Source organism: Siniperca chuatsi, linkage group LG22, assembly GCF_020085105.1.
Source record: "Siniperca chuatsi isolate FFG_IHB_CAS linkage group LG22, ASM2008510v1, whole genome shotgun sequence".
Taxonomy (NCBI): Eukaryota; Metazoa; Chordata; class Actinopteri; order Centrarchiformes; family Sinipercidae; genus Siniperca; species Siniperca chuatsi.
This window is the reverse complement of record NC_058063.1, coordinates 589722-661810: the sequence shown is the minus strand read 5'-3', so window position 1 is coordinate 661810 and position 72089 is coordinate 589722. Positions and strand designations below refer to the sequence as shown.

General features: G+C 40.7%; 3 protein-coding genes and 1 non-coding gene across 16 annotated transcripts; 3 read left to right on the top strand and 1 right to left on the bottom strand.

The window, feature by feature from the left end:
* Positions 1–6154: 6154 nt before the first annotated feature.
* Positions 6155–10622, bottom strand: LOC122869991 (protein NYNRIN-like). 5 transcript variants are annotated; one of them, XM_044183527.1, is made up of 3 exons: positions 10224–10622; positions 10055–10104; positions 6155–7729 (listed from the first exon to the last, which is right to left on the bottom strand). In XM_044183527.1, the coding sequence occupies exons 1-3, from the start codon at positions 10321–10323 to the stop codon at positions 7469–7471; spliced, it is 411 nt and encodes a 136-aa protein (XP_044039462.1). In that variant the 5' UTR covers positions 10324–10622; the 3' UTR covers positions 6155–7468. The 5 variants fall into 5 exon arrangements, 4 of the variants coding, with proteins under 4 accessions (XP_044039462.1, XP_044039460.1, XP_044039461.1 ...); XR_006376463.1 differs by lacking the exon at positions 6155–7729 and adding exons at positions 8562–8711; positions 9061–9201 and having other exon boundaries at positions 9294–10622; XM_044183528.1 differs by lacking the exon at positions 6155–7729 and adding exons at positions 8562–8711; positions 9061–9201 and having other exon boundaries at positions 10055–10622.
* Positions 10623–22952: 12330 nt separating this feature from the next.
* On the top strand, positions 22953–49903 carry senp3b (SUMO specific peptidase 3b). Of its 8 annotated transcripts, none has more exons than XM_044183547.1 (13): positions 22953–23300; positions 24194–24264; positions 24757–24882; positions 26340–27056; positions 28683–28799; positions 32042–32153; positions 33257–33404; positions 37762–37809; positions 41510–41587; positions 43857–43994; positions 47619–47702; positions 47895–47945; positions 48402–49903. In XM_044183547.1, exons 3-13 carry the CDS (start codon positions 24795–24797, stop codon positions 48510–48512), a joined length of 1692 nt encoding a protein of 563 aa, XP_044039482.1. In that variant the 5' UTR covers positions 22953–23300; positions 24194–24264; positions 24757–24794; the 3' UTR covers positions 48513–49903. The 8 variants fall into 8 exon arrangements, with proteins under 8 accessions (XP_044039482.1, XP_044039479.1, XP_044039483.1 ...); XM_044183543.1 differs by lacking the exon at positions 22953–23300 and adding an exon at positions 23935–23951 and having other exon boundaries at positions 28686–28799; XM_044183542.1 differs by lacking the exon at positions 22953–23300 and adding an exon at positions 23935–23951.
* A 1621-nt stretch (positions 49904–51524) lies between these two features.
* Positions 51525–65442, top strand: LOC122869647 (eukaryotic initiation factor 4A-I). Of its 2 annotated transcripts, none has more exons than XM_044182816.1 (11): positions 51525–51640; positions 53165–53207; positions 53375–53507; positions 54985–55124; positions 58306–58474; positions 59133–59242; positions 59361–59504; positions 60037–60174; positions 62211–62300; positions 63734–63813; positions 64480–65442. In XM_044182816.1, exons 1-11 carry the CDS (start codon positions 51618–51620, stop codon positions 64622–64624), a joined length of 1215 nt encoding a protein of 404 aa, XP_044038751.1. In that variant the 5' UTR covers positions 51525–51617; the 3' UTR covers positions 64625–65442. The 2 variants fall into 2 exon arrangements, with proteins under 2 accessions (XP_044038751.1, XP_044038753.1); XM_044182818.1 differs by lacking the exon at positions 51525–51640 and adding an exon at positions 52120–52143.
* LOC122870778 lies at positions 57401–57540 on the top strand. Its single transcript, XR_006376666.1, has one exon. It is a non-coding gene; the product is annotated as a small nucleolar RNA SNORD10 (small nucleolar RNA).
* Positions 65443–72089: the final 6647 nt, after the last annotated feature.

The window sequence follows — 72089 nt, the reverse complement described above, 5'->3', positions numbered from 1 at the left end:
TCCTTCGAGCTCGGGTCCTCTACCAGAGGCCTGGGAGCTTGAGGGTTCTGCGCAGTATCTTTGCTGTTCCTAGTACTGCACTCTTCTGGACCGAGATGTCTGGTGTTCTTCCAGGGATCTGCTGTAGCCACTCCTCCAGTTTGGGGGTCACTGCCCCGAGTGCGCCGATGACCACGGGCACCACTGTCGCCTTCACCTTCCAGGCCTTCTCCAGCTCTTCTCTGAGCCCTTGGTACTTCTCTAGTTTCTTGTGTTCCTTTTTCCTGATGTTGCCATCGCTTGGTATTGCCACGTCAACCACAACGGCTTTCCTCTGCTGTTTGTCCACCACCACGATGTCAGGCTGGTTCGCCATTACCATTCTGTCAGTCTGAATCTGGAAGTCCCACAGGATCTTGGCTCGGTCATTCTCTACCACCTTTGGAGGTGTTTCCCACTTTGACCTCGGGGCTTCCAGTCCATACTCCGTGCAGATGTTCCTGTACACTATGCCAGCTACTTGGTTATGGCGCTCCATGTATGCTTTTCCTGCCAGCATCTTACACCCTGCAGTTAAGTGCTGGATTGTCTCAGGGGCCTCTTTGCACAGCCTACACCTTGGGTCTTCTCTGGTGTGGTAGATCTGGGCCTCTATTGCTCTGGTGCTCAGGGCCTGCTCCTGTGCAGCCATGATGAGTGCCTCTGTGCTGTCCTTCAATCCAGCCCGCTCTAGCCATTGGTAGGACTTCTTGATATCAGCCACTTCAGTTATGTTCGGTGGTACATCCCGTGTAGGGGTTTGTCCTCCCATGATGGTCCTTCCTCCAGCACGTCTTCCTCTGTTCCCCATTGCCTGAGACATTCCCTGAGCACGTCATCTGTTGGGGCCTTATCTTGGATGTACTTGTGGATCTTGGATGTTTCATCCTGGATAGTGGCTCTCACACTCACTAGTCCACGGCCGACTTCCTTACGGCTAGCGTACAGTCTCAGGGTGCTGGATTTGGGATGGAACCCTCCATGCATGGTGAGGAGCTTTCGCGTCTTAACGTCCGTGGTCTGTATCTCTTCCTTTGGCCACCTTATTATTCCCGCAGGGTATCTGATCACTGGCAGGGCGTAGCTGTTTATTGCCTGGGCCTTGTTCTTGCCATTGAGCTGACTTCTTAGGACTTGCCTTACTCGTTGAAGGTATTTGGCCGTTGCTGTCTTCCTTGTTGCCTCTTCGAGGTTGCCATTTGCCTGTGGTATTCCAAGGTACTTGTACCCATCCTCAATGTCTGCTATTGTTCCTTCTGGGAATGATATCCCTTCTGTGTGGACTACCTTCCCTCTCTTTGTCACCATTCGACTGCACTTCTCAAGCCCGAATGACATCCCAATGTCAGAGCTGTAGATCCTGGTGGTGTGGATCAGATCGATGTCCCACTGGCTCTTAGCGTATAGCTAAGGCCCCGTTCCTGAGTCGGTATCCATAGCCAGTCTTGTTGATTATTTGGCTCAGGGGGTTCAGACCTATGCAGAACAGCAGTGGGGACAGAGCATCTCCTTGGTATATGCCACATTTGATGGATACTTGTGCAAGTGGCTTGCCATTGGCCTCAAGGGTGGTTTTCCACAGCCTCATCGAGTTTGCAATGAAGTGTCTTAGAGTCCTGTTGATGTTGTACATCTCTAAGCATTCAGTGATCCATGTGTGCGGCATTGAGTCATATGCTTTCTTGTAATCAATCCAGGCAGTGCACAGGTTGGTGTGTCGGGCTCTGCAGTCTTGGGTGACTGTTCTGTCAACCAGGAGTTGGTGTTTGGCTCCTCTGGTTCCTCTGCCAATGCCCTTCTGTGCTTCGCTCATGTATTGATCCATGTGTCCACTTATCTTAGCCGCGATGATGCCTGACATGAGCTTCCATGTTGTGGAGAGACAGGTTATTGGCCGATAGTTGGATGGGACTGTACCCTTTGCGGGATCCTTCAGGATCAGGATTGTGCGCCCTTCTGTAAGCCATTCAGGGTGCGTCCCATCTCTTAGCAGCTGGTTCATTTGTGCTGCTAGGCGCTCATGGAGTGCCAGTAGGTGTAGATCCTGCCTTTTGCATTTGTTTATTTCTGTTGGGGGACCCAACCACCCTGAAAGACACAATTCCCTCTATCTATACTGAATGGGTCCAGACCACTCGTCCAACAATGGAAGTCAGCTCACGCACCATCAATCACAGACTGGCATAATCTGCTTGCTAGGGTGATGGCATATGAACAGTTATCCTTCTCTCTGCTGGGCAAAATAGAGTGGTAATATTTGAAATGGGAAAAATGTTTTCACTACATTAATGGCCCTTAAAAATAAACCCATGGTGTAGCTCTCTTCCATGTACACACACACACACACACACACACACACACACACACACACACACACACACACACATATCCATGCATTTGCTCATTTGGTCCCAATTACAACACAGACTCTTTTCTACTCTTATTTTACTTGTATTTTTTAATTTTTCTTTTTTACTAGATCAATTCAATTGTATTTATATAACAGAAGCTATCTCATTGCACTTTTCCTAAGGAGCAGGTCTACACCGTATGCATGCAACAAGGTTTGAAATCGGGGAGCTGACAGCCAACGAGTGAAAGCGTTCATCTAATCAGGTGCAGCCAGGAAGTGTTTCCTGTTGTGTTTCAGGGAAGGAGAGCATCTGTGAATCATCTTTCAAGCGTCCAATACAGCCTCTCGCATCCCAAAACGCATTTCTGCAGGTTCACCTACGGAAACCTTGTTACAACTTTTACATTCTCTAGATAGTCAAGTTTGATCGTGCCAAAACATACATGTTTTTGATGGTGCACCCAGAGGAAACCCACACAAACACTGGGGAACCCAGGACCTTCTTGCTGTGAGGCGACTGTGCTAACCACTGAGCCACAGTGCTACACTCTGATTGATTAGAATTTGGTTGTCAAAGGTCAAGGTCACTGTGACCTCAAAATGACCTTGACAAACACATTTTTGGCCATAACTCATAGTAGCCTATTTTTTGTCCCTTGAACTGATTTTTAGGGGAATTTACTAAACTCTGAAATAATGTAGTAATTATTACGTTATATTGTCAAATAAACACTTAATTTATGGCACAAAGATTTGTTTTATTTGAAAAAATAACAAGTGAGAACAGCAAAAAAAAGAAAAGAAAAGTTTATGAGCATTCAAGGGCACTTTTGGTCCAAGCTCTGTTAATTTCTCACCCGGCCTCTGTCATGCTGCTGCCGCACTTTCTCTTTCCCCCAGTCTGCTGTAGGGAATATCAATAAATTGTTGAGAATTATTAAATCTTGTTTCGATTTTATCCGGTGCAGCTTTTCTAGCCTTTACGACACTGGTTTAGTGGCCCAGGAAACTCACAGACCAATTGCATGCATTGTAAATCATCTCATGTGATGCTACTCAGCCAATCAAATCTGTGCATAACCATTGCAATTCATGTCAGTGAGTGAGGTACACACACACAGGCAGAGTAGAGACGTGATGATAAATAATTTAACATGACATGCTCTAAAAAGAGAAAAGTACACTGCAAAAACAGAGCTTTTAATAAAAAATGGACAGACTCATGCATGTTCAATCTTCCCAGACGCAGTTCAAAACCAGTATGTCTCATATGTTCCGAGATTGTGGCGATTATTAAATGTAATGTGAAGCGCCACTACGAGACAAAGCATAGAGCATCGTTTGAGCAGGTTAACAAGGGGGACAGATTTTGATCATTTTGCTAACAAGGGGTCCCCCCTCGTCCCCCTTCAAATTGCCTAGCTGACCTAGCTCATCGTGATCCTGTGAGTGAGTGAGTTTCACCTACAGCTCATAGAGAGGCTTCACATCTAAAAACGCTAGGAGAAAACAAAAGCACCACATTTTGTGTAGCTATAATCCATCTTTACATAGTAATCAAGTTCATGTGTACTTGTTTAGCCAATACATCTATGATAATCAATTCAATTAAATTTGATTTATATAGTGCCAATTCATAACAGAAGTTATCTCATTGCACTTGTTCTGTAGAGCAGGTCTAGACCATACTCTTTATAACATTATTTACAGAGACCCTACAAGTCCCACCATGAGTAAGCACGTGGCGACCAGGGTGGGCGGCCATCTGCCGCTGCTGATTGGGGAGAGAGACAGAGAGAGCGGGAGGTAAGAGAGCATAGTAGCACAATGCAAATTCCACATAATACCGCATAACAATGAAAGTTTATGGAGTGTTTCCTAATGATATTACCTAAAGGAAGCATATATAAGGTGAATAGAATCGGTCGAAGCACAGAACCTTGCGGAACTCCCTGACTAACTTTGGCGTGCATGGAACCAAAGGACATGTACAAACTGAGATCAATGTGATAGATAGGATTTAAAACAGCTTAGTGCGGTTCCTTTAATGCCAATTAAATGATCCAGTCTCTGTAATAGGATGTGATGGTTAATGCTGCATTCCAGACAACTCGGGACATGAAAATGTCTGACCTCCTACTAGAAAAAGTACAATGTAACGCTGCTTAAAGTCGGGGTTCCTACTTGTGAACTTGGGGCAAACTTCATGAAGAAGCAGTTGTCTAATGCCACACAACAATGACAGCACCCATGGAAACGCACATTAGGCTACATTTCAATCAATAGGGGAGGGGGCTAGGATGTATTTGTAGACAACAGTATTGCATTAGGCTGGTGAATGGAATATTAAGATTTCCGAGTTTCCGAGTATAAAAGTTCCATAAAGTAATATGTATTATGGAATTTGTTCATGCGTCATTGTTTCCTCGTCTGTTTTGTTTATATATGCAAGGAGGCTGCACTGCTGAGAGTTTAATTGTGTGTAGACTTGCCAAAGAAACATCAGTTTGTCACGGTCAGCCATGTTTTTTGTTTATGTTTGACGTAGTGGCAATTCCTTCGGAATAAAGAAACACTCAAGGCAATCACTTGTCTTTCTGTAGGTTTACTTCAAGCGTCTGCAGACGGACTCACAGCAGCAAAAACATACATCAGTATAATCTGCTCTGAATGAGTACAAAGGAAAAAGAGAATCAGTTATTTATCCAGTCTTCAGGGTCAGACTCCTCAACCCGGGGAGAAAAGTGTCCCTGAAGTCTGGACATAACAGTCAATAGGGTAATTTGTAGTTCCATGTCATCATTATCAGTGTACTGTTCTCATCTCTCAGTCCAAACAATCATACACAAATGAAGTATTGACGCCAAACAATTATAATAATATCTGTATGTTATTATATTAGAGAGTCTGTTTGTTCTTGCCATTACAATTCCTCCCTTTTTAGCATAAAATCATCTTAAAAATAAATGCTAATCAAAATAATTAAGAACAAACGTTAAGTAGGAAAGGAAAAATCAAACAATCAGACAAGTGGGGAAAACCTCAAGTGTTAGAGGAAGAAAAATCCCACATATACTTATCATTAGCTTATCCAGCACACTTCAATTCAATAGCCAGTAGTCATTAGCAATCATTATCATAATAACTGGACACAAATAGGAATGAACTTAAAACATTTAATGAGACTAAACCACAAACCTAGGTTATAACCAATAAGCATGCGTGAATCAGCAAAACAACAGAACTATTATTGTTATTATAACTTTAACCATTAGGTAAATAGCTCTAGCAGTAATATATGAGCATACATGAGCATTTTATTCTAAACTCACATCATACTTCAAAATCCAGTGTGGTTACATGCAATTTTATTCTCCTCAAATCATCTCATTGTCAAACGATGGAGTCCATTCAACAGAGCTGGATGTTTCAATTGGCATATTCAGATACTGACCCATAGATGATTTAATTGCTGTAGCAAACATTGATCTGAAGCAGGGAATTACACAGCAGGTCAAAAGAAGGAAGAGCACAATAACTAGGAGCACAGGTGCCAACATTTTCATCAACACATTCTTCCATCCTCCCATAGTCAGCCATGACCACATATCCCATCCTCCCACACTCTGGGAGTCTAGACTTTTCTCCTCATGCAGTAGGTCGTTCAGATGGGAAACAACATGAGTCATATTGTCTGAGATGTCTGGAACATAGGTGCAGCAATCAGTCCCAATAATATGACAAACTCCTCCTTGACTAGCCAACATCAAGTCCAAAGCCATTCTGTTCTGCAGGGCCACGTTTTTGATCCCCTGCATGGTAGGAGAGAGAGTGGAAAACCCTACCTCTACCGGTGCCGTCAAGTTCTCAAGATCTATGGCCAGGTGGTCTATCTTGTGTGCATTATTCACAGTCCCCCACCAGGGGAGGATGCCACTGATTCCTTTCTCCCCTGGTGACACTCTCGTAGTGGATCGCCGTGCTCTGTGTGGTAAGTAATAGTGAGCATAGTGGGTGTGAAAATGAGTGATGGTGGATAGAATGTTCACAGATGTTATCAGCTTAGCAAGGTAGCAGGTGCCACACCACCCCAGTCTGAGGGATTGATAAACATGCTGTCCACATACCCACACATGCTCTCTTAGGGATCCAAATCCATCCTCCGTAGGCATCAGGACGATGGGATTGTCGCTTCCTGGGCAGTGTAAGCTGGTGGTGTCAGTCAGATTCAGCTGAGCGATGTATGGCTGAGGTCCCCTGCATTCGCTTCAGCCTCCCTTGTTCCACCCGGTGCCGCATGTTGTAGTGACAATCTGTTTGCATGCTGAAGTCCCCAGGAAGTGATCTCTAGACGTGTAGCACTGTCTGGTGAATCCAACCGTACCGGCCTGGGATGTTGGATTGGTAGTCATGATGGGCCGATGAATTCCTTGCTGGGTTATTTGGCTCATGTTCCAAAACCTGGCTGTGGAGCCGTCATAGTTGGTGATGCTGATGTTACATAACTTGAGTGCAGCTCCTATGTCTCTCACTGTTCTGTTCTGCAGAGTAACCCGCCGGGTGAATGCCACCATGACTCCTAGGGTCTCAGAGACATTTAATGGCGTGGGTTTCACTGGGATGGAGTCCCCCACCCTATGGGGGAGCTGCACACAGGCGTAGCAGCTCTGGTTAGTCACTTTTCTGGCAATAGTCAGTATAGTTGCATACCATGCGTTGTCTTCCAGCTGAGCTGGGATGTTGGGGAAGATGGGTGGCACCTCCCTTTTGACCCCTCCTTCTTCTGTGGTTAGTTGTGATTTGAATGTTTCCATTAGTGAGACTGATGACAGGACAATGATGACAGCGAGCAACACCCCGTCTCCGTGGCCTCTCAGTCCGTCACCCCTCCATCGCCATCTCTCTCAGGTCTCAAGTGTCAACTTATCAGTTGTGTCACCTCTGCCTACACCCTAAACAGTGTGCCCGTGATGTTGGTTCGGGAGGGTAGTGGTTCTAGGTGGTCCCAGTGGAATCTCTGTGCTCAGAGAAACTCCCCCACGGGACCGCCACTCCCCTCCAATACCCCCTGAATGCACAAGGGGAGGAAGGTTCGGTTCACTCACTGATCTCGATCTCACTTGTCTGGTGTTTGGCTGCTGGCCCCGGCTCGGGTACTCGTTTGCAGTGGGTGGCGTGGATCCATGTAGCTCTCTCTCCCACCTTTACAGCTGTTTCAGTGGTGAGCAAGATCTGGTAGGGACCATTCCACCTGCGAGCCCGCCAGTTCTTCCGTCTGAAATCCTTCACCATGATCCAATCACCAGGCTCCAAGTCATGCAGTTTCCTCTCTGCAGCCTTTGGAATGGCTTCCTTCACCTGTTTGTGAATATCAGAAAGCACAGTGGACAAGTTTGTGCAATAGCGTAGCATCTCATCCTCACATTGGCTGGTGTCAGGAAGTTGTCTTTTCACTGGCCCAATACCAGTGTTCAATGGCCTGCCAAATAGGATTTCAAAAGGACTGAGACCCCCCCTGCTTCTTATCCTGGACCTCATGTACATCAGAACAATGGGCAGTGCTTTTGTCCAGGGCAGCCCTGTCTCATCACAACACTTAGCAAGCTTGTTTTTCAGAGAACTGTTCTCCCTCTCCATGGCTCCTGCGCTGGCTGGGTGATAAGCACAATGATGTTTTAAATCAATACCAAGATACTCTCCTACACTCTTCAATGCTGCGCTCATGAAAGGTGTACCGTTATCGCTGGAAATCATATCTGGAATACCCCAGCGCGGGACGATATCTCGTATTAGACGCTTTGTTACTGCTGCTGAATCCTGTTTGGCTGTTGGAATGGCCTCTACCCATTTAGAGAACATGTCAACAATGACCAAACAATATTTCTTTCCCTCACTGGGTGTCAGCTCAATGAAATCCATCTGCAGGTGTTCAAAGGGTCTCTCAGGAAGCACATGGGCCGCCTGTGGGATTTGAATACTTCTCCCCACATTATTGGTTGCACAAACAATGCATTTTATTAAACCCCTTTGTGAACCGGTACCTGTTCACCTCCAGTATTATGCTCCCCTTTGACCCATGGTCTGGCCCATGGGTCAACACAGCATAATAATGGAACAGATACTTTGGTAAGCATGGTTTGCCACTTGGTCCATACCACACTTTGTCTGTGACCGTGCAGCCTGCCTTTCGCCACACTGCTTTTTCCTCTGCTGTTGCTCTTGTCTGCAGTTCCTGCAGATCAGCTGTAGGTGTCAGAGGTTCATTAGTTACTGCAACACACTGAGTGGTCGGTGTTTGTTTGGCAGCAGCTTTTGCTGCCTTATCCGCTCTGGCATTCCCCTGTGAGATAGGATCAAGGTTGTTAGTGTGTGCTTCACATTTACAAATGGCAATCTGCTTAGGCAACAGCACAGCATCCAAGAGTTCAGCAACCAGTGTGTGATGTGAGCAATGGGTTTGCCTGTGGATGTAAGGAAGTTTCTGTTTGCCCAGAGTTTTCCAAAGTCATGCGCCACTCCCCATGCATATCTGCTATCTGTGAAAATGTTCACAGTTTGGTCATTAGCACATTTACATGCTTCTGTTAATGCAACTAACTCTGCTGCCTGTGCTGAGTAATTTGATGGGAGTGGTTTAGCCAGAATTGTTTCATGTAATGTTGTTACTGCAAACCCTGCAAGATTTTTACCAGTTGCTGGATCTCGTGATGCTGAACCGTCAACAAACAGCTCCAGCTCTGGATTGATCAATGGTGTTTCCTGCAGATCTGGTCTGGGGGAGCAAGTCTCTGTTATTACTGCCACACAATCGTGAGGTTCGCCGTCTGCCGCTGTAGGGAAGAGAGTTGCTGGGTTAAGCACTGTACATCTCTTAACAGTGATATTAGGCATTTCAAGCAATATGGTGTTTTATCTTAACCACCTGGCTGTTGAGAGATGTGATGTTTTCTGTTCAAGCAATATCATTGAGACAGCATGTGGAACCAACAATGTCAGATCAGCATAACCCACAATGTCACGTGAGGCTATAACAGCTTTCTCTGCAGCCACCACAGCCTTCAGACAATTTGGCAGCCCAGCTGCTACCGGGTCAAGTTTGCTGGAAAAATAGCCGACTGGTCTCAGTCTCCCCCCATGTTCTTGTAATAGCACAGAAGTCATGAACCCACCCCTCTCGTCAACAGTCAACCGCTTCTGGTGTCCAGTGGACTTTGTCTTTCGCTGTCAGACCTCTCCCATGTACAATATCTGCAAGGGGGCCTTCAATCTGTGCATAATTTGCAACCCATTGTCTACAGTACGACATCATCCCTAAGACAGCCATAACTTGTTTCTTTGTTTCTGGCTTTGGGATGAGCTGAATTGCCTGGGTTCTTTTGGGTGATAGGGACTTCCCCTCAGCTGAGATCACATGACCCAAGAATACAACCTTTTCAGACACAAATTGCAGCTTGGACAAGCTAGCCTTGTGGCCATTTTCTGCAAGGTGATTGAGCAAAGCTAGTGTGTCTTTTACACAAGCCTCTCTTGTTTTTGAGCAGATCATAAGGTCATCTACATACTGTAGCAGCGCACTTCCTTCTGTCAATTTCAACATTTCCAAATTGTTTTTTAACGCATCGTTAAAGATTCCAGGACTCTCCGAATACCCTTGGACAAGTCTGGTGAATGTGAAACTCTTACCTTCAAAAAAGGCCGCAAACCAATACTGGCTGTCAGGATCCACTGGGATGCTGAAAAAAGCATTAGCCAGGTCAACAACTGAAAACCACTTACTCCCAGGTGGCACCTGTGAGAGTATTGTGTGTGGGTTGGGAACATTGGGTGCTCTTGCATGTACTGCTGCATTTACCGCCTGCAGGTCCTGCATGAATCTCCATTGCTGTGGTTCTCTGGCGTATCGGAGTTTCCGTACGGGGAAAATAGGTGTTCGGACTGGAGAATTTGCGCATGGAATAATCACTTCTGCTTTTAAAAGAGAATCAAACACCGGTTTAATACCGTCAACAGCTTCCTTCTTCAAAGGATATTGGTTCTGACACGGCCTGTATTAAGATTTTGGTTTGATTACTGCAGGCTCAGCATCTTTGATTAATCCTACATCATACTTGTGTTGTGCCCACAAGCATGATGGTACCTGATTTAACTCTGAGACGTCTTTCACAAAAATGTTTTTGTCATGACTTATTTCATCATCTGATGTTACCAAACTGGCCATTAAAAACTCTGAATCTGGAATGAGCTCAATGCTTCTTACCCCTGTTGCTATAGCTGAAAATCTTTTCCGGACTACCTGAAGTTGGTTGTGAAAATCCACACCTGAGTCTGATGTCTTTACCCAGCCAGCAGCTTCCTCACAACGCCTGGTCCAAGGGCCCAAGCATTCCCATGTATCCTGCTTTGCTTTGATCAGGGGTACATGAGTATATGTGTTAGGGACCTGAAACAAAGCTTCACACAGTGGATCATTGAAAGCTACTGAGACAGTGCATCTTTTATCATTCCAGTACAACCAGGTCAGCTTTAGTGTGTTTCTCTATTTGTCTTGCCTGAACCATGTGTCCTCAAAATGTTTATCAACCCCAAGATGTACATGTGATGTGCAGTGTAACTCTTGTGGCGACTTGATGTCTATTCGTGTATAGTTGTCTGAAAAGAGAGCTCTGACCTCAGTGATCAGAGTGTTATTTACAGAGCCAGCAGCTGTGTGAGGCAGTTTCCATTGATGAGAGTACATCAGCTCCCTGCTACTGTGTTTCACATATTGCGATGCAGTGTCAGAAATTCTGGCTACAATGATGCCTTCGGGAGTGGAAATCAGAATAATTCCTAATCTTATCATCATATCTCTTCCGATAATGTTGATCGGGCATCGTTTAGACAACAAGAATGAATGTTTAAAGTGTTTCTCAATTTCTTCACTGCATGGCAATGGTGTGGTATACCTTTCCACCAGGGGCATTCCTGAAACTCCCACTGTCCTCACAAATCTGCCACTCATCGTTGGAAGGACTGCAAATTCTGACTCTCTGATGACAGAATCAGTCGCACCAGAATCCACAAGAAAAACAATATCTTTTCCAGCAACATTGATTGTGTGTTCAGGCATGCGTTTGTATGCATCATGTGTCTATTCAGTGTATATCTCTGCTGGGGCTTTGTCATCAGTGGCTTGTGTGTGCTCAAGGTAAGAGATAGCCTCCCTTATCAATGTCTGTGTGTGTGTCGGTGTCTCATGCAGGCAGTTGTCTGTGTCTTGTGTGTTCACATGCTCTTTTGTGTCAGTGTGGGTGCTCTTACGTAACTGATGTGAAGAATGCTCTGTCGTCTCCAGTTCAGTGTTCAAGCCAGCTCCTTCCCAACCTGGCGTCGACACCCCATCTAGTCAGTCAGCCTGCTTGTGATTCTTGGGCCAATCTTTTGCCCAATGTCCCATTTTGCCACATTTGAAACAAGCGTCATTCCTTCCTCGTCCTCTTCCTCTTCCTCCACACCCCCCGTCGGCCTTGGTCTCGGCCTCTGTTCTGATTCTCATATGCCCTCAGCTGCGCCATCTGTAATCTGTCCGTCAGCTGCGTACTTTTCTTCCTTTGCTCATCTTTGAGGAATTTTTCTGCATGGATAGCGTGTCTCTCTATGGTCTCCAGGTTACCATACTCCCAGGTCACGCAATCGCGTTTCACCATGTCCACAATCTCAGGGTGGATGCCATTGATGAAACGGTCACGTAGATGTACTTCCCAGGGGGTGATTGTATTATTACCCCCCACAGCTTCAGGCTTTTTCAGTCCACTGTGTGTATTATGGATCTCTGTGAGCCTGGCCAAATACTCTACTACCGTCTCACCATCCTTTTGTTTTCAGGCTGTTATCTTTCCCAAATCCATTCTCAGGGGAAAAAGAGTCTTTATTTTGTCACAGAGGTCAGTGACAGCCTGCTTATACGGTGTGTTATCAGCATGGTCCCACTCTGTCTGTTTCAGCCTTATATCCGCTGTAGGAAAGCCCCCCGCCACTCTCGACCAGGTTGTGCCCATCTGAGTTCCTAACAGTCTCTGTAGCTCGATGGTGGTGGGTCTGAACTGTTGGCAGAAGGCCAGTAACTGTGTGGCGAATGCCCTGCTTTAAATTGCTTTTTTTTTCTTTTGAGTGACTTGTTCTTTCTCTTCTAATTTGCCTTTTAATATCTCTATCTGTCTGAGAGAGAAGCTGCCGGTTGATGGAAAACCAAATTCCTTTACCCAGATGTCCAGCTGGTCAATGCTGTGCTTACCATAATTGGTAATCATGTAGTTTATATTAGGGGATTTCAACATAGGTGATATCAGTTTTGATCTTTCATTCCCAGAAGTTTTGCTACTGTTAGAACCCATATTTATTTTTTAACCCGGATTCCCCAACTATAATAACTTTGTTTGGTGTTTTAAATGGCCTCTTTGTGCTTTTTAATATTTTGGCTGGATTCTTAGGAGCGCTTCTGCCACAATTAAGAGGAAAGAAAAAAAGGACCTTGAAGCTGGCTGCTAGGGGAAAGACAGTTAGATAGTTTACAAACTTCCTTGAGAACCAACCCCAAAAAAGATAATAAAATAATATTAACCCTTCAATGCCTCTTAGAGCGGCCTGTTTTTATTGCCTTCCCACATCATCCACTCAGTTTTTTAATTATTTTATGTTTTGTTTGTTTTTTTTTGTCTTTTTATTTTCCCTTTCACACATTCACTCCTCCTCTTTTTAAAGATGAGTTCCAAACTACAAATCTTTAAATAACCCAAGAGGGAACCAAATGAGTGTGTAGAAAAGAATTGCAGAAAAGAACCGGTCTGTAAGAAATACCCTGTCTGACACATTCACTCCTCGGTTATGGTAAGCGGTGAGCGAGCCTTGGACACCCAAGGCAGCAGGCCCCCTCGTCTCCACCCTTCCTTGCCGGGGAGGTTGAGGTAAAGAGTCCCAGACTCTAGCCGCGCACGATCTTAACCTGCCGCTCCGAGCGCCCAAGTCCTCTCACACGAGTGAAAATGACAACAATGCCAAATTGTAGTGGCAATTCTTTCGGAATAAAGAAACACTCAAGGCAATCACTTGTCTTTCTGTAGGTTTACTTCAAGCGTCTGCAGACGGACTTACAGCAGCAAAAACATACATCAGTATAATCTGCTCTGAATGAGTACAGAGGAAAAAGAGCATCAGTTATTTATCCAGTCTTCAGGGTAAGACTCCTCAACCCGGGGAGAAGAGTGTCCCTGAAGTCTGGACATAGTAGTCAATAGGATAATTTGTAGTTCCATGTCATCATTATCAGTGTACTGTTCTCATCTCTCAGTCCAAACAATCATACACAAATGAAGTATTGACGCCAAACAATTATAATAATATCTGTATGTTATTATATTAGAGAGTCTGTTTGTTCTTGCCATTACAACGTTGTGCACCTGGGATGCTTGGAAGTCAGAAATTTCAACTGGAAAATTCCAACCTCCGACTTTGACTGTAATGCAGCATAAGCTCTAACAAGACAAGTACATAAACAAGTCCATTGTCTGATGCAATTAGAAGGTAAGTGCACCAGTGCTGTCTCTGTGCTGTGATGCACTCCTGACTGAAAATCCTCAAATAAACTATTGTTATGTAGAAAGTCACACAACTGATTGGTGACTGCTTTCTCAAAGATCTTAAAGAGAAAGGGAAGGTTAGATATAGGTCTATAGGTACATAGCCTGTTAATAAAGACAGATTGATCATATCTTGTATATATGTATGAGATATATATATATATATATATATATATATATATAGGCCCTGAAAAACTTGTAATTATTCAGGCTGGAATTGTGGAAAGCTATGCTGGGATTTACATGAGGTCACCATGTACTAAAAGGAAGGAAAAGTTGCAACTTGTCCCACAAGAAAACTAATTTGTGTGCAACAAGATTAAAGAAATATCTTCTTTCGGGACCTTTGGGACTCAATTTTACACTCTGAAATGGGCTATTCTGTATAATAAGTACTTTTACTTTTGATACTTTAGTACATTTTTCTGGTAAGACATTCATATTTTTACAAAGTTAGAATTTTGAGTATTTTTACATTGTGCTATTGTTATTTTTACTTAAGTAAAGTATCTGAGTACTTCCTCCACTGCTGTCAGTAAGATATGTCAGTGTTTCCACAAATTGCATTGTTACAATAGCTTAACCTCATAATGAAAGACTATAATTTTTAACTTGTCTAGTACATGTAAAACACACAATTTTACTGTAGTATGACCGTTGTTGTGTACAGATAAAGACCTGACAAACAGCACTGGGATGTAATGAGCAACAGTGATCAGAGCCAATGCAGCAGTTGCTGTCCTGTGTGTCCACAAAGCAGCTGGGGGGAAGGACTGCTGCCTTATATGTTTCTGCATCTCTACACCTAAACACTTGACTTGTGCATGGCTCCTTTTTCCTTCTTTTTCCTCACTAACCAAACCAACCTGTTACACTTTATTGGGTTACATAGTTTTACACCAATTCCTAAATGCTTGTCAGTAATGGTATGTACACTTATTATGTTATTGTGACTGATTTTGCTTTGCTCTGTTTGATTCAGCCAATGTGAAGACCGGTGTAACCTGGCCAGCAGTAAGAGCTTGCGTTCTTGGGCTGTAGGGGTGCATGGTCTTTCCCTAAATCTATTGATAGCACTGACGTCTGTGGGAGGCTACATAAGAACACTAGGTAAGTGAGGATAGAAGACACCTCTCATTCTTAAAGTGTGTTGGGAACCTACTTTTGTTAGAGATGGTGCTGATTGTTTGTGAAACTCCATTAGGAATTTTTTTTAAGAGCTGCTGTTAATTGTTGTTAGTTCACCACAGGGTGGCTGTGGGTAACTGTGATGTCACTATTTTGGTGTGAGTGCCATCTTTGGGCCAACTTGCACTACTTCAGTTCATCTTTCAGTCCATGAGGAGGAACCACAGGGAGAGATAGAAAAATGATGCACAGTATTTTGATGAAGTAGATTTTTTACTGTGTGAGAGATCCTTACTTATATCCTAGTGAGGTGCTATCCCATTTTAGAGAATCTGTCAACAACCTGTCTATAATTACAGGTCTTCTGCTGATATCTACCGTAATCTTTACAACACAATCTGTTATGGTATACCAGGGATGGTTTACACAACAGGACAGCGAGTGTGCAGTAGTAGGTTCCATTTCTTTAGAAGAACACACAATGAGGAACCAGGAGTGTGGAGGTAAGGCTGGAAGCCGGTGGACTGGAGACAGCCAGCAGGCAGGCTGAGGCAGGAATGCAGTCCGAGACAAGGCAGGTGAGAACTGTGGTGAAGTCCTCCTGAAAAGCCGGTGGGCAATGTGGAGGCACGCGCAAACCTGGGCACAGGAAGTTAATCAGGCGTTCTGATAAGTTGCAGGTAATTACTTAACAGGGCCGACAAGAGCCAAAGAGTTATACTACTGAGGTAAACGGACAATTTGGCAAAGACTGGTGAGAAAAGCCAGGTAGATATACTGTCAGGTGTGATCGTGGATGGGGAACAGGTGAGCAGCAGTACCTCGGAGGCCGCACCCCACAGCATACACACACACACACACACACAAGGAGACTAACGGGGGACAGACACAAAGGAACACTAGGAATGGTACAGCTGTACCATGACACAATCCCAGCATTTCTAGAGAATGTTAAGCACTGATGCCAGAAGGGCTCAACTTTGGAAATGGTTAGTGACCCTGAAGTTTACATCTGTAGATTATAAACCTGTTGGTGGTTGTTGGATGTGTGAGATACGGATGACTGCTGAGTTAAATTTAACATAAATTTACTGATACAATGGCAAAAAATGTAATATCTAGAAAGAAATACAGTTGATTTTAGCATACAAAGATGAAAATTAGCTGTGCAATTACGCATCCTGCCTGACTAACGGGAATATGATACAAAACAAAAGAGCCAGTTCAGACTTTTGATGAGATACAGTTTAATCATTAATCATTTTTATTAAGATTTGTGTTACTTTTAAAATTAAAATGTATCTTTTAGCACAACTAAATTTAAATGCTCAGTAAACTTTGAAGTTCAGTGGACACTCCTTAAAGCAACAAGCCACTAACTGTACTTTAGAAGTGAGATCTGGTTTTGAGGCATAATATAAACCAATTTAGATTTTTGGGGGGTATTGTTGCAATGAACAGTGGTGACAGTTCGACCCAAAAATGGTGCTGTGTTTATAGTACAATACCAATGAATAACAATTACACTATAAGATATAATAAGTATATATTACTTCAATAAATTCAGATCAATTTTATTAATCTTTGTCACTATTATTTACTTACTACTATTTGCCTGTTATTCTGATTGCTTAGTATGATATTGATAAGGTGCCTGGAAAAATAACGTTTTATACTGCTATGTATAGTGCTATTGGTAGTAGTATTGCACTAGCAGTGTTAGGTGTACTGATTGAAAGCGTATTCGCTGAAACGGAGGAACACTGAATCTGGTGCATCTCTCAACTCTGCTTGCTCAACTCGCTCTACGACTAAGCGACAGCCGCGTAACGGTGAAATGCCGCTTTTTACGCTGTGAACACCTTTAAAAACACCTGCTTTTTTCTGGTGAGGTACATTAAAATGCCTTTTTTCACGCCGTCAAAAACCTGTCCAAAATGCCACTTTTCACATTTTTTCTTATGGAAATGAGTCCTTCCTCCTGTTTTGCATAGCCAATAAGATCAAAGTTAACAAATCAATGAAATGTAAAGCCAGACAAGCAATGCATCCATGAAAAGTGCATGCCATTGTTAGGCTGCAGATCTGTGTTGTCTTTGTGAATTGTACAGTAGGTTATTTGATGAAATATGTTGATTCATTAGGTATAAATACACCATTACCATTGGAAAATATTTATGAACTATAATTAGCGGGCCCTGCCTCCCTGCTGGTTTCCAACCACTTTTCCCAGCTGATTGGGACACTAAGGAACTGTGGGAACTGATGCTCGATAACTTACCTGACTACACCACTCGGCTTCACACCTTAGACCACCATCGAAACAACCATCCATGTGCGTCCATGAAGAAAATCTGAATAGCTTGTTTTACGCCTCATTACCATCGCAATATTAGGTCTACCGCTGCGCGCAACGCTCCATTTCTCCAACTAGTGACAGTGATTTCAGTTACGTCATCGTGCATAATTAGCCATGTGCTTTTGTTTATTTAGAAATAAACTGGGACCTGATTCCACAGGAGAGGAGTTTGATAACTGAAGGCTCTGGCTCCCATTCTACTTTTGGAGACTCTAGGAACCACAAGTAACCCTGCATTCTGGGAGCACAGTGTTCTAGTCGGGTAATAAGGTATTATGAGCTCTTTAAGATATGATGGTGCCTGCCCATTAAGAGCTTTGTAGGTGAGGAGAAGGATTTTAAATTCTATTCTGGATTTTACAGGGAGCTAGTGCAGAGAAGCTAATATTGGAGATCTCTTTTCCTAGTTCTTGTCAGTACTCGTGCCGCAACATTCTGGATCAACTGGAGAGTCTTAAGTGACTTATTTGGGCAGCCTGATAATAAGGAATTGCATTAGTCCAGCCTAGAAGTAAAAAATGCATGGATTAGTTTTTCGGCATAATTTTGAGACAGGATGCACCTGATTTTTGCAATGTTACATAGGTGAAAGAAGGCAGTCCTTGAAGTTTGTTTCATGTGGGAGTTAAAGGATAAATCTTGATCAAAGATAACTCTGAGGTTCCTTACAGTGGTGCTGGAGGCCAGGGCAATGGCATCTAGAGCAACTATATCTTTAGATAATGTGTCTCGGAGGTGTTTGGGGCCAAGTACAATAACTTCAGTTTTGTCAGAGTTTAACATCAGAAAATTGCAGGTCATCCAGGTTTTTATGTCCTTAAAGCATGCTTGAAGTTTAGCTAACTGGTTAGTTTCATCTGGCTTGATCGATAGATATAATTGGGTATCATCCACATAACAATGAAAATTTATGTAGTGTTTCCTAATAATATTGCCTAAAGGAAGCATATATAAGGGGAATAGAATCGGTTAAAGCACAGAACCTTGTGGAACTCCGTGACTACCTTTGGCGTACACGGAGGACCATTAACATGTACAAACTGAGATTGATTTGATAGATAGGATTTAAACCAGCTTAGTGCGGTTCCATTAATGCCAATTGAATGTTCCAGTCTCTGTAATAGGATGTGATGGTCAATGGTGTTGAATGCAGCACTAAGATCTAACAAGATAAGTACAGAGACTAGCCCGTTGTCTAATGCAATTAAAAGGTCATTTGTAATTTTCAAATTTATTTTAAAAAATAAAATTCTACGTGGTCTTTGCATTGTGCCTCCCTAACCCTATCCCCTTCCCCCAACCCCCCCCCCTCTCTCTCAAAACCTAACATGGCAGCGGCGGATGGCTGCCCACCATTGAGTCTGGTTCTGTCCAAGGTTTCTGCCTGTTAAAAGGAAGTTTTTTTCTTGCCACTGTTGCTAAATACTTGCTCATGGTGGGATTTGTTGGGTCTCTGTAATTAATATTATAAAGAGTCTAGACCTGCTCTATAGGAAAAGTGCAATGAGATAACTTCTATTATGAATTGCCACTATATAAATAAAATTGAATTGAATAAACAAGTAAATAATATCTGCAAAAAAAGTTAAATCAAATCTCAGCTGTTTCAGACTAATCAGAAAGTATCTGCCACTCAGTACAGCCCAGCTCTACATGCATGCCATGATATTCTCACACCTATCATACTGCATCACTTCCTGGTCACAAGCCTCAAAATCAACTATAAAAGCCATTGCATCACTATACTGTATAACCAAACAACAGTGGCACCACTGTCACATCTTGGAGAAACACTATGTTTAGCTTTGAAAGCTTCAGAAGTTATTCCAACCTAGAGCTTATTTTTAAATGCCTAAATGGTCATGCTCCATCCCTGCTTAATGAATTTGTAGACTCCAGTAGAGTCAGCACACAGGCATCAATAAATGGTAACTGTCGCATTACAATGCACAAAACCTCATTAAGGTCTGTGTTAAAGGAGCAAAACTTTGGAACTGTTTACACAGAGTTGAAAATGCCACACAATTTTAATGTTTTCAATAGAGGTGTTAAATCATGGCTAAAACAGAAACAACATTGTTTTCAACCTAATACACCTGTATAGACACACCTGTATTTTTATTGTATTATATTTTTATACCTGCATTGTATTTGTACCTGTATTGTATTTTCTTTCTTTTTTCTATATTAACTTTTTTAAAAGCCTCCTGTGGACAGGTGTTGTAAATTCTTCTTCCACAGGGGAGAAGAGAGCATGGGAAGGATGACAGGAGCCTCTTTTAATTATGGGTCTCCAACATTTTTGAGAGTGAGGGCTACCTAAGAGAGAAAACTGTCGGGAGAGCTTCTTGGTATCCTCAACGAACTTCCATGTTAAATTGATGCTTTCAATAGAATAACATAGCGGTGTGTATTTTCACCTTTAGTCATTTTCATATACTGGGTGAGGGAGTAGCCTATGATGTTCTGATCGTAGACAGTGCAGCTTCCACACCAAGCAAGCCATAATGCATGGTAATGTGATGTGAACTATAGTCTCCTCTGTCTTGTCCACATTTAGCATAACATTGTTCTTCATGCACCAGGTTGTCAAAAGTTTGTCATTGTTGGAGAATCAGCCCACCATCGTCATCGTGTTATCAGCAGACTTTAAAGATGTTTTTGAAGCTGGGTCTGGCAGTGGAATTGTGAATCATGAGGGTGAATAGCAGGGGGCTCAGGGTGCTGGTGCTGGAGACAAAGTACCACATAAAAACTGTTTGAGGTCTCTGTCAGAAATTATAGAATCCAATTGCACCAGGGGGGTGTTCAAAGAAAGTTGGGCTAGTATCTCAAAAAATGTATGGGAAATAATGGTGTTTATTGCAAAACAGAAGTTGATGAACAACAGTCTTGCAGAGAATATTCCAGTGCGGACAATATCATTCGACACCCTGCTGCCAGCATTTTGTTTGTGTCTAATATCTGCATTAAAGTGGTGTGCAAAAGTGTTTGTCCCCTTCCTGATTTCTTATTTTTTTGCATGTTTGTCACACTTGAATGAGGCAAGTGAGGCCTGCAGTTCTTTTGATGTTGTTGTGGGGTCTCTGAATGGTTGAAGAAGAACAAAATGAAGACTTTGCGAATGTTTGGCCTAGTCAAAGTCCTGACCTGAATCTTATTGAGATGCTGTGGCATGACCTTAAAAAGGCAGTTCATGCTCGAAAACCCTCCAATGTGGCTGAATTACAACAATTCTGCAAAGATGAGTGGGCCAAAATTCCTCCACAGCGCTGTAAAAGACTCATTGCAAGTTATTGCAAACGCTTAATTGCAGTTGTTGCTGCTAAGGGGGGCCCAACCAGTTATTAAGTTTAGGGGGCAATCACTTTTTCACACAAGGCCATGTAGGTTTGGATTTTGTTTTCCCTTAATAATAACAACCTTCATTTAAAAACTGCATTTTGTGTTTACTTGTGTTATCTTTGACTAATATTTAAATTTGCTTATCTTTAAATATATTTATTTCTTGCAACAAATAAGAATGTAACTTAAGCAGTGACCAGCATTTAGTGGTACTAAATGAGAGAGCCGTTTGGGAGCCGAAAGAGCCGGCTCGCTTCTTCTTCTTCTTCTTCTTCTTCTTCTTCTTCTTCTTCTTCTTCTTCTTCTTCTTCTTCTTCTGTTGAGTTTTATGGCGGTTGGCATCCCTAGTTGTGCATTACTGCCTCCTACTGGATTTTAACAGCTTCACAGTTTAAACTATTTACGGTGTCCACCCAAAGTGATCCCATGCCATAGTCCATTCTATAACCCAGACCCAATTATCTGAGTTGTTGCAACTCCTTCCCTCAATGTAACATCCATCTTTCCGACTTCCCCTTTATTTCAGCCGCACAATTTATAACTACGGCAATAAATGCCAGAAATTGTTTCTGGTCCATACTGATGTTCTGATCATCTCCATTTGTTTTCTTCTCCTTTTCCTTTTGTACTGCCACCATTTCACCATTTCTCTCCATACTCTTAGCAGCTTCAGCATATGACAATCCCTTTTCTGCTCTGATCTTATTCATTTTTATTTCCTTAATTCTTTTTGGGCATTGTGCTGATCCCGTATGGTGATTTCCTTCGCAGTCCAGGCACTTTGCTTGCTTTTTCTCCACTTTGCACTGCTCCACATTACAGTTGTCCTTCCTACATCTTCTGCCTCCTCTACATACTGCAGCAACATGTCCATATTCCTGACAGCAGAAAAACCTGAGAGGCGCTCTCTCATATGGCCTCACCCTGTAACACACATAATCTAGATACACTCTGGCAATTCCCCCTCAAACATCAAACACACTGAATTACTGTCCTCCTTCTCCCCATTTCTGAATCTTGTCAGCCTTCTTGCCTCACATACATCTTCAACCTCCCGAAATGACTCGGCCTTTACTGTCAGTGGCACGCCGCTTACTACTCCCTTCTTCTTTATTTCTGCTCCAAGTGGGAAGCAGTTCACACTGCTGTGATCTCTAAATGCATGAATCTTCAGGGCTCTATCTTTCTGACACTTTGATACACATTCAGTGATAACCATCCCACTTCTTGTTATCCTGACCGATCTTACATCTCCAAGCTTTCCTCCTCCAAACTTTCCGACCTCATGTGGATTCTTGAAAATGCCGTCTGTTTGTGTCACAGCTACCATATCAACAAGATATTTCTCCTCTTTCTGACTGGATTCACTTAGAAGAAGAAGAAGAGTTAATCTTCTTCCTTTTCTTTTTATTTTCAAATCCTCTCGGGTCCTTGTTTCTAATTTCGCGCTCTGATTCCTCCTCTGACTCCATTTCCGCCCCAGGTCAGAGAAGAAAGGAGCGGAACTTAAGATCCGACTCCCTTCAAAGAGCCTTAATTCCCATCACTAATTTTTTGAAGCCGCGTCAAGTAGCACAGAGCAGATGAACCGGGCAGGAAGTCAGACACAGAAACGGCATAGAGACTCCGGTCAATCTTCAAAATAAAGCACCCTGTGCAGACTCCCAGTCATATATCAACAAAAAACACAACTAAAACAGACAAAAAAAACCCAAAAACATTTAACTACATAGTCTACATGATAGAAGCACAAAAGTCAAGGAAAAGGGACCAAATCAAGTCAAGTCAACATCATCGGGCAGGCAAACCGCCCTGCTTCTGAAACGCTCCCGGTGGGGTATGAAGCCGCTTGGAGGACGGAACAAAACCGGTTGGCAGAAGCGACGTTAAAGAGCCGTGCCTGGTTTCTGTCAAAATCTGACTCAATCTGAGTAATCCAATTAATTTACAAAATAAGACGGATGTTATTACTAATGTCTTCTTGTCATGAATCCTGTTTGTGTTTCACATACTTTATTTAAACCCCCAAAATAATTGGTTATAATTCATTGTGTAAGTTTCTTTTTCCAATTGGGGGGGGGGGCGTCCAAAATTAAAGGCTATCCTTAAAAAAACACATTCTGACGCCATTACTGCGCGACAGATTTGTAGTTTACATGAGAGCGAAAAATCTGCAGTGAACCGGCTCAGCGCATCCTTCGTACAGACCTTTTGAAATCGAAATAGATTCTTCCTGTCGATTTCACGCAAATCGTTGACTGTAATACACCGTTTCTGTTAAGTATTTACTTTTTTCTCTGAACCGGAAGACCATTAAGAAATCAAAGTTCGCAAGGAGGTGACATCTGGTTGCTCCACACCTGACTTCATTGAATGAGGACCAATTAGCAATTGTTTTGGTTCGATACCCATACAAAATTAAACACGCCCAACTTTCAGTCGGAAGCAGCTGTACACAGTCATTTAAATCTGCAGGTTAACGGTAAGCATACAATTGCAACATCTAAATTAGCTATGTAAGGAATACAGTAAGCCGGGCGTTTTATTTTGTTGTTGCTAACGTGGTATCTGCCTACCTAACGCTTAACACTAGCTAGCTAACGACAACATGGCTAACTAGCTAACCCAATATGTTAGCACGGATAGACAACGGATTATTGAAGAATTCTGGTTATTTCAGATTGTTCTTAATGGTGGCGCAGCGGCTTTGGAATACCATAGTTACTGACAAAACAAGGTTTGCAATTAGTGTGAATTTTATTTAGGTTTAAGTGGTGAAACTGTGACGGCGATGCTGCTAGCGCCCAACGCGCAGAAGCTAGTCTTGGTAAGGACTATTTCCTGCACCGGAAAGAATTGTTCTCATCATAGAGCAGCTTTTCTCAAATAATCTCTCCTGGACAGGACACAGACTGCATCAAATTATTCACTATTATAAATGCTAAATAACCCAGTTGCTCAGTTATTCTCGTAGCTGTGCGTTGGTACAGTAAATCCACTCAGTCTAGCTAGCAAGCTATACATATCCGGGCTCCGACCAGGTGCACATGGTAACAAGAGTCAGTTAACACAGCAGTTCTTTTTCTGCATGTGAAAGGACAGGAACATGTGTTTTGGATGAAGACTGGATAATGTAATCAATGTTGTGGCTTGCTAAACGCTTGAACTCTATTCTCATTAGCTAGTAAAACAAGAAGGATTCAATTCCCATTAAAGCAACCCCATGGCTTTGTGAACTAACACATTAATGTTACGTTGGTAGGCCATAGGTCATTATTACTGCCTGCTGTATATTTAATGGAAAAGTGATGCCAGGGCAGTGGCCTGCCATAGGCGATTTCTGTGACAATTTTGAATTTAAACATTGGCAAACAGGTTGTCATTCTGGGCAGACAGTAGACATCTTTCGAAGACATTCGAAGATGCAATCCACTGCTGGATAACAGGTAAAAAAATTAGTGTTCACATTTTCCCCTGGTTTGCATTGGGATTACTGTGTGACTTAATCACAAAATAAAGTTTGGAATGCTGAGATCAAAGATGGGGCAAAAACATTATCAGTGTCAGGGCTTCTTTTTCCTACTCCCTCACCTATACCATAAATTATTGCAGCTTGGATACTGGAGCCCCAAATGGCAGCTGAATTTAAATGATTTTCACCTGACCTTATGTTTCATTAAATTATATCTTGTAAAATTAGGGATGTGGTGATATTTCATGGTACAGAAATATGATGATACACATTGTGGAGAAGAAATATGGCTCAACTAAATTTTATTATTGCCAATGTGAGAGTGGAGCACTGTGGAGCAGCTGTGTTCAAAGTGATGTTCTTTGTCACTCCAAGATAACTGGCAAGCTGCATTTATGTAGAAAGTAAAGTAGCTAAATAGATTTGTGAGCTGACTGTATGATAGACTCTGTTTGTTGTTTTGAAGGTGACGAGCTGGCGCAGGTCGTGGGTTGTCCGTGGATAATGCGAGACAGTGGCGGTAGCCTGGCCCAGAACCGCTGGCAGGGAGACCTGGGTCTGACTGCTGTGGGGCAGGACGACACAGGCGGAGGTAGGCATTTTACTTCTGGTTAATGTTTACATTCTGGTTAGGCTTGTATTATTATTATTATTATTATTATTATTATTTCTTTGAAGCATTTTGGCAGCACTTTACGAGCGTTTACTTCTTCAGTTCAGTTGTTTGGAGCAGGTACAAGCAATACCTAAACATGTGTTACAGTCCTCTCCCAAGTGAACTGCAGAGCAGTTTGTTGGCAGTAAGTAATAGGAAACCACCTTAACACAAAAAAATGTGGGAACAGTTGGAAGACATAGCATAAATGCCCAGTCATAACAGCATTTATTACTGTGAAATTTCAGACAGAAATCAGTGAATCACTACGATCAGTTCAATTGCGCAGGTGAAGTGAATTTGTGAGGTACTTTTGCATACTGTTCAACAAAAAGTCACACTGTTGACCAATGGCAAATTGTCTTGACAGTGCAGGCCTTTGAAGGAAAAGAGACCCAGTGAGTCCAAAAGCTATCATCATATCAGCTGTGTTTAAGCTGCAACTAATTATTTTCATTATTGATTAATATGCAGATTATTTTCTTTATTAATTGACTAATTGTTTGGTATAAAGAAAATGTCAAACAGTGAAAATACCCATCATTGATTCCTAAAACCCAAGATGATGTCAATAAATTACTTGTCTGGCATGCTTGAAAAATCACTTAAATGATTAATTGATTATCAAAATTTTTTGTTAATAATAATTTTCTTGTCTGTTTTTCTGTCTGACTTACTAATTAATCAGTTGTTCTAGCACAAGCTGTGTTATGTAACAATGCTCTTTAAATGGTAAATGCACTGTACTTGTATAGCACTTTTTCAAGTCATCCAACCATTTAAAGTGCTTCACACACTACACATTCATCCCATTCATTCAATTTGGGGTTCAGTGTCTTTGACTTGTGAGCTGGGGGAAGCCGGGACAAACTTCCGACCACTCTACCACTAAGCCACAGCCACAGGAGAATGTTTTGCATTCAGTCATGAGATAGGAGTGGATGGTACAGTACATTCTCTTGAATTACCTTTGCTTCCTTATTGTCTGGTTAGTGACTTAAGATAGAAAGTATTCAGTGTGTCATCTTGCTTCCATCACCACCTAGTTTGCAAAGATGCCTGAATAAATTTCACCATCTGAACTAAAGCTTACATTTATCTGTTTCTTCAGGTTGTCTTAACTGGAATGAATATTAGAAAATTCAAATTGTAAATTGCAAGTAATGCCAACACACCCACAGTTAAAGTTATAGGGAATATAATCATTATTAGGCTTAGAGTTTGATAACATTTTATCCATTCGAATCTGCATATTGAATCTGAATCCTTTCAAATCCCTTATCAAATCAAAGTTGTTTTACAAGCAAATATGCCAAACATTTCCTAGTACCAGTTTTTCAATTATGATTTGAACACAGCTGATACAGTTAATCACTGCTCATGTTTGTGTTTAGGTGGGATTCCAGGAGACCACCTCATAGTCCCAGTGTCAGGCCACAGTGTACCCGGCCCCATGCACCTCAGACTGGGGCAGAAAGAGAAGGTGTGGACGGGCGAGTATGGAGACGAAGAGGATAGGATGGGTAGGATTGAGGCAATAGGTGATGAGGAAGAAGAAAACAATCTGGATGGGGAGGAGAAGGGTGAGTTTGAGGGCAAGGGTTGGGATAACAATGAGGAGGAGGAAGAGGAGGAGGAAGAAGAAGAGGAGGAGATAGTGGAAGAGGAAGGAGACCAGGCAGAGGTGGAGTGGGAGATCCCAGACTTTACTTCCCAGTCCACCCAGCACCCTCATTCACAACAACACCAACATTATGGACCACAACAGAAGCCAGAAGAAGGTGGTGATGTCACTGTAGAGGATACTGTCTCCCAGCCCAAAGCAGGGGACTTGTTCAGGTCCCACCTCAGCAGGTACAGGGCTCTGAGGAGGCTCAGGCGCTGGCAGCGTTTGCGATCCTATGGAGGCCTGGGATTTCGGCTCACCCAGCACTGGAAGAGCTGGCGCCAACGGGCCCAGTTGGTATGCTCCCAAGGGCACTGGTGGAGCCGGAGAGGGCGAAGGTACAATCTGTACGGTAAGCAGAAGAAGATAAAGCGGTATCAGCAATCTCCATACACCGATGGAGAGGATGACGGCAATGAACAGAGGTTCACAGAGTCTGAGAGAGGTACTGACATACACTACATTTGCTTGTAAGTTGATGTGGACAGAATATATTGAAAATGGCACACATTTGTTGCTTTTTATTATCAACAAATCACATGAAAATACAAAAAACAATAATGGTAATGAAGGAACATGTCACCCAGTACAACGTTGTGGCTCAGTGATGTGCTTTCAGTAGTTTTTGGATAACAATGGCACAGAGGAATAAGATATCAGGCTTTGGATACACTCTCAATACTTGTTAGTATACATTTATTGTAGCTGTATGCGTCCTTAACGTTAGCATACAGCAGGTCCAGTGTCCTTTCCTCTTTAGTAGGACAACTCACATACTGGGTGAAATTAGGCAGTGATGTTGAAACACTGACATGGTTGAAGTCACCCGAGATTAATATGAGTGCACTCAGGTGTTGAGTCTGGAGTTGTTCTATGGCAGTGTGAATGGCGTTGCACGCCGATGCCGGGTTAGCGGGGGGGGGATAAATAGCCACAACAATGGCATGTGAGAATTCACGTGGCAGATAAAATAGCCGGAGTCCCACAGCTAACAGTTCAATGTCCGTGCTACAGATACTCAGCTTGATAGTAATGTGAAAAGGGTTACACCATCTGTTATTAACCAGAACAGCAAGCCCGCTGCCTTTCCGCTTACCACTCCCAGTGTGATCCCTGTAGGCCCGAACAATCTGAAAGCTGTCGATGAAAACGTTATGATCCGGGATATCCTGGTGTAGCCATGTCTCTGAGAAGCACATCTAACTACACTCACGGAACTCTGTCTAACTCTGGGCTAACGTCATTAGCTTGTCCATTTTATTTGCCAGTGATCTCACGTTGCCCATTGCAAGAGAAGGCAGACACGGTTTAAATCTCTTGTTCTTAAGTATCTTTTGTCTGGACCACTCTCTCTCTTCCCTCGCCCCTTTGTTCCACCTCTGCATCCTCGGTGTGTCGTGTCCTCCTCTAGATCTCAGTGGGGACATCGGTTGTCCTGGAGCTATGCGCTCGGCTTCAGCATGATCAGCTGTTCCCTGGTGTAAACAATGCGGCCACACAGTTGTTCTGCAGCGGTGCCCTGACTGAGTAGCAGAAGGAGTTGTTTCACAGCGAAAAAACCCCCAAAACACTCTGTATTCTCATTTTCGTAAAGAGCGTAGTGTAAATTACACTTACACAAAAGTTACTCAAGTTTTTTACAAGAAAAGGGAAAGCTAAAAGTTGGAAAAAGTAAGACGAGACGGCGCAATGGCAACAGACAGCATGCACGTTGGTACATGCGCACATAGGGAGCGGGTCCCCTTCCATGGAGGTCGCCATGTTTCTACAGTAGCCCAGAACAGACAAACCAAACACTGGTTGTAGACAGGGCCGTTCGCGGCTACCGTGGTTTCTGCTACAAGCTTGGAAAGGGAGGGTGAGGCGATCTGTATTCAAATGGTTGCAATCTGCAATTTCATCACTAGATGCCACTAAATCCTACACACTGGACCTTTTTAAGTTATACCATTACACACTATTTTACCTTCAACAGATTGCTCACCAGAAGTAAGTGGAAAAAATATTGACTAAGTCTAAGACTCTGCGCAGAGAAAAAATGTGTGTGTGTAATTCCTTTCCTTTTCTTTAGCAGATAAACATTTAAATGGCTGTTCTCCAGACAAGCAAGAAGACAGAGGGAGACGGGAAGGGGAGGTCAAACCGGTGGAGCTGGCCCTTACTGAGGAACACATGAGTTGCGTGACTGGTATGGATCTGAGACTAAGGCTATTATTAGCTCATGTTTGCTGTCGGTCAGATAAATTTAAAACTGGTGTTGTTCACAGTAGGTCAGATAAATTTAAAGCTGCTATTTTTGTGCCCACATTAGCGTGTTCAGATCATTTTTCATACCTTTTTATATCAGGTCTCAACGCTAACTTTTAAAAGTGTTTGCCACGCTGGCAACAAGGCATCAGCCTTTGGTTGCCGAAACTGAAAATATGGTTGCCATTTTTAGTCACCTTTTTATATTTTGAGTAATTAAGATACAATGAAGTTATATGAAAAACATTCTTTTATGCCACATTTAATTAACTTTCCCCCCACAGTCAAACACCTTTATTTGCTTTGCCATTGTCTCTAAAACCTGTGCTCACCAAAGCACGTGCAGCATTGTCTGGTTTCCAGTTCCAACTGTAACAGCAATATTTTACTAAAGCAACAAATGGGGGTGCACGTTTTGCTGTTTGCTGTCCCTAGTTTTTTTATATGTTAAAAATTGGTTGCCACTAGCTATAGGCATTGATAGATTTTATTGATACCAATACCATTATCACTTCTGCTTATCGGTCTGATTTATTGGTTTTATTATCTCTGATTCTGGACACAATGTAGAAAGAGTACAGTTTTTTGGGTAGTCATCATTATTAGCTTAAGCCTATGGCATTTTACACTGCATAAATTAGCCTAGAGGCTAGCTGACTTTTCCTTTACTCATAGCTTAACAACAAATTGCATATTATTATTTTTACTTTTTTCTTACCATTGGTTTAAGTCACTGCATCTCCCAACAGAAGACCACGGTTGAATTTCAGCGTTATGTAACGTAACGAGTTGCTGTCTCGAGTAATGTTTACTTAACCTGTCTCGCTTCACTCCGTCTGTGTGCTCAGCCCTGCACTGAAACACAGACGAGCAGACAGAGGAGAGGAGAGAAATGCAACTGGCATGCCGGTATCGATAAAAGGAATTGATCACCTCCGACGCATACTATTCCGATGGATTGGACAATCTAGAACCAATTCTGAACAGGAACCTGTTCTCGATTCCCATTCCTAGTTGCAACTGATGGCAACCAAAGGCCAAGAATTGGTTGCCAATTTCTCAGGATGGTTGCCAATGGCAACCTGGCAACCATTAATGTCGAGCCCTGGATATTCACTCTGAAATACCAAAACAGTATGTTGATAAACAGCACTGTTTCCTCTGCCAAGGTTGCTGTTTTTGGGCCCATTTGTTTGCTTGTGAGCTTGTTTGATTTGATTTATTTGGAATGTTAGGCCAAGACCAAGGCAACAAGTGATTATTTTTTGGTGTGGATCCATATCAGGCACAGATTGGAAAATTTTTCAAGGTTTTCTTTAAACTGCAAGATAAACTGGTTTTCTTTTTGGCCTTTTGTTTTCGCTAGATGCTTGAATTAGATGCAAAAAATTAAAAATTTAAATAGTTGGTCTTCTTGAATTGAATTGACACAATACTATACTAAGGGATGCAAACTTGTCACCTTTCGGCAAAAATCGCTGTTTTGAATCCAGAATAGGTCATTTGTGTGGATCCGATGAGTTTTGGTGGGGCGTCTGCGAGGACAGAGTCATGGGGAATGGAATGAGAACCACCACGCCTTCTAAGTTTTCAAAAAAACAAAAGAACTTCTGGCTTCTGTGCTTGGCACATGAAATGCACCTGAGAAGAGTGAAGACTGAAGAGGGCCGTCTCTGACCTTTAAGAATCTCTTACAGTAGTGTTATGATAACCTCAATCTCAGTACCCATCGACTACCATCTGACGACAATTTAGCCTCTGGGGCCAACGGCCAATGTTTCAGGGCTACCGGTGTAGCCAGCAGATATCTGGATAACGAATATCCAGGCCAAGACTTTCTCTTCCACGCGCCGGTCATTGTTTCCAGTCCAATTAGCAATCTCGGAACCCATCATCTATCATCTGACGACGATTTGAATGCAGATAATTAAAATAAAAAAAAAAAAAAAGCTAATCTCCAGGGTTCCGAGATTGATACAAAGCTAAATCATTGTCAGATGATAGCCAATGGGTTCCGAGATTGCATTTCAGCCCGTGCGTTCCACCTCTTTTGCTCTCCACGCGGACTGTTTACCTGCATGCAACCAAAGCCCATGCCAAATATGGTTAATACTACTCAGACTACAAACGGAAGCCAGAACGCTTCCGATACCAAAATCTTGTTCCTTGTCTCCAGATTCTGCATTCATATGCAGATATGTTTATAGAGATTATGATAACCTTAATTGGCTTATATGACGACAGGATCCAAAATTTACTCTTCGGCTCATCTGCCAATGGCAGTTAAACTGAGAAAATTTACCAGCCAAAAATATTTACCTCAAGTTTTTAGTATGCAAACTCATCTTTTAGCATCACTTTACAGAGACAGTTATGAATAGATAAGATCGGATATACAACTTTTATTCTGAACTTTTTCAATGAAAACACTATCAATGAATTACATTGTTGCACTTTGTCTTTTTCACACCTGTTATGAAAACCGGAGCAACAGATCACAGATTTTGTGGTTCATGGCCAGGAAGCTCCACAGTAGCACAGGGCGATATACTACCAAATTCAACATCACTTTAAAGAGTAACTACACACCCAAATTCTGCTAGCTCCCTCCTTGCCAGCATATTTAAAAGATGCAGCAGAGGACAGCACAGGACAACCACTGTAGGGGGCGTGGCCTGTGTGACCCTGGAGGTAAGGAGACACACCGACCAGCGTGACTTACTGACAGTGTGACAGACTGACCACCGCTTAGTGTAGCAGGACCAGCCATATAGAACTGGTAGTCAGCGCTAACCAGCTGCTGTTAGATACTCTGTGTCTGCACTAGAAACACAGAGAGTCTGCTGGAACTTTGACAGTCACCAGAAGCACATTCATGGCCTTTTGTAAATGTTTCTGCATGGTACCCGTGTTGTAGCTGAGCTAACGGCTCAGAGAGGCTGAGAGGCTGTCCGGTGTGTGTGTGTGTGTGTGCACGCGCCATATGTCAAGCTTAGGACTGTTAATTAACCTGATACGGTCGAATTGTTTTTGATTTATGAACGTTAGCCATCACAATTTGGATGTAACATTTATCTTTGTCACCTTTTTTCACCTGTGATGCGTTGGCGTCCCTGAATACTTGTCCGGCTTGATGTGAAGATGGTTTAATTATAACATCTCATGGTTTTCTTCAATCTCGAGGTATTCTTGAAGAGTCTCTACAGCACTATGGCAGTTTGATTCCCATCCATGTGGATGACATCGTGGAAAAGCTTCAGGACATCTTCAATGAGAGCTTCTCACAGCCACACAGGTCAGTCACAGTGTTTGGTCACTTATTCTGTGGTAGTTATATGGTGTTTAATTAGCAGAGGAATTGTATTGTGGGCAAAGAGCTGATAGTGTTGCATTTATATATTTGAGAGAGAGATTTTGTGGGGAGAAATAAACTGAAAACAGGTCAGATATGACATGAATGCCATTGTGCTAGGCTTGCACTTACGGCTAGCCAAATTCTAATGACCATGCTTGCTAGCAAAACAGAGACAGCATGCTTTTGGCAGAGCAGCAGTTATCTTTAGTCTAATGCATTAATAATGCCACACTATAAACAACAACCTTATCATGATCATAATTTATGAATAAAGCAGTCTTTATATAGTTAACTTTTCATATAATATAAAGTATCTCAGGTACACAATGACATTACGTCGACTTTGTGTATGGAGCCTCCATGAAAAATGGTGATGTACATCCCTGTGTGACTGGTGGAGGCTGCACAGCCATCGGCCACTATCTGAGCCGAGTTCTGCCGACTCCATTCGGTTTTAAAATGTCCTATCGGCGACCTCTAATACCAATAGTTAATTTAAAAAATGCATTAAAATAAATTCAATAAAACAGAGAGCAGGAGACTAAACTAGATTAGTCAATTGACACCACAAGAACAGCACATAATTTAGGCAAAAAAATGTAACCTAACACAGCAGACAGAGCACAGTCAAGTTGAGAAATGCCTATTAAGTAAATATACTCAGCTTAATTCTATCACTCTTTAAATAAGTTACTCCCAGAAGTCAGAATGCACACTGGAAATCCACAATAATCAGAAATCAGTCTTCCTAACTTGTCATTCATTCTAAATGCATACAGTGCAATTATCCAGAAAAATGTTTGACATAATGCATGTGAACAAATATGAATTAAATGAGAATTACAACACCTTGTCATTTGGCACTGTCGGATTGTAGGTCAAAAGGCAGAAGAATTCCACATTCCATCTAATAATTTCTGACATTAATTTGGGGCTGGTTGAGGGTTGATTAATCATTGTTACTTCTATTGATACTTTTTAGGTAAATTAATTAAGTAAATAACTTACTAATGTGTCAATGTGTTTGATTTGTTATTCATTAGGAAAGCAGTGGTCCAGCACCTAATACAATCCTTCCAGCGTTCGTCGGGATCAGCCCTGGCTAAAACATTCAGAGTCAACTACAAACGCCATGTTCTGACCATGGATGACCTGGGAACTCTGTATGGACAGAACTGGCTCAACGACCAGGTACAACAGTACACCCTCTTAACACTATGGGCTTAACACAATTAGGCATGGGACGATATGAAAATTTCATGTCACAATTATCTTGGCCAAAATAATTGCGATTCACAGTATTATCCCAATAATCATCAAAATATGCTTAAAATTCGTAAAATGGCACTAAAACATACTCAAATCACTTTTTACACTGATTAGTACTTTTTACACTCTTAAATTAGGTAATCATAAGGTCCCCCTGCATAAATAAAGGATACATAAATAAAAAATAGCAACATTGTGTGAGTACCTTCTTTCTTACATGATAATTCCTGTATTTTGTAGCGTCCAAAACACATAAATTGTAATAATTGTAAATGTATTTGTAAGTCGTCTTCTTCTTTTTCTTCCTTCTTCCTTTTTCTTCTTCTTCTTCTTCTTCTTCTTCTTCTTCTTCTTTCTTCTTCTGGCCCAAGCGCCGACAGGCTGCCAAGGCCCTATTGTAATGCAAGGACTTATTATTCTCATTCCGTTTTTTTACAAATGAATCACATTTTTGAGGGGCTAAAGGTTTGCGAAAAGTTGTGAAACTGCACACTCATCAGGACTAGTGAAATTGTTATTTTATGGGTTTCAGAAATGGGCGGGGCAAAATGGCTCTACACCCACTCCTTGCAGTTTCACCCACGTGTACGAAATTTGGGAGGTCAAGACGAACAAAAAGTCTTGTCATATACATGACCTAAACCCAACAGGAAGTCGGCCATTTTGATTTTATTTTCACATATATTTGCCGATTTACAGGGCTCGTACTTTAACAAACTTGTCCTACACCGTTAATCTGATCCACTTCAAACTTGGACAACGTATATAAAAGACCTTTACGATGAAAAGTTTCTCAAAGCTTGAGTTTTTGTCCAACGGTGTGGGGTATGGGGTAGCGAATTTCAATGTTTCGCCATGAAACAGGAAGTGGTTGAACTTTACTGTACACAGTCCCATCTGATATGATGACGATCTATAAGAGTCCCGCCTTGAACACATCTATATGACAATATTTAGTTATTGTCATAGCGCCACCTGGCAACAGGAAGTCAGCCTTCTGTGACAAACATCATCCGATTTTACATCGAATTTATGTGGTGTGGTCTACACACTGTGTGTTCTCTAGCGCCACATATTGGACACAAAGTAATATTTAAACAGGAAGTTGCTGTAACTTCAGTTTACACCATCCAATCTGCCTCTAATTTCACATGTTTGATAAGAGTCCCGCCCTGAACACATCTACATGACAATATTTAGTTATTGTCTTAGCGCCACCTAGTGGCAACAGGAACTAAGACTCCATGGCAAAGATGATCCAATTTGCACAATTTTGTGGTGGTGGTGTTGATATTATTTTCCACAATTTACAGGTTCCGTACTTTAACGAACTCCTGTTAGATAATTGATCCGATCGATTTCAAATTTGGGCAGTGCTATCTAAAGACCTTTGCGATGAAAAGTTCTTCAAAGTTTGAGTATAAGTTAAACTGCTTGCCGTCGAATTTCCATGTTTCGAGATTAGTAACTGTGCTACCTCAGCTGTACAGCATCAGCTCTTTTCCAAATTTCACACGTTTGATAAGAGTCCCGGCCTGGGGACTTCTACATGCAAATTAGCAGTTATGATCATTGCACCACTTACTGGCAATAGGAAGTAAATCTTTGTGACAATCATTATTAGCATTGTATTTACATGAAATGTTCATGGTGTGGTTCACACTTGATATACTAGAACGTGGGTGTTCTCTCCAGCCACATTGTGGACACAGAAAGCGTTTATCTCCTTTTGTGCAGTGGCCAAAAGACATGACAATTCAGAGCTGTGTCGACCAACCTCCAATAATGACGGATGCGGCATGCCCTGACATGCGGGAAGGGGCCGAGGGCCCACTCATTGCTGCTGGCAGCTTTTAATTATCATTATTTATTTATTATCAAATGCTCAAATTGCTGTGAGCTGGAATGAGCTTGAAACATGAAACTCTGCCCAATAACTGGAAATGCATGTGTTTCCACAGAAATATGAGCCCAATCGGCCATACTGTAATTAAGGCCCAAAAATGCAATTTTTAACATTCCACGGCCCTCACGATGCAAGTCCGAATGACTTGAAATTTCTCACACAAGTCCAGCTAAACAGGCTCTACAAAAAAGCCACTTGGACCACTTTTGAAGAACACATTTTTGACATACTTTGACCTACTTCTAAACAGTAGGTCCGATCGCTACCAAACTTTCGGTTGATCGTCATTGGATGAAGCTTAACAAAAGTTGTATTAAGCTTCTTAATATGTTATTTAGTTTTCAAGATATTGACCAATGAACTTCAAAAGGGACCAAATAGACCAAAGTCAACAACTGTTTGCCCAATCATCACAAAACTTCCAGGTTATGTCTACATAAGTACCTGAAACATACCCTGAAAGTTTAATTCAAATCAACCGCTAGGGGGGCTATGAATGTAAACAATGTATGGGGCATAACACGGCTCAGACTATGAATCAGAAATTTGTTTTTTCACTATTTTTGTGAAAATGCAAAAAAGTAAGATTTCACTGCTTTTTTTTCACATCTAGACCACATTTGGCCAGGTTCAGATCAAAAGCTTTAAACTTTTTAATGGCTTGTGTTGGCTTGAACCCCGGAATTGCTGCTTGCGGCTAGATTCTGTTTTCTGTCTTCACTCCAGTATGAAACTCCATCGATGCTGTGATGTATCAGATCAGTCCGATCAGCTGCAGCGTCCAATCACTAAATGATATTCAATAAGGGGGCTTGTCGACCAGTAAAAGGACTCTGGAACTAGCTCACCTAAATAGAATTTATTTTTAAATTGTTATTTTTAATGTTATCAATTACACCTGTGCTTTTCCTGCTATGGCATGCCAAACTTTCTGCTGTGAAAAGTCTATGATGAAGCATACTGCTAATTAGCATAACGGCTGCATTTTACATTGTTGAATAATAATAATAATAATAATAAGGATGTGCATAGAATTAATGTACTGCTATTTGATCCTTAGGATCCTCAGGACTGTTCAAAATGTGTCTTATGCTTGTCTGGAAAGCAATGAAGTGCCAAAGAATATGCTGTCAATCAAAACATTGTCCTGGAATTATGAAAGATAAATTTGGCGGTTCATAAAGCTAAACGCCATCCTCACTTATCCTTTGGAGAGTCCCAGCTGACGAGAGGGCGAGAGGTACACCCTGGAGTCAGGCAATCACAGGGCTGCCACGTAGAGACGGACAACCATTCACAGGCAATTTAGAGTTCAGTTTAGAATTAACCTAAACTACATGTCTTGGCTATGGGAGGAAGCCAGAGCGAAGCCAGAGCAAACCCACGCAGGCACAGGGAGAATATGCAAACTCCACACAGGCCTCAGCCCGCCCGCAGGTTCAAGCCCAGAACCTTCTTGCTGTAAGGCAACTGTGACACCGCTCTTTGTCTCTCATATTGTTGTCTGCTTTGGAATTAGCCTATATTAATTCATCATCTAGTGAAAAATAGTGGATTTGGGGTGGGTGTGTGTGTGAATAACAGAAAAACTACAAACAACTTTCGTCACTCATCAGAAGGATTTTCCTTTCATGATCTGTTATTTCCCCTTTCAATCTGTACCACGGATAACGTTAGCCAGAGAGAGCAAGAGAGCCTGATGTCTTTCAGCAATAAGCACATTTTAATTGTCAATCGTCATTTCCATTCAGTCACATATGAGGCTGAAAATCCCAGTGTGTCGGGTATAAACTATAGTTTGATTTACATAATTTCCACTTTCCCTAAAACATTTGTGCTATTATATCATTACTACAAATTACAAGAAATTCTCATCATAACCCTGATTATTAAATAATTTACAAATAGAATATCAATAAATGCAGATGCAAATTATTAATACATTTTTTTAAAAACGTGCCATTGCTGCCAGTAGAAATGGCTTGCACGCTTTCTCTATCTGAACAGTGAAGTCCACTTATAAACACTGGGTCCAAATAGACCCTTTCCACAATGTTAACTACGTGCTAGAAAGCATGGGTCTATTTTAAACCAAACCATGATCTTTTCCTAGACCTAACCAAGTAGTTTTGTTGCCTAAACCTTACCAAACTGCGATCAAAAACAGACTCTCGCTCAAGGGCTTGGGCTTTAGAAGACGTTATACATTTTGTGAGAAATTAACACCAGCATTGACATTTAATCACAGTACAGCTGTATAATTAAATTTGCATCTCGCAAAACACGTTTAAGTGTGCAGTGCTCATTTAATGTCTTTTTTCAAGATGTGTCTTTACATATGGCATCTTCCTTTGTTGTTGTTGTTTTATTCAGGTTATGAACATGTATGGTGACCTGGTCATGGACTCCGTGCCAGAGAAGGTAAGGAAATAAATAAATAAAAACAAATAACCAGTTTCCTGTTAAAGGGGCTCTCCCCTGATTTTACACATGAAGTTCAGTTAACTCATCATGTGGAGTACTACTCCATGTGAAAACAGTTGTATAATGTCTTCTCTGAAGGGCGCTTTCCAAAATCTGAAAAAAAACACCCTTAAACAAGGGAAAATGATAAAATACGCTAAACTATCATTTGGAACTATTATTTGGAACTTTAATAATTAAATTAATAACTATAACTAAAATTACCGTTAATAGCTAGTAGGCTGAAAGATTTGGAGTTCACCACAGAAGAGCTTGGCAAAGTATTCACTTCAAGAAACCAGCATAATTATACACAAGCATTTATTAAAAGATGAACAAAGCAAAAACACACTATGAATCTGACTCTAAATGCACTAAACTACAGAACAAAGGGTGTGTGTGTGTGTCTGCTATCCAAAATGGATGCTTGGATCCAAAATGGCATTAAATGGAGTGGGGCTCTGTTAAAGGTCAAATTGGAGTGGATATGTGTGATCGGTGTGCCCAGTTAAGAGTTATTTAGCATGTAAAGACTCTGTGAGAAGCATAACACATCACAACAATCAAACTCAATAAACCAAATCAATACATATACAGTACATTCACAAAAGTAACACAGTCCTGTGCTTGGCCAAGTACACTGTTAAGCTGTGTGAAGCTATGTAATGCCCAGTTATATGCTCAGTGGTTACATTACCAGTCCAGGAAGAAAGGTTTTGGCATGCTGCTGTTAGTTGGCCACGTAGATGAGCCAGGAATTTTGGTTCAGATTGAAGAAAAGTCCTTGCTGTGCAGTCCGTTTGTGCGGATCATAGGACGCCGGTTGCTCCATTCTTTATTCTCATTACAGTTGGCTCGGCGCTAACCTCCTTAGTTACTTCTTAAAGTTAGCTAGGAGACTTTGTATAATAGCCATTGGTGAGTTTGGTTCTGCTGTGTGTCTGCTCCAAGCAGACTACACTGAGAGAGCGAGACAGCAGCAGTTGCTTGCTGCTTTAGAAGAGTTCCTTGAGAAGAGAGAGAGAACAATGGCCGCTTATCCTTTCATTGACCTGGTGACATCCCCATGGGGGTCCATGAGGGGAGTTCACACCTGTGAAGTCTTGGAGGATTGTGGGAGACTGAGTAAATGGCTCTCCTTTGTTTACGGAACAAAAGAGCATGCAGTCTCCTAATAATAAAAGTTCAGTTAAAGTCCCACAAATGAATAAATTAATCAATGGAGTGCCAGTGGTCCGAACAACAATCAAAATCTTGTTCTATAACCCTGTGTTGTAAATTTATCAATAAATCTATCTTGTATCAGTTAAAGAAATCTAGACAATACATCGAATCTCTTTTATAAGATTGGAGAACAGAGCTCTGGTAAATTTGGTAGAATATTCTAATATTTCACCAACTACAACTTTAATTAGTTTCCAAATAATATATTTGTGCAAAATTTCTTCAATGAACACGTAACTGTGCTGTCAGGGGCACCAGGCCCCAGAACCTGGAGACATCGCCGGGCTACCACACACACTTTGCCTTCCCCAGCCACCTCACCCAACACCTCTCCACCACCTGCACTTCTTATCATCTGTGAAAATGAGAAAAACACCTGTATGCTGGATTTTGGAGTCAATTATTATGTTTATTGTTTATTTAGATATTGAGCGTGTGATTTCATCAGCTATGTATGTGCCGATATAGATCCCTAACAAATACCAAGCAGTGAGTTTCGGTGTCTCCATGCCTCCACAAGTTCATATTCTGGCCGTGTGCATCAAAGCATTTAAGGCATTCACCTCTGTGTCTGACCACTTTGTGACCAATTGTCCTGTTTGTTGCATTAACAGCTACTGCAGCCATCAGCCTCCCTCAAAACTTTGTTTTGTTGTAACACTGCCTCCATCCTCCACAGGAACAATATGTACTGTATATCAGTATTCATGAGAGATTAGCATTGGCCATGTATCGTTAATTTTGGGAGTTTAGTTGGCAGAATATGAGGCTTGCCAAAGTGCACACATCGAATCAGGATTGGGGCCAAAAAAACTTAACACCTTGGGTGATTGGAACCCTAAATATATCCGCCTCTGCTGCAGTGATTTTTGAGAATTCTGTGGCTAGAGTACCCCCTTCTAATAATCCTCAATAACATTATGTTACATTCAAAGCAACTTACATTTTAACACATACATACATTGGGAGAAATTTGGGATTAAGTGTCTTGCTCAAGGGCTTTGTTGAGACTGCAGGCAAATCAGATTTGCTTCTCAAATCAGATCTTTAAGACAGACTGCCGCACTGTTATTTGCAAGTGATCAGATCAGATTTGTGTGTCCAGACATCACCAACCTATCTGCATGGGTTGCTGTGGTAACAACGTAGGCGTCAGTAACTATGTACTGATGATGATGCGGCTTTCCAATGTGGAAGCATGAGAAATGGAGATCCATCATCTCGCTTGGATCTGATTTGCAAAATCGCATTTCATGTGTTTTTTTTGCTGTTCATACTCTAAAATCAGTCTGGATATGCCAAAATGGATTTGGGCTGGCAGTATGAATAAGGACAAGGACACTTTGACTTATCTGAATTAAGGGTCCAAGGATAGAGATGTAAAAAACTGCTGTGTAGCATCACTAGAGCTCAAAAACTTCATAGGAACCTTTAGTTTTGTAGCACATATCATTTGGAAAGCTTTTAAATGTAATTCCAAACTAAGTTGCTACTCAATTTATTTTTAAACTGGCTAGCACATAAGTAAAATAACTACTATGAATGGAGATTTACAATATTCACATATATATATATATATATATATATATATATATATATATATATATATATATATATATATATATATATATATATATATATATAAATATATATATATATATAAATAAAAAAGTCTTTTGATAAATTCTAATATTATGATCATCTGTCACTTAAACTGTACCTGACTGCTCTGTGGGTTATATTGTATTGATTGTCAGCCAATCTCAGCTGAAATTTAATGGAAGTTTCAATGACAATACTTACAACCCATTTGTGTTTTGTTGCATTTACATGGATAATGTTTGTATACATTTCTAGAATAAAATTTAAATACAGTAAGGAGAGTGGGTGGAAAAGGAGTGAGACAATATGGACATATGGGCTAATTACTGGGACATGTGGCCCTGCTTGTGTCAAAAAGTATGCTATGCACAACTCAAGCAAAGTAGATTTTAAAATCATGAAGAAACAGAAGATATTTAAATGTCTGTAGCTTTATTGAGCTATATTTAAACCCAAAACAAGTGATGACAATGCCAGACAAAGTCAGTCTCTTAATATGCTCTGTCATTTGCAAGAGAACATTATTTAACTGATTGATGGAGTATTTAGACTAAATTTCATTACAACTACAGTAAATAGTAACACACTTTGTTACTTGCACTTTGTGAAACCCTACCTTACAACCAATTCTTAATTGGGAATTATAAGTAGTTTTGTTTTTGTTTCCCGTCAAGAAACACCACCTTCAAACATTGTTCACTTTTTCACTTTTTTTAAAATGCTCACTATTAGACATTGCTTAGCTGTGCAAGAGTCCATGATGATGACATGATTTTATCACATATGGTCTGTCATCTACCCTAATTTTTACTTTTTCTGTTCTCTTCCTCAGGTTCACTTTTTCAACAGCTTCTTTTATGATAAGCTAAGGACAAAAGGCTATGAAGGAGTCAAACGATGGACGAAAAATGTAAGTGGGTGTCAGAACCTTTCCACTCTGAAATGTTTCAATTAGTTTCAATCAAGTTTCTTCAAGTTAAGATAGTGCAAGCCCCTTTTTTTTATTCTTTTTTTTAATGTAAATATGTAGCTATCTTTTCATTTAAAATCACAAAGTGGGACTACAAACCACCAATCATTACTGTATATACACAGCACGTGGTTATATAAAGACAGAACTTTCAGTGTGCATTTTAGCTGGTTCTTCTCTTTACTGGTTCTCTCTTAGTGATGCATTCAGTCATAAACAAAATGGATATTTTCTGGGAAAGTGAGATTCAAATATCCTCCTGTGACTTCTTTACTAAGAAAAATAAGAATTTGTCCAGCCACTTATCTCGGTCTGTGTCACTGTAGCAGCAGGCTACGCAAGGCAAGCCAGATGTCCTTCTCCCAAGCCATATCTTCTATTCTTTTCCTGGGGATTCCTGAGGTGTTTTAAAAAGTTAGATTGGATAATCCGTCCAGCAGTTTTTAGGTCTGCCCAGGGTCTCCTTAAAGTTGGATGTGAATACCTCCAGAGAGAGGCATAGATGCATCTTAATCAGATGCCCAAACCACCTCAATGGGCTTTTTTCAGTGTGAGGAAGTAGCGGTTCTACTCGAGTTCCTTCTTGATGCGCATGGTCTTCACGCCACTGGGTGATATCAGCTGAAATAACATCACAATTAATTTTCACATTTACCTCAGTATGTTTATTGAAACAATATCTTATTAAACACACCTTAGCTCAAAATTCTCTGTCCTCATGGTGTACTTCTTATTAATTCTTTGTACTAAATAATAAACAGAAAATAATGGATAATCACTCTGAGTAACTTTATTTGAATAACATTTTTATGGCTTCTGTTATTTCAGGATGTTTTAGGGTATAGAGTGATATTTTAACATTACAGTAACATTTTACATGCTTGTGTATAGGGATGGGTTCTGATAGCTGGTTCCATTTTGGATTTGGTTCCAAGGAGGTAGAATACCCAGATTATTTAAGCTTTGCAGCCAATGAATCCATTATCAAATCTTTCATTCACAATCTCCGCTTTGTGACACTACAGCCACGTGCATAGAAAAAAACTGGTGACTTATACAAACACGTGCTAACTCAGCAACACAGTTGTTAACAAGACTCACTGACTGAACATGACGGACTGCCTTAAATGTCCCAAAGTGTGGATACACTTGATTAAAGTCAACAAACCTGAAATGCAATATCTGCTGAAGGGGTACTCATGACAAAGGAGAGAAGGACAAGACCCTTCAGGTCTCTTTTCCCTTCAGGTAACTTAAAGTGCATCATGCATGCAGTTGATATTTGCTGAATGACAAAGTAGAATTAATATTATTTACACGTTGTTGTTTTTATTTTAGCTTCTGCAGCTGTAGCACATCCCTCCAGGGAAGAGGAAACATTTTCCCTCACAGCAAAAGGAAAAAAAGTTATTCAGGACAGGGTTAATGAATTGTGACAAAAGTCACAAAATGAAAGCCCTACACCCTTTTAGCCCTGTAGAATTACCCTGATTTAGGTATGATACTGAGTGAAGTAAAAACGGTACATATTTTTTAACCAAGATGTCTTCATTATCCACCAGTCAAACTACCTAAAAAGACTTGATAAGGGATTCGAAAGGATTCGGATTCCATAAAATGTTATAGAAGCCCATCCCTACTGTATCAGACTGCTGCATCTCAAATGACCTGCTTCAACATCCAGATTTTGGTCAAGAAGCATAGGGCAAACTCAGTATAGCTACAGGGCTGAGTTGTAGCTAACTTTGGGGTTAGCTGGTAAATATTCAGCTGGAAATTGAACTCTGCTTGGCTCTCGAGGAGTTGTAGCTTACAATGAATGTTCGCTGACTCAACACTGATAGTCAGCACACCTGCCTGCCCTGAGTGCAGCCACATCGTCTCTCTCTCTACTGCACTCCTAAAGGAGCTTTTCCAACTGTATTGACATTTAGCTTTGTTTTGCTCTGTATTGTGTTGACTGAGGCTAAAATGTGCCCACACAACCAACATAGCATCTGTACAAGCACTTTATCATCTGTATGGTTAATTACATTGCTTAAATAGTGCTAGGTGGAAAAATGCTGACTCAACTTTCTCTGTATTTTCAAAGGGTAGGAGGTGGCGTGCATTTAATTCATAAGTATAGCATAACAATTTTATTTGTATCTGTTGTCTCTTTTACTACTTTGGCCACTCCTCTCTTCTCGACCTACTTTCATTTTATCAGGTTGACATCTTTCAGAAGGATCTGTTGTTGATCCCCATACACTTGGAGGTGCACTGGTCGCTGGTCAGTGTTGACATTCCGCGTCGAGCCATCACTTACTTTGACTCTCAGCGGACCCTCAACAGACGCTGCCCAAAGGTAGGACTGGACAGCAACACCAAGCCCTTACACTAGTAGATTATTTTTGTAAAAAAAGACTAAATGTAAAATCCATTAGAGACCCTCAGTGAATGGACTGTTGTAATGTGAGTTACAGGTAAGCTTTCTGTCCATTCGGTGTGCAGGCTAATGGACTGTGGAATGTGTAGTCTATTATGACCCACCTCCTGTAGCTCTGCACTGCATAAAATGCCCTGAATGATGTGTAGTTAACAAGGACCATTGTCCTTTTGGTTCATACTAAGTTTTGTTCAGATTAACCCTGTTTATTAGGTAACAGACTTAAAATTGATTTAACATTTCATAATTGGGATACTAATTATTTACTCAGTGTTTCTCTGTGTTGCCAGACATAGACAAAACTGTGAGTATAAGGTCCCATCTTTGATCACAACAGTGTTGTGTATATCAGTCTAGTTTTAACAAGGAGTTGGTCAGTGTTGGAAAATAAAACACAAAATAAATTAAACAGCCTCTTTTGAATGTCTCATATGTAAAACAAATGAAAAGATCAATGAAACATGGAAACCATTCCCATCTTAACCTCAAAATTAAAAACAGTCTTGTTCCAGCAAGCAGTCCAGGTGTAGCCCTGGGACTGACTGCTGTAATCAGTTGTTCTGGTTGAGGTGGGTTTAGTTTATAGATATGGATGGAGCATTTGTTTTGTACTTAGACTTTATTTAGCTTTTATACTTATATCCACTTTGTACTTAATTTATCTTACCTGTAATATAGTGTATTATATTTTGATTTGCTTAGTACTTCTATTCCTGTGTGCACTGACGTGATAGTGAGCAGCTGTAACAAAAGAGTTTCCCCTCTGGGATCAATAAAGTATTTCAGATTCTGATTAAAATAAGCACGCTATATAATGTTTCCAACACCTTAATATAATATAGTACATTGGAGTGGTCTTCAATCTTTTTTCTTTATTTCTAATCATAGCGTGTTCTCTTATTTTGATATAAAAAATGATGTATATACAGTGCATCCGGAAAGTATTGGCAGCACTTCACTTTTTCCACATTTTGTTATGTTAGTCTTATTTCAAAATGGATTAAATTCATTATTTTCCTCAAAATTCTACAAACAATATGACAATAATGACAACGTGAAAGAAGTTTGTTTGAAATCTTTGCAAATTTATTAAAAATAAAAAATGAAAAAATCACATGTACATAAGTATTCACAGCCTTTGAACATGACACTCAAAATTGAGCTCAAGTGCATCCTGTTTCCACTGATCATACTTGAGATGTTTCTACAACATGACTGGAGTCCACCTGTGGTAAATTCAGTTGATTGGACATGATTTGGAAAGGCACACACCTGTCTATATAAGGTCAGTTACAGTTAACAGTGCATGTCAGAGCACAAACAAGCCATGAAGTCCAAGGAATTGTCTGTAGATCTCCGAGACAGGATTATATCGAGGCACAGATCTGGGGAAGGGTACAGAAAAATTTCTGCAGCATTGAAGGTCCCAATGAGCACAGTGGCCTCCTTCATCTGTAAATATAAGAAGTTTGGAACAACCAGGATTCTTCCTAGAGCTGGCCGCCTGGCCAAACTGAGCGATCGGGGGAGAAGGGCCTTAGTCCTGACCAAGAACCCGATGGTCACTCTGACAGAGCGCAGGCCTGTATGGTAGAGTGGCCAGATGGAAGCCACTCTTCAGTAAAAAAAGATTCAAAGATTGAACCCTGAATAGCAAGCGTTTTAGTCTGGTGGAAGCCAGGCACCACTCATAACCTGGCCAATACCATCCCTACAGTGAAGCATGGTAGTGGTAGCATCATTCTGTGGGAATGTTTTTCAGCACCAGGAACTGGGAGACTAGTCAGGATCGAGGGAAAGATCAATGCAACAGTGTACAGACATCCTTGATGAAAACCTGCTCTGGACCTAAGATTAGGGCAAAGGTTCATCCTCCAACAGGACAACGACCCTAAGCACACAGCTAAGATAATAAAGGAGTGGCTACGGGACAACTCTGTGAATGTCCTTGAGTGGCCCAGCCAGAGCCCAGACTTGAACCCGACTGAACATCTCTGGAGAGATCTGAAAATGGCTGTGCACTGACGCTCCCCATCCAACCTGATGGAGCTTGAGAGGTCCTGCAAAGAAGAATGGGAGAAACTGCTCAAAAATAGGTGTGCCAAGCTTGTAGCATCATACTCAAAAAGCCTTGAGGCTATGATTGGTGCCAAAGGTGCTTCAACAAGGTACTGAGCAAAGGCTGTGAATACTTTTGTTGTTTTTTGTTTTGTTTGCCCCCTTCCTGATTTCTTATTTTTTTGCATGTTTGTCAAACTTAAATGTTTCAGATCATCAAGCAAATTTAAATATTAGTCAAAGATAACACAAGTAAACACAAAATGCAGTTTTTAAATGAAGGTTGTTATTATTAAGGGAAAACAAAATCCAAACCTACATGGCCCTGTGTGAAAAAGTGATTGCCCCCTAAACTTAATAACTGGTTGTGCCACCCTTAGCAGCAACAACTGCAATCAAGCGTTTGCGATAATATATGCGATAATCCAGGTCCTGAAGCAGCAAAACAGCCCCAGACCATCACACTACCACCACCATATTTTACCGTTGGTATGATGTTCTTTTTCTGAAATGCGGTGTTATTTTTACGCAGATGTAATGGGGGACACACCTTCAAAAAAATTCAACTTTTGTCTCGTCAGTCCTCAGAGTATTTTCACACGTCTTGATGATCTCCAAGACTTTTGGGAAAATACTCTGTGGACAAAAATTTAACTTTTCGGAAGGTGTGTGTCCCATTACATCTGGCGTAAAGACAGGACCTGGAAGACTTGCTGTGATAAATAGAACCATGAATTCTGCTGTCTACGAAAAACTCCTGAAGGAGAATGTCTGGCCATCTGTTCGTGACCTCAAGCTGAAGCGAACTTGGGTTCTGCAGCAGGACAGTGATCCAAAACACACCGGCAAGTCCACCTCTGAATGGATGAAGAAGAACAAAATGAAGATTTTGGAGTGGCCTAGTCAGAGTTCTGACCTGAATCCTATTGAGATGCTGTGGCATGACCTTTTTAAAAAGGTAGTTCATGCTCAAACTCTCCAATGTGGCTGAATTACAACAATTCTGCAAAAATGAGTGGGTCAAAATTCCCCCACAGCGCTGTAAAAGACTCATTGCAAGTTATCGCAAACGCTTGATTTCATTTGTTGCTGCTAAGGGGGGCCCAACCAGTTATTAAGTTTAGGGGGCAATCACTTTTTCACACAGGGCCATGTAGGTTTGGATTTTGTTTTCCCTTAATAATAACAACCTTCATTTAAAAACTGCATTTTGTGTTTACTTGTTATCTTTGACTAATATTTAAATTTGTTTGATGATCTGAAACGTTTAAGTGTGATAAACATGCAAAAAAAAATTAAATCAGGAAGGGGGCAAACACTTTTTCACTGTAATATGTGTGTATAATGTGTATGTAAATTTAGTTTTTTCTTTTTTGTTTGTCATGGAGACAAAGAATAACGTGGTAAAATAAAACACAGGAGCCTGTGACCTGTGTCTTTGCTTTATCTTTGTAGCCTTTTTATTGAATCTTTTGTTTTTTCCAGCACATTTTTAAGTATCTGCAAGCGGAGGCCATCAAAAAAGACCAGCAAGACTTTTTGACAGGATGGAAAGGCTTTTTCAAAATGGTGAGATGCTTTTTTCAACTTTGACACAGATTCAGGTTACTCATTTCACAAAGAATTAAATAAAAAATTCATGATCACTTTGGGGAAAGTGGGTTGTTGTTGCTGCTGCAAGTCATACATTACTATGTCTGTGTTACACATTTCAACAATTGTACTGCTAATTGTTAATGTATTGTGGATTATGTGTTGCAGAATGTGGGTCGTCAAAACAACGACAGTGACTGTGGGGCTTTTGTGCTACAGGTGAGTTTCTCATGTCTTAGCCCACCACTTGCAGATAAATGTGAAATCTTGTGGTTTTTGCCTCACATTCAAATTAATGTTAGGGCTGCACAATTAATCGTATTAAAATCTCAATCTCTATTCAGGCCTATATGCGATTTCATTTCCCGTCTCCAAACTATTTGGGGAAGTAGGCTGTCCGTTCCTAAATGACATTTTTCTACCGCGCTCAGTGTTTATATTGTTTATATCGGCCAGCTTACTCTAGTGAGTGGCTAGAAACAGCTACCTTTCAGTAACTTTGTCAAGCAGCAAGCATGTTGAGCATCTGTGGAGCTGGTGGCTCAGCACCGTAGGAACACACACCTACTGGCTTGTGTTGTGTGAAATGTTAATCCACTATTACAATTGTGTTCTTACTGCAAACCAATAACTTGGTTTTTTTTTTCTCCTCATTTCCACTCCATCATCCTGCAGTATTGCAAGTGTCTGGCACTAGGGCAGCCATTCAGCTTTGGCCAGCAGGATATGCCCCGGCTGAGGAGGCAAATGTACAAAGAACTGTGTCACTGCAAGCTCACCCTGTGACCCATCACTCCCACCCCAGCCCGCCATCTCCACCTGCTCCCACCCCTGACCCTAACAAGATGGAGGGACAATGATGTAACAAGGAGAGGACAAGGGGAGCAAATGATTGACTGGAAAAAGAGAAACTTTTCAAAAACTTTATTTTTCTCTGCCAACATCCAGAGAAAGTACTTCTTCTGTTGTAGGTGATGTCATTGTTTCGCTTTGTTTTGTCTCTTTACTTCCCTCTCTCCACCCTTTGAAAACTGATTTAATTTCCATGTCATTGTTATTCCTTTGTGGTTGACAGAGGCCAAGACTAGCTAGCTTCCATTTTAGGAATGTGCTAATCTTCCAACCTATCGTAGTCCACTTGTGTTTTTCAATTTGAATGGGAGCATGAAGAAGATCGTGAAGATATCTAAATAATCCAGTCCAGATGAGGGGTTGGACAGTTAGTCAAACCTGACTACTGCATTCACGTAAGATGTCTGAACACTGAGTGCAGAGGTAGCGTGGTTGGATGGCAAAATTATTAGAACCAGTCTGCTTGTTGTTAAATTGTACCCATGGATTTCCATGCCTTCAATCCATCCAGTCCATACAGCATGTTGTGTTCCATTCCAGATGTCAAAAGTATGAAACTCTGACCCGACGTCTTTGGAAAAACAAGGAAAAACACCTAACATAAAAGAAACTCCTCCATGCTACAGCCAATGTTTTGTTGATGATGCTATCTAGTCAGCACGTAATGTTTTCCATTGTAGTGCAACGTGACATTTCCAATGTATAATAATATTTGATTAACATTTCCTACAAGACGTGTAGATGTCAGAATCAGAATTTACACAACATCCTTGGAACACACCACATATTTACCCCTTTGCTGGAAACTTCCTCTGCCTCCATCACGCTTCCCAGTCATACAAATAGAAAATCTTCATGTGGGAGACTGGATCTGCATCTGTGGATCACTGCCCAAACAAGCCAGAATGACACATTGGCCCAAAGAAGGGGTATTTTTACATTGCATTAATCTTTTTTTTCTGTGTTTTATCTGTCAGTAAATGTGTTGATATGCTTATTGCTTTAAACAAATGGTGTTAAAAGGAGGACTACTAATTTGTTATTTTCAGAGTAAGTATAAAAGAGATCCTCTGGTTAGTATTCCTTTGAAAGTTCAGGAGTCATTTTGGTGAGGACCATGACTGCTACATACAGATCCAGTATGTCCACAATGGAATTACAGTACCCTCCTCTTCTTTTTATAACGAAAGACAGCTTTGTTGATCGCTGTGTTTTTTGAATTTTTTTTTTTTTTTCGAACAGGAGTTGATGCAAAAGAGTTGACAGTTTTATATATCTTCTACAATGCATTATGGTTGCTAAAAATAAAAAGACACGGCAAATAAGTGATTGTGCATTTTATCAATGCTACTGCATGGGCATTAACTGGGTATGCTGACATGATTTACATGTTATACTGAGTCCAGTGGTGGGATGTAAATGTAGTACATTTACTCAGTACTGTACCTAAGTACACAATTGGGGTACTTGTACTTTGAGAATTTCCATTTCATGTCACTTAATACTTCTACTCCACTACGTTCAGATGGAAATATTGTACTTTTTACTCACATTTATCTGACAGCAATAGTTGCAAGTTACTTTGCAAATTAAGATTTTACATAAAAAACACTCAGTGGGCTTATAAAATAATAAAAAAAATTAAACTACCCAACCATATATAAAATGGTTAAAATTATCTCTGTGGAGCCAAGGTGGGCTGATGGTTAAGGCAAACACCACATAACATCCACCGTCCGGAAAGGAGACCTTTTGTTTCTTGTCAGTACCCCTCTCGCTCCCCATGTTTTATGTCTCTACACTGACTGTCAAATGAAAGCAAAATGTCTTTTGTCTTTATTTTGATAGTTTGACAGCATAAGAGGAATAGCAAACACAGTAAAAGAGAGAGGGGGTGATGACATGCAACAAATGTTCCCTACTGTAATAGAATGGTGAATGTGATGGTTACACAGTATGCGTCTGTAATGTCACGGCAACCTTAGAGTTCTTGTTGTTACAGTGACCAGAAAATTTAAGCAAAGGTCTCTAAAATTCTGTTTTGAAGCTACTTCTAGAATATTACATAACTGAGCATGCTAAGATGACTTTGTCATTAAGGTGACCCACAACTTCTAGTTCATCATAATGATCAAGTATGAATGAAATGTATTCCAATTAGCAAAAACATTTTCACTATTCATAAATCCATCCATTCAACATTAGCAGGTTTGGTTTCAAAGCAGGCCACTCAACTGAGACTGCCCTCCTTGGAGTGGAATAGGAAATGCTATTTCTGTTGCTAAAGCAGAGAGTGAAACAACACAGACCAACCGTGTGGGGAAAAAAGGCTTGAACAAAAATGAATGCCTGAGTAGGTTTATCTGCCTGCAATACTGTATTTGTAATTGACTGTGAGCTAATAAAAAAGCTACAATGGGCATACATTTGATTTACAATTCATATTTATTTAGTCCCATGTTATCCAGAGCCACAATGATGAATAAAACTGTAAAGGTTATCTCACACTCACATTCCAAGCTTCCCTTGTGAATTTAGTTACGATATGCTACAGATGACAACAGTGTGACTCATCCACAGTTTAATGATTACATGACTGGATATGAGATGTGCCACTGCTGTAATGTTCCAAGTTTTGATTTACTAGATTACTAAAGATTGGAAGGAAATATGGTTAGGAAAAAAGAAGAAAAAGTCCACCCTAGGGTTCGGTCTTTTTTCCACGTTGACAAATGGCTGAACTGAGAATGGGGGACCTATAAATGTGTACCCCGGGGTAGCCCGGGTGAAAGGAGCTTGGTTACCTCTCTAACTGTTGGTTTATAAAATGTAAACTCCGCCCCCCTGGCATGCTAACGGTACAACAATCGTACACGACTACAGACGGTACGGCCCACCTACTTTTATATGACGTACCAATCGGCCAATCACAAGTCTCTATGGGAGGGATTATAGCTAAATGACAGCGATCTGTTGCAATGAGAAAGCCTCTTTGTGTGTATATAAGACATTTCTGCCGCAGTTTCTTTCTTTGGAATAATGTCGGCTGAATATGATAATAGGTGAGGAAAAGTTTTTATGGTCGTATGGGTATTTTGTGTTTCAAGAACTTGATTTACTCGTTTACGTCGAAATGTTTCTTTGTTATGGATGACTCTTCGGGATGTAGACATTGACTGAAGCATTGTGGCGTTTCGGTGCTCGACTAACGCTAAGGCCTGCCGATAGTCTGCCTTAAACTAACGTCACCGGGCTTCACATTTAATTAACCAATACGGTGAACTCAAGTTATGTTTTGGCAGTTACAATTCAATGTTTATATTTAGCTTCCTAAATTGTAGCATATGTTTGTTTCAGGTGGCACGAATGATGGTGATCGCTGTTGGTCCTGATCGTAACTGAAGCTAATTAAATGGCAACCGGCGCCTTAAATAGCACGTGAACAAGCGTGTTCTAGGCCTTCGCAATTTTTATTTCAGATGCTCCTGTAGTTAAAGGCCGTTTAAAGTATATTGGAAATGCGGAATCCTCGGCTCTTCACATAATGGAGGGAAGCTCGGAGTTGGTAGTGTTAATCCAAAGATATTTATTCTTTTTGTATGACGGGCGCACATGGTCGTTTTAATCGGCGGCCTGGACAATGCCGGTAGTATAACGTTAGGCCGTTACGTGCTGTTGGAAGCTTTTCCCCAAACATTACTGTCATGTTAGCTGAAAGTCTGTGCTACCTTCGTGAAACCAATACCCGGTTTATGTCTGTGTACGCATCGTTAATGGGTTTCGCTGACATGGCAAGTCTAATAAAAGGCCACAAAGGCAAGCAAGCAGGGCCTCTCTGCAGTGGCTATAGCGGGCCCGCTCTACAACCAACTGAGCTTTTCTTTTATTCGTGCTATCGCACATTCTGCATTAGAACCATGTTTTGAAATCTACAATAAGCTCATCGTAGGTCAAAAATAAGTCGCATATTGTAAAATCGCTGACTTAAAGCGACGTGGTTAGTTGTGGCAGTTATTCCTATCGACTCGCTTCTGACTTTTCAGCCCGGACTGGAGAAACGACCATCTTGAATGTATGTACTTATAGTCCGCCATTTCTACTAAAAATGGCGGATGATACATACAAGCCCAATGATAAAACGACACCTATTTTTTTTGTTGTTGGGGTTTTTATTTTTTATTTTTTTTGTAAAGTCTCAATCTAGCAGTCCAGAAAATGGGGTTTTCAGTGTTTAGGAGGTAGCATATGACATGAAATAATTAATTATGCAAACATCTGACAAGAAACTGAAAAGATATTGTATTGTGTAATTTTGTCAGTGAAGAATGGAGACACAGAATTGGACTAGGGAAATATTCCTCTAAGCTATATTCATCCATCCGGTCATTACAACACAGTGGCAGTAATCATGAAGAGAATTGTTTGTCCTACTGTTTCTGGCATTGCAACGTGGACTTGTCTAAATTGTTGATTTTAATGGCTCTTCCAATTTGTTATTTGGTCGGTCATGGAATTGTCTTCTGATGTGGTGCAAAAGAAGTAAGCTCTCAGGGATACCAATGACTTCATTGTCTTGTCATTCACAGAGACAATGGCCCAGAGGGCATGGAGCCAGATGGGATCATTGAGGTGAGTCCCCTATAAATGTGGTAATTAAGATAATAAAAACCCACTACAGCACAGTGAAGTTTCCATCCAGTTACTTGGCCTAAGGCATGCACATATAAACTTCTTTTTTTAAGATGTGTTTGAATTACTTTTGTCTTGTTGCTCCTTGTTTGTCTTGCTCCCTCCAGAGTAACTGGAATCAGATCGTGGACAGTTTTGATGAGATGAGCCTGCGCGAGGCTCTGCTCAGGGGAATTTATGCCTATGGTTTTGAGAAGCCTTCCGCGATCCAGCAGAGAGCCATTGTCCCTTGTATCAAGGGTAAGTGACGCATACTGTAAATGTGGCTATACAGTAAAAGTATGTAAAACATTGTTAATTGTATTGATTCTGAACACATAATCAAGGTCACCTTAGGCTACAACGATCTCTGTCCAGATGAGCGTTTCAGCCCAGTTTCAGAAATAATCTCCGTAGATACTAACAGGCCTGAAAACGCACATAACGTAACTATTCACATACACTGGGCATGCGCGGGCCGGTGTAAACAAGAAGTCTACTCTGCCGGTGGATGTTCAATTATAGTAAATACTGTGAACGTAGATCAGCAATGGCAAAAAGTAAGACCAGAGATATCTTTGCTTGGACCGACGACGGGACATAGACATCAAGGTCAGCAACGGCTGTAATACGTTATCCATGCTGAATGAGCAAATAGTGGTCGAGGCTGATGTCTTTGTTTTATTCCGGAAAAGGGACACGTGCTAGGGGCATGACACATCAGGGAAGGACACGCAGTGACTGACAAGACCCAATCAAGAAGCGAATGTGGGGGTCTGCGTCGTCGTTTTCAAAAACCTCTGTTTTTGCTCCTCCAGACTAAACCGCAACCACAGAGTTTTAAAACGAAAACGGGGCCAGTAGCGTTTCTAAACTTCGGTTTTAGGGGCTCAAACACTGTAGTGTGGACGCTAGGTGTAAACGTAGCAAAACTTGTTTTTGTTTTTTTTTTCTTTTTTTTTAAAAAGAGAGAGAACGCAGTAGTGTGGCCTTTCAAACTGAACAGTTTGATTAGACTGCTGTTGAAACACATTGCCAAACTAACTCATTGTGATCCACTTGCATGCCAAAAATTAGTTGTGGGTCTGTGTTGTTGCTGGCTAAAGGCTACTTTATTTGATGCTTTTATTTGCTTGCCGTCATCAACGCAAACTCACACAATCTGCCATCTTACTTTCAAAATATTCTGGGTCGAGGCATCTTCAGATCTTAGGGTGATGATTTTATAAAACCATCACCAACCTCATAGTTGATCAAGCAAGGGAGCAACCCAAAGCATTGATTTCTGACAAAACATTTCCACTTAAGCATCCCTGAAGCTGTGACAAGTCATCAGAGTCCTGTAGATTAACCTGGGGTTAACCCCCCCCCCCTTAAACTGTTAAATAGGCGTACTAATTGATTTGAAGAAACTCGCTAGCATAGCAACAATGCTGCAAACTACCCATAATGCAACACACTCTGTAGGAGACACACTTTCCAATAAATGAGAATATCTGATGTTGTGAACACACAATTGTCTAGTTGTGGACAGTGGTATAACCCCTGAAGAATATCTTCTATTTGGCCCAATACAATAGACTTAATCTCGTACCTGTCCCTACTTGACAGTTACAGGACATTGAGTGACTTGAAAGGGAGTATGTGAACCTTGAATTAGACTATCATGCTTGTGCTGCAGTGTTGATTGAACTATGTGGTGCTACTTTTTAAAAATTTATTTATTTATTTTTTTAAGGTTACGATGTGATTGCTCAGGCCCAGTCTGGCACTGGGAAGACTGCCACCTTTGCCATTTCCATCCTCCAGCAGATTGATGTGGAGCTGAAAGACACTCAGGCTCTGGTCCTGGCTCCCACAAGGGAGCTGGCTCAGCAGGTAGGCTCACTGTCAACATAAAAACAGTGTGTAAAACCTGCACTGAAACTGTACTTTTGAAGGGTTTCTTGTTTTGGAGGTATTGTCTCCATAGATTCATGAAATTGTTTTGTATCAAAAATCTTGATCTGTCTTTGTATTTTAGAAGTATTGTGCTCAGATTAGGATAACATGGCTTTAGGTAACTGTAACAAACAATTTAGGAGCTGGGTAATTATCATGTCACACAGCCATCTGAGTAGTTCTGTAGTTGCTGGCTAAAGCTAGTGGGCCATATCCTGAGATTACCATAAATAACGTTACATGAAACACCACCGCACAAAGTAACCTAAATCTATACATAATGTATAGCTATATGTTGCAAAATGAATTCATTACTGTTACGAAAGTTTCATCACTTGATATATCTGAGTCTCGCTCCACTTGACCATGAAATATGCAGGTTGTGCAACCAATGGAATAGTGGGGGGAGAATGTTTGTTTATTTAGATAGTTAGTGGCTGGATGTTATCAGTGTTATCAATAGCACATTTTTAAAGAGCAATAGTAAACATGTAAATATACAAAAGAGAAAATAAGACAGGTCTCAAAATGAACAGATTTTTCTTAAATATTTGAACATTTTTATTCCTCAAATTGCAAAAAAATATCTATCAAGGCCACAACAAACCCTGTGAGTAAACCTGATGGATTGGATTGGTACATCTTATGTTTGGGTTACCCAGTTAGTCCAATACAGTTGTTGGTGGGTGTGTGTGTTGTCAAATTCAACAAATATCTCCCCACGGTGCACTAGCTGTCCGTTCTGTCTGCACTGAAAAAAATCTAGTGTTATACACAGCCTGTCCGGAAGCTGCTGTGCTAGCTCTGGGGGAACAGTCTCGTCCTCCCTGCATGTTAGCTTCGCAGCAGCAACTTTAGGGCCAGGTGGCTTACCATCAACCTCACTAAGCTAACCCACAACCTAGCGAATGTTAGTCACGTTACTTGACGTGCCGTTGTTTGCGCTGTCATGTTGTTGGATTTCTCCTGAATCACATACCCCACTTTAACTTGCCATAATTAATGTACATTCTTTTGGGGTCCAAAATTAGCACTCACCAAATGGGAGTTAAAATCTACACTGGCGAATAAAATTAAATGAGAACTGCTTTTCGCGAGTTGCTGTAATAGGCCTACTTCACTACAAACTCATCCCTACAACATAAGTTCTAAAGTGTGCAGTCAATCCAAAACAAAACATGGTCAATTAACTTAACAGCTGTGAAACCAACAGTCCAAAACTCAAAATTGCTAAATACACTAATAAAATTAAAAGGAAAAGCATCTAATCTTGACATTTGAAAAAGAAGTAGTAAAATATTTTTTTTTTTTTTTTTTTTAAGTTCATCTCGTAGCAATCATTGATTTACGTTAAATGCTAACGCTACCTTGTGTCGGCCCGGCTCTGCTCTGTGGACTGGATGCTTTCTGTTGAGATGGTGAAGCGTTGTGCTATTATTGTGGAAGGGTAGTTTGGTTTTACAATAAATGTACAGTTTTCGTTTTGTTTCATCTTGAAATGATTCCAAACTTTGGTCACTTTGTCGTTTTCTCTGGCCAGTCTCTTCTCTTTGCCCCTCGCTATTTTCTCTCTTCCTCCATTTTGCAGTCCACCATCAAATCACATCTTCACGTCACCTGTCAACAGCATAAGCATGTTGTGCAACAGTAATAATCACCCGTGTAAAACAGTGTGCTGTATATAGCTATATGGATTAACAAAGCTTCGACGCAAACAATTTGCATTGATTTTTAGTAATGAGATTCTTGACGAATCGTTTCAGCCCTACAATAGCCCCTCAGTCGAACTGCAACTAATTTCAAATTGATGTAATATAACACTGTAGACAGCAGTTATTACCAACTTAAGATGGCGCGCTCAGTCTTATGTCAAGTATCTGCACAGTATTCCAGTACATATGTGCTTCTAAATGTTGTTCCCTTAAGATTATTTGACTACTTTAAAAATACATTTGATTCAAGGCTGTAACATTTTGCCATATGATCTAATTTTAAATGACTGCCAGAATAACTTTGAAGGGGGTTTGCATTTGTGCTCAACTGAATATGAAGTGGGGAGATGGAAGATCAACTTGTAAAATGTGTTTACTTTGTCACTCCACAACACATGAATCAAACCAGTCTGGTCAGTTTATTCCTGTTGCTCTGGCACACCTGCTTATGACTGAATGCCAATACATGGTGGTAGCTACAATCAATCAAAGGGAACTGCTGTATAATGATGAAACCCATGCGTGTCAGCTGACTCTGTAAACCCCTGGTGTGGTGTTGCTCTGGTTGGCGTTCTGCTGCCTTGAGTCCTCAACACAGCAGGGTTCCAGAAGCATGATCATATATCACTACTTCTGAATACAGCACCCATCATACTTCGAAAAGGGAGTCGTTAGCTAGTATTGACATAGGTGAATGTATAGATTACCTATGCCTAAATCAGCTGCAGGACGCCAAGAGAAGAAAGTGACTAATTTCACACCTGATAATGCCTTTCATATCTTAATTAATTATGCTGTCTGGTACGTTTTGTCATGGTTAACTTGCTCACAACACTGTACAATCATGTATACAGGATGACTGTACAGTGTTGTGAGCCTTGTTAATCATGTATACAGGATGACTAACAAGGTCACTTGTGTAAACATAATTCCATATCTGGAATATGATTAAACCATAAGATTAATAATTGCAATATTAGTGTGATCCCTAGTTTAGCTGCACTGCCTGAAGGTGGAAGCCTGAAATGTAAAGTTCCTACAGCTAGACCAATGCAAGCAACTGTTAGCAGTTGTGCTTCAGGAGAAGCAATTTCACAATACTGTAAGTTGAGTGAACTTGCTGCCAGCAAGAACGGTGGATCCGTGTGACGTGGTACTACATAAGGTTATAACTTTTTTTTTTTTATTATTTTTTTTTTTTTTTGTGTGTGTGGTGGGGGGTTAAACAGGCCTTGCGTATTTAAGATTTACCAAGCGATAAATTGCTTTAACCTCAGGCTATATGTTGGATTTTGACTGTGCCTTGTTTGAATGTTTTTTGTTTTTAATTGCCTAAAACATGAATAAACAATTGGTAATCTGTTTCTTTTGACTTAATTTTTATTTTTATTTTATTTTTTTTTTAGATCCAGAAGGTGGTGCTGGCCCTGGGTGACTACATGGGAGCCAGTTGCTATGCCTGTATCGGCGGGACCAGCATTCGCAGTGAAGTCCAGAAGCTGCAGGCTGAAGCCCCACACATTGTGGTGGGAACCCCCGGCCGTGTCTTCGACATGTTAACTCGCAAAAACCTCTGTAAGTCATCATGTGAATTAATCGTGACAAATGCTAAGCTGTTAGCAGGTTGACTTTTAACTGAAACAGTTTCTTAAATGAATTTCCAGAATATTGACTGTCACACTATAAATAAAAATTGCAATATGGAATTGCTCATCCAAAGTGTGGAGAAGGAAGTGTTTTTTTTTATTTTTTTATTTATTTTCATCACCAGACTGATATGCAGTGTTTTTGGCATCTGATAAGACGATTAAACACTGTACTTGACATTGTATCCCACCAACAAGCACTGTTTCTTTTGGGGGAGGGGCGCATTTTCACCTGTATTAGAACAGTACAGAGGTAGACAAAGTAAGAGTGACATGCAACACAAGTCCTTGGCTGGAATCTAACCGTGGGCATGTGTCCTAACCGTTCCCCGTCAGTTCAGTCTTTGGCCAGTCCTGGAGACTGGCACAGTGAGCACTGAAAGGTTCACCAAGGATGTCCCTGTAGCACATTGTCGGAGAATGTTGTGTTGTGTTTTTTTTTTTTTTTTTTTAAATAAGTGGTGAATTAATTGCCATCCATATTCTTACGTCCAGCCTTTGAAACGGCACACCACAAGTATATAACGACATTAAACAAATTTGTTTTCTGGTTTAGCTATTTCATTATTTACTTTTCTTTTTTGCAGCTTCTAAGCACATCAAAATGTTTGTGCTGGATGAGGCTGACGAAATGCTTAGCCGAGGGTTCAAGGACCAGATTTATGAGATCTTCTTGAAACTGTCGAGCAGCACACAGGTAAGTGCTGAATACATGGCTGAACTTGGGTGTTAAATTTTAAGACCAAAAAACGCTTTCAATTGGCTTCAGATTTTTATAGGATCTCTTGTCTGTGTGGTGTTTGTTTTTTCTTTAGGTTGTCCTACTGTCGGCCACCATGCCAGCTGACGTTTTGGAGGTCACAAAGAAGTTCATGCGTGAACCTGTCCGAATCCTGGTAAAGAAGGAGGAGCTGACCCTTGAGGGCATCCGTCAGTTCTACATCAATGTGGAGAAAGAGGTGGAGAAACATTTTCCAGTTGGTAAAGTTGAATTTAGTTTGCTGACTAAAGTCCATATCATCCTCAGTCTTGTATTTGTAAAAAGTTGGTTTAAAGGATGTGTAAGGTGCACTGTATTTAGCCATGAAAAAGTAAACCGTAAGTACAGTCAGTTGCCAGTGTGCACCTAGCTAAAACTAATGCAGTCTTGCAGTAAATCAAACCTTCACAAAGGTTGTAATCAGTTTTTGTTGAAACGGTTTTTGAGAGGTGTCACTCTAACTGTGTGGTTAGTTTGGAGAATGCAGTTTGTGGTGCTTTAGAACTGTATTGTTATACTTCGTTTTAATTGTTGAGGTGTTTTCTCTTTTTCACCCCATTTATATCAATGCGGGTAGTCTAAATAACAAACGCCTCTCTGTATAATGCAATATAGTGTACCTAAAACAGTCAGCTTAGCATGTCCTCGAAGATCTGGGTACATTACACTATGTACAAAGAAACTCTGGTAGCTTGAGCTGGCTGTGTGTATTAACTAGTGGTGGTCCTCAGGAGTGGAAGCTGGACACGCTGTGTGACCTGTATGAAACCCTGACGATCACACAAGCAGTCATCTTCATTAACACAAGGAGGAAAGTGGACTGGCTCACTGAAAAGATGCATGCCAGAGACTTCACTGTCTCTGCTCTGGTAAGTGTCCCACTTGTCATTTCTACATAAACTGAGCAGAAAAGCTCACTCTAGTCTGAGGCCCTGTCCCTAACCCTTGTCAGGGGTCCCAGCACCTGTGGTGCTGGAACGCTTTTGGATTGTTGTTGTAGGTCTTAACTTTTAGCTGATAACAACAAAAACTGGCAGACAGATTAAACTCAACCAGTACTTGGGCAATAAAAACTACATCAACTGACCTCATGGTGGCGCTAGACTTTTCATGTTCAGCACCCCCCTGGAATCTGGATGATTTTACGATCTTTTTTGAAATCGGAACCCAACCATTTTAAACAGGTGATTTTTCTGCCGTTTTTAACTGTGTTCAAAATTTTTGTGCAGCTCCATCCAAACTTTTCATTATTGAAATTTGGTGACGATGGAACCAAATTTGAAAGCTGTGCAATTGTGTTGACTTGTTTTACATGAAGTCTCATAAATCAACATTGGTTTAAGCTATTGTAACCAACTTGTGCAGCAAAGCTCAGAGCTAGCATGTGCACCAGTCTTGGGACATCCCCTCTTAAGTGAGTGTGGTGTGTTTTTTTTTTTGGGGGTGTATGTGTCTGTCTTTTCCTGAAATTAAGATGACATCATCTATGTTCATATCCGAGTCAGAAGATTAAATTTGGGTGGGGTTTTTTTTTTGTTTTTTTTTTTTTTAAAGTGAGTAAGACTTTTTACCATTACTCAAAACTAATGACGCAAAATCAGACTGTCTTAGACTTCAATCTTTTTGCAACACAGCCTGCAATGTGTGAAGAAATGTTGCTTCACTGCAGCCAATGGACATTACAAAGTCCCACACCCTGTTTTTTAAATTGCAAAATCAATGAACTCAAAACTTTTCTTCAAATGCTACCAATTGATTCACTGTTAATATTCTGGAGATTAAATGTTTAAGATTCTGTGTTGCTCATAATCATGTGGGACTTTTTGTGTTAATTCAGACTAAGTCAGCCTGTAAAAACAAGACACTCGGTTGAGGATCTTAGTCTAGATGTTAAGGTGCAGACTATGAACCGCAAAGTCCCTGCTTGAATTTGTGAAAAGTCTTTTCCCCCTGACTTCTTGTTGTTGACTTGGTAGTAAAGGCAGAAGATGCCACAGATTGTTCACCCTTTTCCAAAGTCACTATGACATACTGATCACAGGACAGTAATTAATATTTTACAGGCAATTCATTTTTTTTAATTTAATAAAGTACTGCACTTTGAGTTTTACATACAATCAGGTTACCCACTATCATTGAGTTCAGTGTTTAGTGTCCATTGCTGTGTGGGTTTTATTAGTTTTTTTTTTTTTTTTTTTGTTTTTGTGAGGGGATAAAAAAAAAACTTGTATTGACTGGCCCTGTAGTCCGATACACAAAGCCTGTGACTGCATGGTCACCAGTTCGAATCAAGCTCTGGAGCCTTGGTGTGTGCGCATCCTCCTGTTTCTCGCCAGTTTGTTTTGAACACTACTCACACATAGTGACACCTGTGTTTTTAAAAGTTAATGCATATGACAAAACATTGTCCTTGGGTCCCGCTTTTTACCCTGTGGCTTTATTTATTTTTTAGCCCCACTGTTAAGCATAGTCTGCCCCCTGGGTAAAGCAATGTCCTTTCATGGCACAGGGGCTTAATCTGGCAGAGATTACAAAGAATCTCACCCAGCTCTTTCATCTGTGCAAGTTTTGTTCATGGTGTGGATAAAAACTTATCACTAAACGGTGTCGTACTAGGATCCCCTTTTGTCGCTGGTTCCATTCTGTTATGTTACTTGCGTACGTAACGTTATTTCTCACGTTTTCTAACATTGTCAAACACATCGTGAGCTGTTAACCTTCTGACGCCTCATGTTAAAAAATAAATTGGATGCATTTCAGTGATATAGGTCAGACTGTTACTAATACTATAAACATACTAATACAGTTATGAGTGTAGGTTTGTCATGTCTTCAGTTTAGATTTGTCTCCACTTGTATCCTCCAATCCTGCCTTTTTTTATTTTTATTTATTTATCTTTTTTTAGCATGGTGACATGGACCAGAAAGAGAGAGACTTGATCATGAGGGAGTTCCGCTCTGGCTCCAGTCGAGTCCTGATTACCACTGACCTGCTGGTATGTACAAAAACATCCTTTTACACTGTTAGATCCTCCCTGGTCTAGCGGAGTGCTGACAAAGGTATGAACTGGGAAAACATTCTGAGCTGCTGACAGTGTCTCAAGCACATCATACGTGTATGTACAATGTATGTATGTATGTATGCATCTACAAAATTTGGCACCAGTCAGCCACTAGGTGGTGCTACAAATGCGAAAAATATATCTTGTAACTGGCAGCATGGATTCGTATGAAATTCGGTTTGTATGATCTAGGGTCAGGACTGCCTAAAATTTGGTAATTGATTTAAAGTAGGTGTGGCTTTACAACAAATGTAAATTTCTAGACATTTCGCATTCCAAACTTAAAAAAAATCACCCGTACATCCTGCAGAGCTGGACTTTTTTTCAGTACATCCACTATGTGATAAGTTTGCCTCACTGCAACCTATGGTCAATTTAGTCAAGTCAGTCACTCTATTTTTCAAAAAATATGAAAAATCAATTAACATCTATCTCCACAGGCTTGTCCAATTAACACACAACTTTGCTCAGGAGTTTCTAATGCTGCATCGAGGCTCTGCAAAATTTAGTGCCAGTCGGCCACTAGGTGGTGCTTTTGTTGCAAAATCACAATGCTAAAATTATTTTACACTGTCTGCGAACTAAATTATTTCCAATCTGTGCTGATCGCCACCTACAACTTGCATCACACTCGTGGGACTGCAGGTCTGACTTGGCAGCTATTATCCACACTTCCTTTGGTAAAACCCAGACTATCCAAGAAATCAGGTTTGTCTTGAAGATGAATAGTGTGTGCACCCAAGGTTCCCTCTCCTCCCATCTGCAGTGTTGGTGAAGGACTGAAAGTTCCTTGGTAGAGAAGCCTATCTGCCCTCCACTGTGGCTTGGTTTAAGTCCTTGACTCGCAACTAATTGGCAGATTACACTCAGTCTTGTCCGCCAAATGTAACATTTTGGAGGGGGCTTTATCTTGACTGGATAGTACACATCTACAACTTCCTTTTTTAATAGTTGGACTTCCAGACTGTGACTGAACTACAAAAGTTCTACCACTACAGTGATTTTTGTCTGTATGTTAGTCGGTCACTCAAACAACTTGCTAGATGCACACATTTTTATAAACACTGAATTTATTAGGCAGCAGTGTTAAGGTTGAACATGGATGAAAAGTCATTCTGAACTGATTGCCTGAACTGACATATTTCTACTAAATCTTAAAAGCAACAACAAAGTTGAAGTATCTGGTGATGTCAATGCATTGTAGAGTTGAGCTAATTTTGTCCCCTGAAGTTTCTTTTATGAAAAGATTAGTTTCTTCATGATTCATTTGTACATGAGAAACTGAGTTGGCAGTTGACCAGTCTTGTCCACTCCTTTTTGTGCTATGACTGTGCTATGTATCTAATGGTCATTATGTTACTCCTCAGGCAAGAGGTATTGATGTCCAGCAGGTGTCCCTAGTCATCAACTATGACCTGCCGACCAATAGGGAGAACTACATCCACAGGTAAAAACACAACCAAGGGTGCGAAGTATCAAATTCCAAATTGAGTGTGGTAGTGTTTCATAAAACAAAGTAAACCATTAAATACATGGTGAATGAACTTCAGAATTTGGCTTGTTAATAAGAAAGAAAATTGATGTCACATCTTCTAATAAGGGGCTAAGTTCTTTTTAGCCCCTGATTCCTGTATGTTTTGTATTTGTTTTTTAGTATGTGGTTGTTTTTAATTACTAGTTTCCAACTTGTAAATATTGCTAATGTCAACAGCCAAGTCCTAATTACAACTTGGAAACTTTTAAAAGTTTTAAAATAGACTTAACATGTAATGCAGAAGTGTCGTCTGTTTGGACAGTTGGATGCCTCATGTTACCTTCAATGACGTTTCATTCAAAGTAATCAAAGCCAAATTTAATGGGTATAATGCTGTATTCAAAATGCACAGTAACTTCAACCCTCACACAACCAACTTTGCTAACCTACAACTTGAGTTGTTTTAATTTACCTGTAAATCTTTCCCATCTATCTTCCATCCTGTGACATGACTGTGCATCTTCAAAGCACACTTGTCCCTTGCTGCTCTTCAGGGCTGTGAAGCTGAAATTTGTTGTTTTTTATTTTTTTTTTAAATTTATTTATTTTTTTTTTGTTTTTGTTTTTTTGTTCTGTCAGGATTGGTCGGGGTGGTCGTTTTGGGAGAAAGGGAGTAGCCATCAACATGGTTACTGAGGATGACAAGCGAACCCTGAGGGACATTGAGACGTTCTACAACACCACCATTGAGGAGATGCCCATGAATGTGGCCGATCTTATCTAGAAGAATTCACACGCCCTTCGTCCACACCCACCCTGCTTATTTTAGAAGTCAAACCTTGTTTCTTATACGATCTGAATTCTAAGAACTTCCTTTTGCTGAATTCCATGACTTTACCCTGTACATTCTAAGGAGGGAAGAATGCAGCCATTATTCCTTCCAAACATTTTGTAATAGTTTTCGGCCATCTTGGAAGGATGAGTTACTGACCTGCCTCATCTGCTTGCTATAGTCCATTACCCCCAAATTGGCACCTAAAGTATTCCTGCAGCTAATCCCCCTACTCTAAAACTTAAAGGATTAATTTGAAATTTTCCATATTGATGTTTTGCAAACTGAGGACTTTTAACATAAAACTAATGTTTGTAACAGTATCCCACAAGTGCAAAACATAACTGTTTCCAAAAGCACATTTAAAAAAAAAAAACAATGATGACAAAGGATTCTAGCTCTGATTGTTAGGAAAAGCTTAACATTAAATTAACAACTTTGCTCAATTGATAACATGCACAATGCTAATACAATGATGATTTTCACCTTTGTGAAATGTCACTGATTTGCACCTGCACAGCATCACCAGGTGCTGCACTGCTGGTGACTGATAGATGAGCGGTTAAGTCTGTAGTTCAGTTTGGACTCGCAACAATGATCTAAATGAAATGGGAAGTGCTGCATTCGACCAGATCAGTATTTAAACAACCTTCAGTGTACTTGAAACAGCCATTAACACACATCTATGATCATGTTAAGAACAGAGTTTTTGGGGCTGGAGTACACAGGGCATATTCAATAAAGACCTGTATAGTAAAATCCATCATGAATGAGTTGTTTACCGTTTTGATCCTTTTTTATTTAATTTTTTATTTTTTATTTGCTATTGTACGTACTTACCGCTTGACTTGTGCAGTCATAGCATTCAGTTGAAGACTGGTGGCCACAGATGTTTGGAGGCAAAAACAACGGTGAGTTCTGTGGAGACTGCCTCTTGACCATGACGACATGGTTGGATTTTCATCTCTTTGATGTTGTTGTTCATTTAGATTTTATTTTTAAACTAAATATTGGATTTTTGTGGTAGTGACTTTTTGTAACCTACCTCACCAAATTGTTGCAGAGGCGCCATCTGGCATGAAAGGACCAAACTACAGATTAAGTATATAGAGATCTCCTTTCTCCTCCCCTCCCCCCCCAACAAAAATAAATTCTCTATACTGTAAGCGCCCTCATATTTCAATGCCTGTCATCATGGGGTTTTGGTGTCTGGTCTAGGAGAACTGTCATGTTTTGGGGTGTATAGTCAGTGCTATTTTTAAAAATGAATATAAGGAATTGTTAACCTTTTTTGAGACAGAAACAGTGTATCAACTTTTCTACATTGGATTCTGTATATTTATTTTAATGGTCTTAAAAAAATAAAGGTTTCTCATTTTTTTAACAGTGTAAACGAGCCTCTGCATTGTTGAATAGCATGAAAGTTCTTATGGCTAAAGCCTGTGTGGAAAGGCTAGTATGTAATGGATATACACCATGTATGTATAAGTTGACAGCTGAAGCATTGGTTCTTTTGGACCGATGCATGCCTGTGCTGCAAGTCTGTCAGGTGATTGGCTGCTCTGACACCTCAACATCACAGTTTGGTCCAACTACTGGCGTTGACATACAACTACCTGCGGAGCTTAATACGTATTTGACGGCCTCATTTGGTTAAAATGAGTGATTATTCGTAAACTAGGTCAGAAGGAACCGTAAAACAACTTGAATGCCCTTTATCTCGTGATTCATGACTAGCCATTTCCAGCTGCATCATCTTAGTCCGTGGCGGTAGCAGTCTTCAGCCTGGACTTTATTTAGAACATTCTAGCATGTAATGAGTGTTCTTTCCGCTAATAAACATTCAATTGTATATCGTTGTCATTTTCATTCAGTCACACGTACGCCTTGATTATTAAGACAGTTGATCACATCTGTGCAAATACAGTACAAAAGCAGTTTGACTGACAGCTGATCCTACTGAACCCCCGAAGTCTTCAAGATCTCATCTATACGGCTCTGGATCACACGAATTTTAAATGCAGTAAATATTAAGAACTTTGAATTACACAACCACCAGAAATTATAACAAAATAACATACAGGCGAACTGACAGCATACGAAACAAATAATACTTTAAGTTATATATAAAACTGGAGCTATCGGCTTGAGCTTTTATAATGGATTGTTATACATGTTTTGTGTAGAGCAAGAAAAAGTATAGTGTAACCTACGTGACACAATAGGTTCTTAGTTGATAAACATCATGTATACACGCTGTTTACCAGAGTTCTTTGATATCTGGAAATAAGGTAGGAAGACTGCCAGTAGTTTATGTAAAGCTTAGTGGATGTATTTGTAATCTAGCTACATATTATAAAACTCAATGGAAACAGTGCTTTTCCAGTATAAAGCAAGTCCTGAGTCCTTTTAAGCATTTGCAAAATGTGGAGGCAAATTAACCTAGCAGTACAATAACGTAAATCTAAACTACTGCATGACTTAATATTCAATACAGTGCCAACAACCATTAGCTATTATAGTATTTAAAACTCTTAATTCATTAAAATATTCCTAGCCCTAAAAGGTGGACCGATTTTCTACTCTGAGGCATGATAAATACGAACTCAGGGTTTAATGTCAAAAACACTGTCACTCCACTAGAGGGAGACATTGTTCTTTCTGCACTATGGCAGGCTTGTTAAATTAACTGGCAGGATCAGGGTCTGAAAGCATCTCAAACTGGAGGAAAAATCTCCCTCCTGTCAAATATGCAAGATCACAGTCAGGAAGCATAATCTGGTGAACTTTTTATTTCTTATTTAGCATCATGAGAGCTTTTTAAACTCATACAGGATCCAAGCCTCGGAGCTCCTTCCCAACAGTAAACCAACAAGCACATTCTGAGTGCGTCTTCAAACACTAGAGAGCTCTTTCCTAACAACATAAACATATAGGCTCACAGTCAGACACTATGTTACCATGGTAGATGGAATAAAAAAAATTCTCTAATCAACTGTTGGACAGAGCTTAACTGTCAAAGCAGTTAGATCCTCCTACTCTGAAACAGAGTTTCAGTTTTTGACACATTTCCCGATCAGATTTGGTGGTGATCTTGACATGATTATTGGTCTTGCTTCTTTGACTTTGTTCTCTTCCTCTTTCAAGTTGATTCACAGTATCAACGTCCTATTTCACTTTGGACTTGGGGTTAGGGTGGATTTTGGTGTAGATGTGAATAACTTTACTTTTAATATCTTCATTCATTCGTTCAGGTACCTTGTGGAGTCAGAAGTCCCATCACTTCTGACATCTCTCAGCCTTGTTCATTCTATTTACTATTTAGCCCAGCCCGTCCTCACCAGAAAAACGGCCGTATAGGTTGAATATGAAAGCAGTTTATTACGACCCGTATTTACATTTATTGTTAGGCCGCGACCCCTAGTGGCCGTAGTAATTATGACGGGAGGAAATCAGGTTACTTTTTCTTAAGAGCGACTAAGTCAGATTTAGCCTTTGCTGCCATTTGAGTCCATCAGAGGATCCAGCCCCTGACATGAGATACAATAAATAGGTGTAGTTCAGTAGCCTAGTTATCCAGTCAGTGATAAGGAGAGATGATGTAGAGAAATGGTGCCTGTTTGATTCCCTAACTGACAGGATAAATATTGGTGAAAGAAAATGAAAGAGCAGCCCTCAAACTTCCCTCATTAGTTTCATGTAGGAACTATTTTCTTTCTACACATAGTTCCTACATGAAACTGCTCAGAACAAGGTCTGTGGATTATCTTTAGTAACCGGGTCATGATTTCTCTAAAGAGACGTTGCTGTTGAGTTTTTCAATGTATTTTTTTGGCACTTTGAGTACCACAATCCAAGTGCCATTTAGTCCCATTATATTTGAGAAAAGGCAGGCATCTCTCGGGCCAATATTTTCAAAACTCTGCAACTCACACCAAAACAGTCTAAATGGGTAAATAGCACTACAGTTAAGAGGAAACATATGTATTTTTGATTTGGGGGTGCGCTGTCCCATTAACATTGTTCATTGAGTCCAAATCCCGTCCCTTTCAGTTCCTTTCCTGTGCTTTTAAACCATTCCTTGGTTCAAATTGTTGCTGTTTGGCAATAATAGGAAGGGTTATTTGTCTGAATGTGATCACAAAAGATAAAAAGTGATCAGGTTCACAGTAAGTGATTTGATTTGATCTTTGATCTGTGAGTGCTGAGGGATGCGAGAAATTATGAGTGTGACAAGAAGAACTGGTTTATTACTGACGGATGCTGGGACACTGACATTGATTTGATGCTCTGTAGAACATTTGGGTCTGATGTCTTCTTTTGTTTGTTTGGATTGAATTGTTATATTAGAATTGTGTCCATCATACACATTACATTAAAAAAAAGTAGGCATTTTGACAGCAGCCATAACAAAGAAAGGTTTGGATCTATCCAAAAATGCCTGGATGCCCCTGATCCCGACCCTGCGGATTATCTCCAGATAACCCTTGTTATTGTTCTTTGTATGAGATGTGCAAAGAAAAAAACTCCAAAACTAAATTACACAAAATGAATGGGCAGCACGATATATATTTCCTGATTCAAATTCATGATGTATCAAGGGTGCTGTAAATTTCAAAAGTCATTCTGTGGGTCTGTTCTGTTTATATCATGGGTTCATTAGAAACATCCCAGACACTAGAGGGCAGAACTTGTCTCTGTGAAATATAAATTGATGAAACCAGCAGTCCAGTAGAGGATGAAAGTACTTCCTTAAAGCTATGAAATGCAGCATTCAATATGGGTCCTGCACCAGCATGCATGAATAACACAAATAAAAGCAGTGCTCCCTCCAGCTGTCATTGACTTGTAACTCCCCGCACCAAAACTTTCGATGATCCCCCACCCCACTCCCCAAACACATACACACACCACATCACAGGCAGGTTAATAACCCCTCCTAACCTACCCGGTGTCTCATCCATATGACGTCCATCCAACCTCAAAACATGTTATGTCTCTGCTTTTATGTGCTGCTCTCAGCCTAGGTGGCCCTTCTTCCAAAGGCAAGATACCCCATGCCCATGCCCCAACTGCCCAACACACATGCACACTCCTGTTACCACTCCACCCCCTGCTGGGTGCTGGATTGTGGGGTTGAGAGATGGTGGTGTGGGATGGGGGGGTATTATGCGAGTGTGAGGCTCGTAAAGGGCCTGCCATGGTCTTTCTGTTGTGTGACGGATGGCTGGGAGGCTGAACAGGCCTGTTTTGCATGAGAAGAGAAGCCAGCAGAGGGGAGAAAGGTCTATTCAATGAGGCCTGTCACCCAAAACCACCCTCCTGCACCGAACTCTTACACCCCACCCCTTCATCATCCATCCCTTCATCCTTTCGTCCCTCCTCCTCCCTTGTTCTCCCTCTCCATCTCGGTCTCTCTTTCTTCCTTCATTTTGTGGCTTTCATTTGCCCGTCTTCTTTCTCACCCTATAATCTACACCCCACCCCCACTCTGCTGCCCTCCTTATTTCTTGATTTCATCCTACTTAATTTCTGTTCATTCAGATTTTCCCTCCTTTCCATCAAGCTGTTTTTACCTTGGTGAGTTTCATAATATTTGAATCTTCTCAATACTTTGTGGGTGTTGTGAATGAGAAGTTATAATGAAAATGTCATTGTCAAAGCTCTTTAAAACTAAAATAAGTCATGTGACTTGAAACTCTGACATGCGGACTGAGTCCGCTGAGTTTGTAATTGCATTAAATCTGCATTTGACGATTTTTAGCTACTACGGAGCAGAAAAACACCAAAACAAAACAGACAGATTGACAGCCACAAGCCTGTCATGGTTTGTAAAGCTGAAATGACAAATATATTAGTGTCCACTGTGTATAAGTGTCCACTTATACATCCAGCAGACACAGAGCAACATTAGGAGTCGTGTGTGTCCACCTAATGAATGTAAGTCCAATATTCACTCTGCTTTTAGCTCTGGTTTGGTCTCCACCAACTCCTGAGAAAAATATCTGGCTCTTTAGTTGCTAAATGTCTGTCTGTTGTTTGTTGCTGGGTAGGTACCAAACAGCAGGCAGAAGAGGTTTAAGGTTTATCAGAGCTTGCCTGAAATGGCTGTTAATGTATGATTGATGAGAGCTGCTGGACTCAAACCTTCCTGTAAATGTGTTACATCAAAACATACACATTAATACATTAAAAAAAGCTAAAAAGCTCAGTAGAACTGCAGAGTTGGGTGTTAATTCTCTGTGATTTTGGCAATATGAAGAACCCATACTCCCTTTCTCATCAATGTTAATATGTGAAGACTGTCAGTGGTTATATGTTAAATTCTCAGTTATGTTTTTTAAATGATTAATGAAGATCTCAGTATTTTGAGTACAGTCCTGCAAACTGTCAACTAAAAATAAATACAGACCGATCACTTATGATTCCCTCAAACTAAATCCAAACACATGCTTATGCTTTCTGACTGCTTACTAGTGTCCTGAGGCTAATACTCATGCTATCAACAGTCTGCTGTACTCTAAACTCTGTATGTGAGGGTACATAAGCTGAACAGAATCTGCTCATAAGGCACACACTCTTCTATGTAAACCTGGCAGTGAACCCTTTTAATGAACCAAATATGACTTGGGTGCGGTTGGAGCTGTGTGTCCTCTCCTTGTGTTTTGCCAACAGGAACTGAGCTCTGTGGTAGTTTCAGTTAATTTAGGTCAACCAATCAAAAATGACAAATGACAATCTGTGACCGTGACATCTTTTAACACTCAGATCTTAATATTGTGGGATATTTTACACACAGATGTATATTTACACACACACACACACAAGCCTCAATTATGTGTGTACCAAAGATTGCAAATATGTTAAACGTGCAAAAACATTACTTAGAATATATCTGTGTATGTAATTTCTGACATGAATATAATATTTTAAAAATATTTATAAAGTAATTTATAGCATTTCTATGTTATCAGTCTAATATTCAGATGTAGCACAATATTGATGATGTTGGGGATATGACAAAAGTCAGTATATGCGTCCTGTCCAGAGGCTCTCCAGGTAACAGGGAACAGATTTGTCAGCCAGTTTTCTGTCAAAGGTGATACTGCAGTAATCAAAGCTGAACAGAGTAGGTGAAACATTCACATCCATCCTGGCAGTGTGTGCCACAAAAATGGGAGAACACACACCACTGCAGCATTATCAGCTATTACTATTATTACAGTTTACCACCATACAGCTAGAGGCCAAGGAGTCCCTTGTGACCAAAGACTAAATTCAATAGAATAATTGGAAAATATCTTCAAATTTGCACGCACAAGCCAAAGAACAGCTAGACCAAAGAAAATCTTAAATTTTAGTAATGACTATGAATTTGAATGTATTGCATCACTTGTAGAGAAGAGGAGTGTACAGC

Bases quoted from the DNA above. Each gene is read 5' to 3' on its own strand.
- LOC122869991 (XM_044183525.1), bottom strand. From the start codon at position 8,290: ATGGATTTCATTGAGCTGACACCCAGTGAGGGAAAGAAATATTGTTTG.
- senp3b (XM_044183542.1), top strand. The intron at 27,057-28,682 runs GTACTGACATAC...CCTTTTCTTTAG, and splicing joins GTTCACAGAGTCTGAGAGAG to CAGATAAACATTTAAATGGC. The intron at 43,995-47,618 runs GTAGGACTGGAC...TGTTTTTTCCAG, and splicing joins TCAACAGACGCTGCCCAAAG to CACATTTTTAAGTATCTGCA.
- LOC122869647 (XM_044182816.1), top strand. From the start codon at position 51,618: ATGTCGGCTGAATATGATAATAG. The intron at 62,301-63,733 runs GTATGTACAAAA...GTTACTCCTCAG, and splicing joins TGATTACCACTGACCTGCTG to GCAAGAGGTATTGATGTCCA. The intron at 63,814-64,479 runs GTAAAAACACAA...TTGTTCTGTCAG, and splicing joins AGGGAGAACTACATCCACAG to GATTGGTCGGGGTGGTCGTT.